The 72089-nt window shown below is 41.6% G+C and overlaps 1 protein-coding gene across 2 annotated transcripts; it reads right to left on the bottom strand.

The window, feature by feature from the left end:
- Positions 1-24977: 24977 nt before the first annotated feature.
- LOC147461304 (uncharacterized) lies at positions 24978-29350 on the bottom strand. Of its 2 annotated transcripts, XR_015187583.1 has the most exons (8): positions 28915-29350; positions 27226-27650; positions 27032-27138; positions 26833-26941; positions 26331-26492; positions 25704-25877; positions 25513-25592; positions 24978-25245 (listed from the first exon to the last, which is right to left on the bottom strand). XR_015187583.1 is itself a non-coding variant. In XM_086508883.1 (7 exons), exons 1-7 carry the CDS (start codon positions 29129-29131, stop codon positions 25563-25565), a joined length of 1224 nt encoding a protein of 407 aa, XP_086365009.1. In that variant the 5' UTR covers positions 29132-29350; the 3' UTR covers positions 24978-25562. The 2 variants fall into 2 exon arrangements, 1 of the variants encoding a protein (XP_086365009.1); XM_086508883.1 differs by having other exon boundaries at positions 24978-25592.
- Between the last annotated feature and the right edge of the window lie 42739 nt (positions 29351-72089).

Raw genomic sequence — 72089 nt, 5'->3', positions numbered from 1 at the left:
ACAACCAGCCCAATCTGAGTCCGAAAAAGCATGTAAGTCTGGCGGCAATGATCCCCCCTTGGGATAAAACAAGCCAAGATGTAAAGTGCCACTAAGGTAGCGGAAAATCCTCTTGACAGCCTGCCAATGCTTAGACCCTGGGCTATGCATAAATCTGCTGACCTGCGAGACTGCAAACTGAATATCTGGCCTCGTGTTGCATACATAAATGAGGCAGCCAACAGCAGTTTGGTAAAGAGTGACATCAGCAGGATCGCCAGCATCATGTAGACTCAACTTCAAACCTGTTTCCATGGGAGTGGCAATAGGTTTGCAATCCTCAAGTCCAAACTTACATAGCAATGTCTCTATGTAACTTTTCTGACACAAGGCAATACCACCATCACACTGCTTAAACTGTATACCCAAGTAATGATGCAACAGCCCCAAATATTTCATCTTGAAAGTAGCATTCAAATCAGCCTTAAATTCAGCAATATGTCTCTCATTTGGTCCAGTGATCAGCAAATCATCAACATAAAGAACCACAATGAGAAATACATCATCCTCACGCTTTACATACAATGTGCTTTCTGTTGGACTGTTACGAAAGCCTCGTTTAACCAAATGAGTGTCAGCTTTCTCATACCAAGCACGAGGAGATTGCTTCAACCCATACAAAGCCTTCTTACATTTGCACACTTTGTCCTCTTGTCCTTTTATGACAAAACCGCGAGGCTGCGTTACATAAACTTCCTCAAATATGTCACCATTCAAGAAAGCAGTAACAATGTCTGATTGATGTACATCCCAACCAAAATGAGCTGCCAATGCACATAGAAAACGCACAGTAGTCATACGACAAGTGGGAGCAAAAGTCTCTTCATAATCTATGCCTTTTTGTTGTGCATAACCCTTTGCAACAAGTCGAGCCTTATGGCGATCGATCTCACCATCCGGCTTGCGTTTCAACTTGTAAACCCACTTTGTACCAATGGCCTTTTTGCCAGGAGGCAAATCACATAAAGTCCATGTGTCATTCTCTATAAGTGCATCATATTCTGATTTCATGGCAGCAATCCAATTTTCTGAATTCTGTGCTTCATCAAAAGACAGAGGCTCCTCAACATCATGTAAACTAGACACAGCCAAAGCATAACAATCTGATGCATAAGATGCATGGCGAGAGCCTGAACGAGTACGACTAGATAAAGGTGCATCCAATTTACTGTCACGCAAAGTGTGCACCAGCCATTTTGGCATACCTCTAGCCTGCTCATTTTCAGCCCTTTCCTCATCAAGTACATCATGTACATCTGCATCAGTAATAGGCTGTTCTAAAACATTTTCAGAAACCCCCATAGGCTGTACATTTGCCTCATTGGAACTTACATTCGTATTTCCACCACTGAAAAGAGGCAACAAAGTGTCATAAATGTCCTGTGAGCTTACATTACTGTCTCTAGTACATGACAGCAAGGGTTGAACAGAATCTTCCACAAACACTACATCCCGTGAAACCAAAATACGTTTTGTTTGCGGATGATACAACCTGTAACCTTTGCTTTCAGCGCTATAACCAACAAAAATACATTTGACAGCCTTATCATCCAATTTTCTGCGCTGCACTTGTGGCACCAAAGCATATGCCAAACAGCCAAAAACACGCATGTGCTCAATAGAAGGTTTTCTATCATGCCATGCTTCATATGGAGTAATAGACTGCAAAGCTTTCGTAGGACACCTGTTAAGTACATAAGTGGCACACATGATGGCCTCAAGCCAAAAAGAATGCGGCAAAGCTTGACTTTTGACCATACATCGTGCCATTTCCGTTAGTGACCTGTTTTTCCTCTCAGCAACACCATTTTGCTGAGGTGTATAAGGCACTGTACATTGGTGTTTTATCCCACGACTAGCCAGAAATGCATTAAATTCATGAGACATATACTCCCCCCCTCGATCGGAACGGAGGGTGCCCATAGTACATTTTGAGACATTTTCAGCCATAGCCAAAAATTGTTTGAAGCACATAAAAACTTCGGACTTTGCTTTAAGCGGAAATACCCATGCATGCCTGGAGTAATCATCAATGAAAGTCACAAAGTACAGGTAATTGCCCAAGGACGGAGTTTGCATGGGCCCACAAACGTCACTATGCACAAGCTGCAACCTGCATGTGGCCCTAACTGAACCATCCTTTGGAAACTTAGAACGCTGCATTTTACCCAGAATACAGCCTTCACAAACATGTTTGATAGGTGCTTCAAGAGGCGGCAAAGAAGCAACCATATCAGATTTCTGCAAACGCAGCAAACTGGCAAAATTCAGATGACCAAAACGTGCATGCCAAAGTTTTGCATCTGAAATAGCCCTTGAATCTGCAACAGCATTTGCAAAATTTTGTCCACACTTGTCATACAAAGTGAGCTTATACAGCCCACGGCACAAAAGCCCAGATGCAACAATTTCATCACCAAAACTGAGATCATGAACTGTACATCTGTCATCCACAAATTTGACTACAAGTCCAAGTCTAGCAAGTGCGGATACAGACAATAGATTCTTCTTGATCCCAGGTACATAAAGTGCATCAACAAGTGTGAAGGAACTGCCATTAGCAGCAGTGAGCACAATCTTTCCAACTCCCTGAACTGGATAAGAGGCGTTGTTGGCACAAGTGACTGAATTCCCATGAGGGACAGACTCGAGAGAGGTAAACAATTCACGATGTGAGGTAATGTGCTTTGTAGCACCACTGTCGAAATACCACACATGTGAATCTGCAGCAACTGACAAGCATGCATCATGGACAGCAGGATTGTAAGTGCACTCTGCGCTAAAAGCCCATTCTGCATCAACATCAGCATCACAATCTCCTTTCACAGAAGACTCAACAATGGCTGCATTTGTAGTGGAACCAGCATTTGCAGTGGAACCACCCTCTTTCTTCTTAGCCTCTTTGGCCTTCAACTTAGGACACGACTTGATCAAGTGATCATTGGCTTTACAATAATGGCAACGCATCTTCTTTTTGCCCTTATCACCAGAATTGCCAGACGAAGTGCTGCCAGCAGAAGCATTAGGAACAGAATTTTTGCCACTCGCAGCAGAACCATAAGAAGTGGCTGCATTACTGTTACCACCCTTTCTTTGAGAAGCAATAAAAGCCTGTTCAACTGCACGCTGCCTAGTCCTGTTTTTTCTAGAAAGTGACTCTTGCAACATCAATGTGCATAATGCATCAAACTTGACAACTTCAGGATTTCCTTGGGTCATCAGTCTCCAAGTACTAGCAAAAGTCTGGTAGGAATCTGGTAAGGCATCAAGAACAGTCTGCACAAGGGAACTGTCAGAAATGACTTCACCTGCAGAAATGAGTTGCTCATTGATATCCTTGACACTAGCAAGGAAAGTGTCCATATCATCTTCCTCATGCATAATCTTCGACTCTAGCTCTTTACGCAGCAAAGCAATTTTAGCCTCATTGCGGCTTGCATAAAGACCTGCTAGAATATCCCAAGCCTGTTTTGCAGATTTTGCTGAACGGATGTGAGGAATAATGGTGCGCTTCACAGACAACGCAATCAATGCATGAGCCTGCGCATCCTTAACATCCCAACGAGCTTGTTCTGCTGTAGGCAAAACAACTCTAACAGCTGCAATCCTTGCAGCAAGACCTGCAACATCCTCAACATCGCCTACATCTTCAGAACCAGGACGTACATCAATGCCCTGCACAATGTTCCAGACACCTTTTGACACAAGAACGTGTTGCATCATATAAGCCCACATAGGGTAGTTGTCCCCATCCAACCTGTCCTCAGCAGCAAACATCTTGAACACATCTGTGTTGTTGTTGTCAGCCATGGTAAATGCTGCACCTGATGTGAAAACTGCCCGAAAATAGGAGAAATGGAGCGGGAACAACTTGTGCTATATAGCACAAACCGTAGAAGACTATAAGGCACCTGTTATGCAGAAAACGGCACTGACAGAAAATCTGCACAAAATGACGAAATAACCTGTGCAGTACTGCCCGTAGTGGAAACGGAGGCCGAAATGAGCCCAAATCAAAATTCTGAGCAGACCGAGCTCTTTGAGCTCACCCAAAATATTTGTCGACCTGCGAACGCTCGCCAAAGCTCACTGAAATCGGAGAAAGTGAGCAGGCGTGTGCTGGAGCAGCTGGCGACTAAGCCCGGGAGGACGTGACCTGCTCTGATACCAATTGTTGGAATTAGGGTTGCAGAGAAACACACACAGCTTGGAGAAGACGAAGGAAGCTCAAGGTACACAATAGAGAGTGTATTCCTTAGTGTGCAATGGAAAGATGGATAGCCCTAGAGTGATGGGCGTATATACAATGCACGGGGGAAAAAACCTCCTAAAGAGGGAAAAAATGCCCCGGCGGTCCTAGTGTGTTCACACACATCACTACCACATGTATATGGTAACAAGTGAAGTACCAAATCAAGCTGAGATTCCTCTTCCAGCTTAAAATTTTACATTTGTGGCACTTTGATTTTTTGTTTGTTCATTTTCAGCATTTAAATTTTGTAACTTTGGGGAGTCATATAACACTGTTACCCTCCCCAAGCTCATCACATTAGTAAACTCCCTTTATAATACTTAAGCTAAAGGTCAATAGGGTTAAGCCCACTAGAAAGCCCTAGTACATTTCATACAATGCTGCCTAAATCGGATTAAGAACCTAAGTAACCATTGCTTATTAGGAAGGCATTCCCCATGGTATTAAGAGAAGATTTCTAATACCTAGCTTGGTCAAACTAGCTTAGTCGGACTGCTTGATTTTTAAACCTAGACAAGTGATTATGACAAAATATTACATTGAATTAAATGTTTGATACTAAGCAAATGCGCTGAATATTTAGCTACCAATCACAATCAAAGCAGACAATCATAGATGCAAAAAAGATAACGGCAATGCTAATGGACAAGAAACACCTGTTTGTGTTGATGGTCGCGCTTGATTTGAAGTGTGAACGAGAGAAAGGTTCCATGAAGGTCCAAATCCTATCAATAGCAACACGTTCCTGTACACACTAGGAAACAAAAGGAATACCTCCAGGAGGCACATTAGTGGGAAAAGAGAACTTCACTAATCTCTCAACTCTAAAACAGAAACACTCCTATCGTACTAATCTTACCTACCCTCCATCTCTCGAGTGATGGGGATCGAAGGTGTTTTATGGCATAGGTTTCTGTTTCACTGTACCAGATGTGAATGTGTAGGTCTGAGTCGATGTTTTGACTTTTATTGTGCATACTCGTTTGCTAATTTCTCTTGCTCTTTTTTTTATTTTTTTTTGTTTTTGTGAGTATAAAGCTTTATATGTACATTCCCTAAGATTGGTGATTGAGAGGTCAGGAAAAAAGGTTGAGAGGGAAACAAATGAATGATGACAGTCAGCCAACACTCCCCCCTTCCTTGGGTAGATCATACCGTTTGAAATGAGCTTGTCACCCTTTGAAACCAATTGTTCCAGTTGGTAATAGGTGAGGATTTTTGCCAGTAGTTTTCTATTACCCTAGGTGCCTCGTCAAGTTGCAAGGGTGGTAAGGTACTCTCCCAGGATCGAACTTGAAGTGGTTCATTAGGTGATTCTTGAACACTGGGAGGTGTGGATTCTTTTGTAGCTTCATGGAGGTCCACTACTATAGATGGAGGCGGTGTAGAAGCTTTTACCTCTATGGATGTATTACATGAGGAGCTAGAAGCTTCATGGGACTCCCCCCTTCCTGAGCTAGGTGGAACAAATCGTTCTTTCTTTGGTACCCAAACTAGCTCGGGAGCGGGTGTGTAGCATTCTGTGATTTTTTTCTTTCCACGATCATTGATTCGTTTTGGAACTACGGGATTGGGCTCACTTGGGTCAGGTGATAGGTAAGAGCACAATCTACGTTTTGGCACCCTGATTTGATCATTTCCTTGATAGTAGCCTTGGGCTTCCAATAGTCGTTTAGGGATCCATCGAAACATTTTCTTACTTTTCTTGGAGCGAGTGGTACGTTTCTTACAAGGCTTCTGTTTTTTTGCACTAGCTATGGTCACTAAAGAAGCTTTAGGGACCCACTTGTATGTTTTCTTCGTTACATTAGGATGAGTCTTGTCAGAAGCGATATGCATTGCTTGTAGCATATTTAAGGGTATAGGCATTTCATCCCCCTCGGGTGTTACCCAGGTCGTCCCCCTATTTCCCCAAGTGTCTATGGTTGATGCTAGGTGGACCCAATCCACATTGTCTGATTCCGTCATACCCGGTAGGATATCCATATAAGGAGAATCTTGGCCAATGTCTGTATCCTTCTTACAAGTGTAACAATATTGTAGTGGGGCCGAGTGAACTGTGGTGTCAGAGAGATGATCAATAATGGTTTTACTCCCTAAGGGGTGTACCTTACTAGTCACCAAATCCACTCTAAGGACAGAGTCTTGGAATTGCAAATAGACATGATTTTTAGACCAATCGTGAACCATTTGTGCTTCCCTCATGAATGGTCGTCCTAAAATCATTTCATATGACATAATGTGTTTAGAGAAATCCATTACAATGAACGTATGTCGCACCTTGTATCCTAGAATTTTGATCTTAAGATCCTTGAGCATCCCCATAGGTTTGGCTATGGTACCATTTTCCATCTTTACCACAATGTTAGTAACACTGAGGCGGGGTTTTCCCATGGATTCCCAACAATCTTTTGTAACGATGCTAACTCCCGCACCACCATCAAGAATTCCCTTTATAGTTAATCCCTTGGTAGTGATGGGTAGGGTCGCATTAGACTCGTCGCCTTCAAAATACTGCCCTAATTCGTTAATGGGTACCTCGATCACAGACTCGTGTCCATCTAAGTCAAGTGATTGCACATGATTTTCCTCATCAATCATAATCGAGTCAGGCCTATTTGGTTGCGCAAACTGCGGTAATCCCGTTCGTAGCTCTCCGTTAAGGAATGCTCGAAGTGCAAGGAATAACTCAGGATCTCCATACAGCTTTTCTATGATCGTGGTTCGGACCTCAGAAGACATGAAGTCCACTAGTTTGGCAACATTCATTGGCATTTTGCAGGGTGTAGGTCCTTGACTAGGAACTGGTGAAGATGGAATCTCATATTCCTCAATGGGATCAGGTATTCCTTCGTTAAACATCCTTTCCAACAAGAAGGGTGTATGCTCACTTTCTGATGTCCCGTCCTCACTCCCTTCTTGGATGATACTAGATATGGCTAACGGTCTATGGTTCATGTGGGGTGGATGAACTTGCGTGGGAAACACTGTGTCATGAATTTTGACCTGCATGGGTTCTGGTTCTAGTTTCCTTTGAGTTTCCTCCACTAAACCTCTTAGATGTTTCACCTGCTCAATCTCATCTACTGGGTTTGGGTACGTCCCAATCTTCTCCTTTCGATTCTTCCCTTTTTGCCCCTGCGGTTTATCTTGGGGGTCTTGGATTGGATTTGGAAACACTTGTGGTGTTTTCAGAGGCTCTTTATGGTTTTCTCTTATTCGGGTTTCATTTGGTTCCATGTTACGGTTTTCTTTGTCGGTCTTTCCCTTTGTGGTATTGGTTCTAGTCTCCATTGTCTCGATTGAATCTGAATCATCCTCGAGGTCATTCATATACACGGGGAAATCTCCTGTTCCTATGTTTGTTTTGGAACTTGGCTTTGAATTTTCCGTATTCTGCGACTTCTTCCTTCGTGTCTTCTTTTTCTTTGCTTGGATAACTAACGCGGTATCTCTCTCTTCGAGGATATGGCCTGGCCCTTGAAGCATGGACCATGTAATCGCATAAGCGGGTGCGACGGGTGGTATTGGCGATGTCACACTAGCAATTTCGACCAAATTCAGGGGTGTGATTTTAGGCGCATTTGGGTTATAGGGGCATTGGGCAATCAAGTGATCTATGCCACAACGATTACATGTGAGTATTGGCATTGCAGACGTGCTCCCTTGATTCATTTGCATCTGTGCAGCATTCTTTTGCAGCCTAATAGGGCACTCCGCTGCCCGATGTGGTCCACCACACTCGTAGCATTGAAGAGGTGGCCTCCTAGCCTGGGTGTTGATATTTTGACCTCTGGATGCGAGAGCAGCAGCTTGATAAACCGGCTTGACTTGCCCCCAACAATCTTTCATGTAGTATATAGGACACTCTTCCAATGTATCAAGTCCGTAGGCAATACTAGTGTCTATTTCCTCCTCACAGTCATTTGGATAAGCATTTGATGGCTCGCAACCCACTTGGTTCATAGGGGCGACTCTTGGATGCGGGGGCTGCGGTCCTAGCACAGGAGGTGGTAGCGGTGTAGCTTGTACAACAGTTTGAGATCTAGGAACCATGTGTTGCGGTAGTTGCTCAACAGGTGGAGCAGGCATCAATACAGGAGCTCGAGGTGCATCCGTCCAGGCTACAGGTGGTCTATTTGCCATCATACGTTTGATCATTAAACAATCCTTAGCTTGGTGACCATACCTACCACATGCGTTGCAAGTTCCATTAAATTTTACTCTAAACGTAGGGCACTCACTAGTGCTATGTGGACCTAAGCAAATGGAACACCATTGTTGCTCCCTTCTTGGATACATGTGACTATTTTGAGGGGGTCGATTATCCTTAAGAGACTCTTGGATTGCCTTGGTGAGGTCTGTCAAGAATGTCTCAAATACCTTTGGCTCATTGGCAATGGGCTTTGCAGTCATGGGTTCATACTCAATGACTTGTGAGCTAGTGGATCTCGTGTCAGTAGACACCCTCATGCCTGCTATCATCAAGTTGTCCTCTAATTGGATTGCATTGGCAGTGACGTCTTCCCAGGTTGTGATACCTCTAATCACTAGTCCATTATAGATTCCTTCATTCCTCAACCCTCGAATGAATCGATCAAGTAGTTGGTTATTGTTGAAGCGCTCATTTACAGGGCAGTGAGAGTTTAAGTGCTTTAGACGACTAATGAAGTCCCTTACTGACTCTCCTTCCTTACGTTCGGCCTTCTGTAGCTGAGATGCTACACCCCAAAGCACACCTTCTCGTATGTACTCCTTTAGAAACAACCTTCGAAGGGTAGGGTAGATTGTTTTCTCGTCCACCCTTAGGGTTCTATACCAATCTCCAGCCTTCCCACTTAATGTCAAGCTTAAGGCATTGCACTTATGTAGTTCGTTGCGTTCCCCTAAGGAATCACATACTTGTTCAAACACTTCAATGTGTTTCCTAGCATCTTCGTCCCCATTGAATTTTTGCGTGAGTTTGGCAATTTGTACTGCCTTACTTCTAGGCTCTCTATCAGATGCGTGACGCATATTTTCCGCGATAGATCAACCTATGGTTTGAGAAAACGCTGCCAAGTCACCTATGTGAGGAGGCAGGGCCGGTGGAGGTACTCTTGGAATCATATGTGGGAGAGGGACGGGTGCCGGTCTTGGCATATGTGTGGATGATGCAGGATATGGAACATAACCGGGCATAGGTCCACTCGGATAAGGGCTAGGGAGCGGCACTCGAGGAGCATAAGCAAGTGGTACAATTGGAGGTGTGGGGGCCATGTGTGCATAAGGGGCCAGAGGCACATATGGTCGAGGCCCCATATTAGGTACTACGACACTAGGTAGTGGCACTGCGCTAACTGTAGATGTCATCGGTACATTCTCTGTCAGGCTTATCCCTGGAGTGAGCACTGGGTTTTCCTTGATAGAGGGTTGAGCCAAGTTAGGGAAGCTAAAGTTTTCGCTCGGAGGCTCAGATTGCATAGAGACCCCAGGTGAAATGACGTAAGATGGGTCCATGGGGCTCATTAGAGGAGTCTCCATTTGTGATAGAGTAGGCTGTTGAGCCTTGCTCGTATCCAGAAATCTCATGGGGCCAGTTGAGAGTATATTTATCCCTCGGTTTTGCCTTTCTGATTGAATAATGCCATGGATAACATTACAGATCATTTTCTGTTGATCTTCGATGCTCGTGGCACTAGAGGTGGATTGTACAATCTCTATCCATCCTACATGGTAGGCGTGGCCAGAGTGTAGATCCGTCAACACCTCAGTGTGGAGGTCGTATGTCCAATGATCATTAATGAACAATCCTTCTAGAGTCGACGTGTTAACGGTTTCTTGTGAGGTAGAAACAATGTTGCTCCCCGTGGTTTTACTTGTCACCAACGGTACTCTAGAGGGAACTTCTGAAGGAGGCAGCTCAACAGGGCCTTCTTGGTAAGAAGTTGGCGGAATATCCACATGGACACTCTTTGGGGGTGTGGGGTCCACGTGCGATGTGAAAGGAGAGTCCACTTCCCCACCCCCTTCGTGTGCTTCATTTGCATCAGGTTCCGAGCGAGTAGCTCTACCTAATGTTTCCATGAAACGGCTAAACATACTAGTACTAGGCTGTGGAGCTTCGGGAGGTGCATGGCCTTCTCTCTCAGTGTTTTGGGTAGGGTATGCTTCCATGATTTCTGAGTCGGAGGAGGAATCACTAGCGGCTATTTTAGGGTCTTGGGTGGTGCTACCTTGTGTCCCCGATGAGGGTCTAGAGCTTATCGTGGATGGGTAATGGGTGTCCGTATGAACAGAGGCACCCTCAATATGCTCGTGTTCTAGCACCCGCCCAGAGCGTAAGTGCATGTGCTTTTGATACCCTAAGGTGTCAAAAAGCTGCTCTAGGAGGCCTTGTGACTAGTTTTTAGCGTGTTTTTTGTTTGTTTTTTTGCTAGATTTTTTAGAGCGTGTCGTGGAATGGGCCGTGTGATAGCTCGAAACGAGCGTATAGGTCAGAGGGTTGTGCCGTGCTTTACAGCCCTCCGTTTGGTCACTCTATGCCCTCGGAATCCCTAAAACTGTCAATTTCCAGTAGGGAACTAGGCCCAAACTAGAAAGTCTAAGGGTGCAAGTGGGAAGAGAAAGGAGGAGAGTGGAGGACTTGTCCCACATGCTCTCATTCTCTCTTGAGGGAGTAGGGTATATATATAAGAGTGAGTCTACTATATATCATAAGACTGAGGATTGAGGCCTGGGCCTGGGCTTGGGCTTGGGCTTCCCGATCCCGATCTATCTTTTATACAAACCAACCCGTCCGTTTTAAAACTCACGTTTTTTATTTTTGAAAAATTTAACCGCCCGCTCACTCGCGTTTTTAATTTCTGTTTTTTTTTTTTAATGCAGAAAACGCAAAAAATGAAATTGCAGAAATTGAAGATGCAGAACTTGAAAACGCAGAAATTGAAAACGCAAAAATTGAAATTGCAGAAATTGAAGATGCAGAACTTGAAAACGCAGAAATTGAAATTGCAGAAATTGCATATCCCCGGCAGCGGCGCCAAAAATGTGCGCTCCTTGCCGCACTGTCGAAGCAAGGGACTTGCCAATACACCGTGTGCGAGCCACAAATGGCTCCAAGCACACAACAAGCCTAAACTAGCAAGCTCAAGAGAGTAAAGGGTGTGTCACTCACCGCTCTACGCTCGCCTTCGTGGTGGATTCCTCGCCGCGATGAAGAAGAAGCTGTAGTCGTGCTGCGCTCAACCGCTTCGCCGCCGTCGTGCCTTCGTAATGCTCGATCGCACACACACTCTCCCTCTCTCTCTCTCACACACACACACACACACGAGGAGGTGAAGAAGAAGAAGATGGAGATGGAGCAAGAGCACTCTTCTATTGCACAAATGAGAGAATGAGTAAAAATTAGGTTTAGTTGGCTTTTATATGAGCTCACCCCATTCACACTTGGGCGCCCATGCTTAACCAACTAATCCCTTGAATGTCCAAGTTAAAGTGCGCCTCTCATTGGCGATCACTCTTACCCTTTTCCTATTGGTCCGACAAGCCCGGTACCTGACTCTAAATAATACAACGTTTATAGATCATAGGGTGTCCGTGTGCCGTGAGGGTTAACACTATGCCAAAGAGTGTTTTTTGCACCTTGGCAACTTGACTTTTTGCTGTCTTGTGCTTATTACAAACATTTCTTCAGGTAAAAGTAAGTTTAAATCCTCAAAAAGAGGATTAGTGAAGGACCAAGTTGGCATTGAAGGTTTATTTCACCATACCTATTTGATCTTTTTTGAATCTGCATTCGGAGTGGTTGGATTGTCCTTCTTTGACTGTGAAGACTCCATTACCTGTTTGATTCTCCAATTAGGCATGTTGTAATAAGTGTTTGATGTTGTTGTAGGCCTCTGTTGATCGTTGACATTTGACTTTTGATTAGGAGCATTGGAAGACTTAAGAATCCAAATCTCTTGATGACCTTTGTATCTCCTTTGTTGACTTTGCTTCACTCTAGAGATCTTCATGCAGGTTTGGTGTAGTTGCAGTTGGCTTGTGATTGACTGGTAGCCAAATCTTTGTACACCCTGTGTAGAATCCTTGTCCAAGAGGAAGATTCTTTGAGATCTATCTTTGTTCTGTATCCTCGTGAGACCTTTGTATCTCCTTTGTTGACTTTGCTTCGCTCTAGAGATCTTCATGCAGGTTTGGTGTAGTTGCAGTTGGCTTGTGATTGACTGGTAGCCAAATCTTTGTATACCCTTTGTAGAATCCTTGTCCAAGAGGAAGATTCTTTGAGATCTATCTTTGTTCTGTATCCTCGTGAGAGTTGTGGTTGACTTTAACATCTTTCAATGTTGTTCTGTTGTATACCCGCTTCTTAGGTATTATAGGATATTGTCGATGTTGATACCTTGTGGGCCTTCTTTCTTGGGAGGGACTTGATGTTACTTCATATGCCCTTACCTGCAGTTTTGGTACCCATATCTGTCTGTTACCTCCATAGTACTTCTGTGCTTTTAAGCTCCATTGTGATGCTATCCATCACATGTGTTTGTCTTTCTGTGCTAATTTTTCATCCTTAATCCAAACTAGATCATTGACTTTGACTAAACTTCTCGGAACAAACACTTGCTTGACTTTTCTTTGTTTTCTTTAGTACTTTGGCTGATATACCTTTGCTTTTTTGGGTGTCTCCTTTGAGGTTTCCGTTCGGTCAGCAATTGACTTTAAGTCTTGAAAGCCTAACTTGCTTGAAGAAGTTTATCCATGAGGGTTCTTTGATGTAGAGGAATATGTTGTCACAACTTTTGTGCTAATCGATGGAAGGTCCACTTTAGCTTTACCTTTGTCTGCAAGATTTTTCTTCGATCCTTGTGACTTCGGCAACTCTGAATCTGGCATTAGTGGTACCTATAAATGTTGTTGGCTGCCTCTTGGAAAAGAGAGTATTATTATTGTATCTTCTTTGTAGACCATGTGTTTGTCTAACCACTAATGTCCAAAGATGACATCTGCAAGCATTTCCTTTGAAGGCTTCACTTGAAACTTTACCTGCTCTTCATGATTTGGGATGCTAAGGGTAGCAACCATCTCTTTTTGACATGTAGCCTTACCCATGATTTTTCTGTTACTTGGCTTGTCCTAAGTAATCTCTAGGATACTCTGGATATTATCTGCAACCATACTGCAATTTGCTTCTTTATCTAGTAGAGCATTGCATCTGACACTTGCTCCTTTTGTACTGTTGAGAACTACAACTATTCTCATTGCTGGTTCTACTGAAGATCTTTGTCCTGATTTTGCGATGGTCTCATCTTGATCTAACTGTGTCTTTATGGAGGGTAGCTTGAGACTTTGTTTTCCAACCTGACTTACATCAACTGATTCAACTGGCAATGTATGGATCTTTTGAACTTCCTATTGCTTCTTGGTTGTTTGTAACCTTATTCTTCTTTACTTCTCGTTTTGATGGCATTCTCTGCTCAATAGCTTCTGTGGTTGCTCTTTGTTCTGTTTAATTTGCACTTGCTATTGCCTGATTTTCTTTAAGCTTTTCTGAAGTTCTGCTCGATGGAGATGAATCATCTTCAATAAGATCTTCCATTTGAATTGTGCTTGAGGACTTTGTATTGTCGTCCGCGGGTGACCATTGTTGGTCTTCATTCTTGGTTGTCTGTGATGACTCTATCATGTTTACATTCTGTATCTCTAACATCTTCTAGGTCATTAGCATTCCTAATATGATGTCATCTGGCGTATCTTTTGCTGTGATCACGTAGAATTGAGCTATGATGATCCGTGAACTTACTTCAATGGTGGTGGAGATGATTCCCCAGCATTATGCTCGTTTGTTTCCAGATATGCTCACAATTTCAGGAGCATCTTCCAATTGTGGTTGGCCACATCTTTTCCAAGTGCGAAAAGATAGGAGGTTCTTGTCTAACTGAAAATCTAGCTTTACTTCTCTTGATAGCTTTTCTTCGTGTTCACCAATGATGTTGCACTTGATCTTCTCAGGATTTGTATCCGAATTGACTACTTTTGCTGTGACAGTGTCCTTTAGTTGAGCTTTATCTGCATTTTCTTTTCTATGACCACCTGCTTCAATCGATGTTGTGGACTCCATTGGTTGTAATATTGCACTTTTTGTCTGCAATTGTTGAGCATTGTCCACCTGCATCTGAGTAACCTTTGACCTTAAAAGATCCCTTGCACTTTTTGGAAGAATCTGTCTTTTTGGAGGAGATTTTGGTGGTGACCTTTATGTAGCTTTCTGGACTTTAGCTCCCATTGACTTTGACTTTTGTGCCACCTATTCTGGCAGCTTGAGGCTTTGCATCATCTTTAGATAGTCTTTGACTTCAGTCGTACTATCCATAGGGGTTTGTACAAGGTCATGACCTTGATGATATTCATTACCATGTGCATCTTGATATGCATATGTGAGCTTGATCACATGTAACTGTTTGAGCACTATTGGATTTGTCAGCTTTTGACTTTGACTTGTGGAGATCAATTGAAACTTTTGTCCCTGATGATCTTCATATAAGCATTTGTCTGCTGATTCTAATGGGATCTGGGTCAATTGAAAACTTCCAACAACCATATAATCTTTCAATGGTTGCTCCTTTGAAGGGGTCTGTTGATTGGAGGCTCTAGGGCTTCTAAATGGTGTAGCATTTCCTGGTACATAAGCTGAGCTTGATGGATTTACAACTCCCCCCTTCCTAGGGTGATCACTATAGCCTGCTTCATTGTAAGAGTTCAAAATTGTTTGGCTTTGGTTGAGTCTCACCTTGTGGGACTGTGAAGGTACACTTTGGGTAGCACTGTTGACATTTGGCATCTATAAACCTTCTGCATAGTTTCCTATGTATCTTCATGAAATATGACAAATTATTCCCCAAGTCAAGCTATAAATAACATTATCTTTGCCCTGATATTGTCTATCCCATGGGTCTCCTATGATATGAGCTTCTGTGGTTTCAGGACCGAAGGCATCATAGATGTTAGACTCTCGTCTATATCTACGACTGTTTTGGTCATATCCTTTAGCTTTAGAGAGGATGGGCTATAATAGATTCTTTCCTCTGAAATGAACCATCCTTTCTGATCTATCACTGGACGCACTTCTATGAGCTGGTATGTGGGCCGTTCAAACACAGGTTGATCCTTTTTGTACAGTTTCCCTTTTTGGTCTACATAGTGTGCATATGAATTATGTGTGCCATACAATGCTAACATCATTCTGTTTGATGTGTCCCTTAGACTTGTGAATGATTGCACACTTGTGACAGTGGATGCAAAATCATTTGCAAACCTAACATTCTTTTCAACCTTCGGTGATATCTCGACACCTTGACTAAATTCATGCAAGAATTTGTTGTTCAAAGAACCAGTTTTTAACTTTCCAGGTGCTTGTGCATCTTTATGTTGATTTTGAACTTGCAATGCTTTCACTGGTGCTTCTAATGTTAATGCATAATCATCTGATTGCGTTAAAAGTGACGAGTTAAATGCACTTACATCGAGATTCTCATTTTCAATTTGCTTTGTACCTTGCTTGTTGGCAGTTGATGTGTCCCTGTTGTCTGGATTTCTTGGACAATCTTCAAAAAAATGTCCACCTTTTCGTCCACAATCTGAGCAATACGCCATGACTGGTGGTATTCCAACTAGCTCTGTCATCTCGAGCTCTTGCTGAGAATTTTCTGCTTATATGCTTGTCCAATTGTCAGCATCTTCTTTTAAAAAACTAAGCATCAAGCTGTAGAATGCTCCATCTAGAACTTTGTACCATCTTTGCCTTGGTTCTCCAATTAGATTTGCTTCTATTGGCTGATCTGTTGGATCTTGCAATTCTGGCTCTCGACTATAGATCTGACCACTGTAATCCATGTACAATGACCCTGATTGCATATGCACTAAATGGATGCTTTATGGACTTGTGCAGATTTCTAAATAAACACTCGAATTGATATTTTGCACTTCTATCTACACTTCATCTTTGAGCTTGCAATAGGCTCCAGTGAAGTCAGTGAACATCTGGGAGTTTTTGAATCTGGCTTTACTCTGATCAATAGAATCTTGGCTCATGTGCTTCTTTTGCGACTCATAAGATACCTATGACCTTCTGTATCTGTGTACAAAAATTTATCCCCATTGTAGCCATATAGATGAAAAATTTGCTCTGTTGCAGTTGTGCATGTGTTGCCACTGCTACTAGTTTGCTCTGCTGTACTTGAACTCGTAGCTCGATTTGAGTCCATACGTCACCAAATCTTAAAAATTTCGGCATTACAACAGCGTGAAAACGAAAAATCGCAAATCCATAACATCAACATTGCATTGCATTAACATAGCATAACATTACATTGCATCATCATGGTGGGATCTCTACACAATTCTACACATCTCTAGATTCTAGGGAGGTTGAAAATACCACCTTAATTACCTTTTCGTTGAAGATCAATTGAATGGTCGAATGCTCCAATCCTTCATAGCACATTAGTAAGCTAGCAAAAATTAGTCAAATTAGCAAGGGGTTAGTGAGAAATTAGAGTGTGTAGACACACAATTGGCAAGATACGGTTACACATTAGGGAATTATGAATACAATGCTTCATGCACACACATCCAAAATCAACAAAAACATAAACACACAAGTGAAATTAGTAGTGAAATTAGTGAGGGAACACATTTGATTATGCCACAATTACACTAGCGTAGGTCATCGTCCTCGGCAACGGTGCCAAATGTTAGGGGTCCCATTGTTGCAATAGCTCCAATAACCAACAAAATTATCAATCCGAAAGGATGAGCTACCCAGCTAGGGCATGGAAACACTCACACGGTTAGTGAGCTAATCGTGGCAACACAAATGGTTAACTCTACGAGGTGAGCTTCTCGGCCTATGGAGGAGCGAAGCCGCAATGAAGGGCAATCTCCATATCCACTTCTCTTCACCTCTATATCAAACCAAATCACACACACTACGGTTGCAAGACGCACACAATACTAATCCTATCATGCAACACACTAATCGCAAGCACACACACATAGATCTATCGAGCACCACACTCCAATCAAACCTACATGCACACACAAGCAAAAGAGGGCAATCACACAAGGTTAGAAAGGGATTAACCACTAATTAATTAAGATCTAGTTAATCTAAGCATCATAGGCAATCATAAGAAGTAAGAGAGAAGCATAGTGAGAGAGAATGAATCATTGATTAGTGTTAATCAAGTCTCATGAGCAAGGAGAAGCTCAAGGACTCCATAGCCACACACCTCAAGAGCTCTCACCAAAGAGTGCTCTCAACAAATGACTTTAGAACCCTAATTTCTTTTACACACTGCCTTATATACCTAAGTTAAAAATATGCAATGTCCGGGCGCCCAAGGCCTTTAGGGCTCCACCACTTACTAAATCTGCTATTTAGGCACAATAACTGACCTATTCTTTACATCTTGGAACTCCCATTGAGCCCATAACACATTAAAATATTACAATGGGAATTTACAATACGTGACTTGGGAAAACGTGAAAAATGTGTAACTCTAATATTTACTGCTTCTTTGGATTAATTCTTGATGTGCATTCGTACGTCTTTGGTCTTTAGTAGCTTCTGTTAACTGACGTTGACTTAGTTAACAACATGCATGCATACGGAGAAGAGTAGCCTCTCAAAGGCAATAGCAAGCAAGCTAGAATACACACTGGAAGGATATTGAGTAGGAGACTAGTTAGTGATGAAGAAGGAGACGAATACCATACCAAACTCTCGTTATCAAACAGTGTGTATATAATTTAACATGTTGACCTTTATACCTAACGTTGCTAAAAGTGTTCAAGCACCCAAAAATTAATGAGCACCTTTAATCAATAATTAATAACCTAAGTAGCTATTTGGTAGTGATTATACAACTTAGAACTCATTTAGAGTCCAGTACATTAATCACACATCACCGCCATTACATTTGAAACATTAAATGTGAAAAATTGCTTCTTCATAGTTGTCTTCACTTCACATGGCATCTTCACAACATCCATCTTTGCTTATAGTATTGCTATCCATGCATGGATTCCCTTAGGACAATAGCATCAATTTTCTTCACAATGTTGTGGCCTAAGTCTGCACAAATTGCTACACATTTTCTCCCTTTCTAAAGTGTGTCTGTCCACAACTAGGGTGTTAGGTATTGTGGGAGTGTCGATGCACTGATTGAAGAAGTTTGTTGATCTAAGCATTGGGAATTTTCCCACGCTTAAAGCCTAGGTAGGGGTATGGTAGAAGAGAAGATAAGAGACCATTGGTGGTTGAAAGGGGATGTTTGGGTGTGATGGTTGTAGACCGTTGAAAGGATGTTAAGGTTGTAGCCATTAGAACTTGACAAAATTTTATGAAGTGAGATTAACCCTCCTTTAACACTTGTAGGTACCTTAAATTCAACTTGTTTATTCTCCATGGAGATCATCGGCCTTGGTTTTTGCAATGTCTAAGGATATTTGGGTGGATCGTAAACAAAAGAGAATGCGGCATGGAAAACCGATGGGAACGGATTGGTGTAACATGACGAGAGAGAGAGAGAGAGAGAGAGAGAGAGAGAGAGAGAGAGAGATTTTAAATCTTAGCTTAAAAATAGCCAGAAATTAGCTGTTGGAGCATAAAACATATGGAATTATTAACCAAATCTCACAAAAATATACCAAAAATTAATGGATCAATTTGGCTAGATTTTGGAGTGATCTATAACCATTTTTAAAGCTTATTTGCTCCAAATTCAAGCGTTGAAGCTACAATCAAGCGCCGATTAATCAATCAATGTGATTAATCCATTAAATTGGTCATTTGAATACAATCATGTGTGATTTGTCAAGGCCACACATTGCCAATTAACAAAATTAACGTGCTTAGACACTCAATCAAGCATCCAAAAAGCATAATAAATGCAATTTTAGAGAACATAACAATTGTGGACAGTTTGACTATTTCAATTTATGTACTTGCTAATCACATAGATTTTGATATCATAATGTAAAAATTGAAATTAATCAAAATGTTTATGTGTTCCCTTATTTCTACAAAGGGTTCTTTGCCCACACTGTAGGCAAACACAAGACCAAAATAAATTGTGTACACGGAATCAAAATCAACCGTGTATGATCCACAAAAATATGCTTTCATACAACATGGGATGCCCACAGAATGAAATTGCATAAAATGAAATTGCAAGTTACACACTAGTGTGTGTACCTCCAAATTGAGCACCTACGCTTGTAAATCAAACAATGTCACAATTGCAGTTAAGCACGCAAATTGAATTATGAATGCATAGAAAAATTATTAAAGTTGGAGATAAATAGTTTGTACATCAAATTTTAAATTTTTTTAGCATGTGGTTAGTGTATGTGAACACTGAATAAAAAAACACAAGAAAAATTAACAAAATTGGGAGCATTGCTTAATCACAAAGAGCACACAAATCAATCAATAATTTCCATTGATTCTTAGTCATCTTTTTCTAAAGCCTAATCTATACACAAGTTTAAAAAGCAAATTAGTGTTTATCACTTCACCTACTCCAAGAGCTCCACTATGGTAGAAAACACTTCCTCGACATCGACGTTAAAAGAGCTGTGCAAATCATAGCATAGCGGCATTATATACACTTGACTGACACTTTTAATTGTCAAAACGATGAAGAGAGTGGTAAGGCATGTAGGCATCTCACAATGTGAGAAAGCTCTTCTAAATTAAATAGATAAAGATGACTTTTGGAGAATGAAAGCAAGATAAGAGCCATATCCGACTTTCCTCTCACAACCACTCTCTAGCAATCACACATGCCCAATACATCAATTACACATTACAACCATTGTAGAAGGGTGTATGCAAGATCATGTGTACCCAGTTTTGGTAGTTTATGCAACTTTAGACTGCAAAAAAACAAGCTTTTTATGCAAATGTTATTGCAAGACACCCTAGCTATACTCATTTCTAAGAGCCAAGAATTGGTGGCCACATAAAAGACATAAGTACTAACATACCAAACAGACTCGATTTTTAAACTAACTAAAGAAAATAGTACTTTTTGTGTGTTAGGAATCTTATCTCTTACTTAATTTTGAAATAAACTTGCACATGAATCTTACATATGCTTAAAGAGAATATTTGAAATTATTGGAGTTTTTTGCTCATTTCTTTGAATTATTAGTAATTATCTTTGTAAAAATTTTTAGCAGTTCTTACATCACTATTTCTATATAAGATATCTATAGATACAAAGCTAATTTCTCAAGATCCTACAGTCATTTGATAGATATAGTTATGTGAAATGTGGTGAGACAAAAAAAAAACTTTAACGGTTGAATTTTGATAGATCTTAGTTAAAAAATTTACATAGAATATCCATAAATAAAATTCAACTCTTCCAAAAATTATAATAGATAGATTTTTTATTTTATTTTTATGGATTTTATATATATTATAATTTGTGGTACAAGGAGCCCATAGAAAAAATATTGTGTGGATTTAAGCTTCATAAGCTTATCTTTTATTCATTTTACTTATGCAACCTTTGGATTATTCCTAATGTACATCTCAGGGCCAAAAATTTATCAAAGATTAAAAATTTGACATTTTTTCATTTTCCAAAGGTATATTATAGCATCTTAGTCCTAGTTGGCCATGCTAGCATACGAGGTGTAGACAAATGTGTTCAACATCTTGAGTATCACACTTTCCACCTAACTGCCAAAACTGGGTACACTTGATTTTGCACACACCCAAAAATTAGATTGAAAATATTTAATGTACTAAAAAACACTTCTTCATCAGATCTTTATAAGTGACGTCATAATTGTCTTTACTTCACTTATCTTCACAGCATCCGTCCTCGCTTTTATTTTCACTATCCATGCTTGGCTTCAATTACAATGTCAACACCACTTGTCTTCACCCGTTGCAATCTAAGTGTAAACAAATTGCTATTTTTGAATCCTAAAATTCTTCAAGATAGTCCCTAGAGAGTTGGTGGCTTTCACCTCTCTACTTACAGGTTGTGGGTTCAAATCCCCAATTGGGTCATGTCTAGAGGGACACCTTGTGCTCATTCAATGCTCACATTGGTTCTAGCCCTTTGCCACTCGAGTGCATCCTCCTCTTGGGGTGGGTCACCCAAGAAGGAGGTTCCTAGATAGTTCTCTTTGTCGTTCCCAACATGTGGTGCATCAATTAGGTGGCCATGGTGATGCCTACGTGCAGCTCTTTTCCGATGGTACGCAGCCCTTGCCCAACCATCCTTCATGGCTAATATTTAGAAGAAATTAAGCACCTCCCCCTGTGGGCCCTCTATGCTTTGGGGGGGGGAAAAAGGTCTTCAAGATATAAAGGATTGACAAACTTTATTAAAATCTTTTATCATGTCATAACATCAATAGACTTTGTATGCCAATTAACACTAGTTTGGTACCAAAAAGGACGTTCTTTTTTAATGGTGTTTAATATTCTATGTGCAATATAAAAGGATTTTTTGAAGATATTCCAAGAAATCTTTTTGAGGATGCTAGATATCTCAACAAAAGTGTTTGTAAAAATTGTGTCCCATAGAATCATTGCCATAGAGTTCGAATCAAATTTTCGACAAAAGTGGTATCTTAAGCTTGATTTTTTTTTGTAGTATATGTGCATACTTGTGATTCACATTTTTGCAAGTTTTACATGATAAATAATTCCTCTAGAGTTTGATAAATTATGTAAAGCTGTGTGGATACATTGCAAGACTTTCATGCATTCAATCTTATTAGGCAAAGTAAGATGACCTTTTTTTTGTCGTGTCAAGAGTATTAAATCATATAAAACCTATCATGAGAGGTAGGCATGGGAACGCCTTGTACACCTAGTGCAAGCTTTGAAGTGACACATAATATATATATATAGGAGAACTGCCGAATACTGATTGTCAAACCTTTTGTATATATACCCCTCCCTTTTGTATATGAGTTATCCTATGCTATTAAGGTATTGCATTGTACATTTTTGTATATTGAGTAGTGGAAGGTGTGAAACTCTCTCTCTCTCTCTCTCTCTCTCTCTCTCTCTCCTTTCTGTATACAGCCATGGCTATTCAACAATTCAAGCCTCCATGAGAGCTCTCTCTCTCTCTCTCTCTCTCTCTCTCTCTCTCAAGCCCAACAACTAGCATTAGAGCCTATGACCATCAGATTAGCAATTCCAAGCCCATTACTAACAACCCATAATTGCCCAAGTTTCACTAAGTTTGCCAAAAGTTGAACGCCTCTAATTGGCTTGCTTAATCGAAAAAATTTACTAACTCTACTGCAAATTGATCAAATCAAGCTTCATGGATGCATTTGCAATGTCAAATTGTCCTTCTCTCCACAGTCTATTTTCAACCAAAACAAAGAAAAATCATTATTCTTTCATAAACGGCTGAAAATTGACTCTCCAATCTCTCGACTCAAGCATCCCCAACTCGATCGAACCCTGCGAATACATTCCCCAAGCGTGGGCGCCCTCCCACCTCACTCCCTACTGCTCAAACATACCCCCCCCCAACCCCCCCCCCCCCCCAATCATTAAACGACTCTTGTTGATACTTAAAAGTTTTCGATATCTTCTAAAAAAATAGTTTTCAGCTTTTGTAACTCTTTCATATTGCAAAAACCTTTGGTATAAAGTGGCAAGGATGCCCACTATGTTATGCACTCTCTAACATTCTTTTATATAGTGAGTTTTGAACCTTGGACCTTATCCTCTTTTCCTAAGCAAAGCTTCACACGAGTTTACCAAAACGGACAAGGAGACTCCAACAAATTCAAGCTCTCGATTTTTCAAGTTTTTCAACAAACTTGAGCGGCCAAGCAGTTTCGAATCTCTCAAAGCGATCAAAGATGACCTAACTTCTGAACTTCATAACTTTAAAAGACTAAGCTTTCGAGCTACTCAATTTCGAAGCTTCTTTGAGCACCCTTCAAGCTTCATACCTCTTTTCGACGTCGTAAATTTGAAGCATTCCAAGGAAACGTCAAAGGTTTGTGACGAATTGAAGTTCGTAAGGTGAATTTCAAACTATGGCTAAACATCAAATCAAGGTTTTTTTCTTTTTTTTTTGCCTCTTGTGAAGAGGGGCATTACACAATTTTTCGTGAAAAGAGATTTTACAATAGAGATTATTAAGCTCGCACCTATTCTATTTTCTTTGTAAAATTGAACAAGACACTACCATGGAGAGTCTCTCTATCAATAAAACCAAGTTCTAGGCATTTTTCACAAGCACTTCCATCATGGAAGGAAGAAAAAATTATAAAATTTAATAGGGAGAGCTTTCATACCTAGCAAACTAAGGTAAAGGATTATTCAATGAAGAAAACATAAGAAAGAGAGGTTTGTTTTGTTTCAGATATACTTTGAAGATCCATTTCTACCTTCTTTGGTTCAAGGGAAGAGATTATTTGTCATCCTATGTGGATAGTTATTGTCATCCTTTGTGGATAGTATCATCTTGTATGGACAAATGGGTTTTCATTATGTATTACATGCCCAAGTTAAAGATTGAAAGGTGGGCATGGGAACCCCCTTTACACTTAGTGCAAGCTTTAAAGTGATACATAATATATATGTGTTTGGCTACTTTGAAAGCCACCTTAAGATAAGAGTTCCCAAATATTGGATGTTGAACCTTTTGGATATATAATTGCATTGTACATTTTTGTACATTACATATTGGAAAGTGTGAATCTCTTAGTCTCTCTATACTTTGAGAGCTTTCTCTCTTTTCCACAAGCCCAAACATATCCAATTTATACTGACCAAAAGTAATATTCATATTTGTGCAAGGTAGAAAGTGAATTATTTTAAAATTTTGAAATTGTGCACATTGCAAATTCACTTTTTTATTCTTGGGATATTAGCTATGGAATAAACATAAATTGAAATATTTTTTTGTATATTTTCAAAAAAGATCTAAATGACAATGAAGGAGACATAATCTTTCCTTTTGTGGTTGTCGAAAAAGAACTCTAGATTTACTTGAATTTTAGCAAGAACCGTTTTAAAATGGGATTTTATCTCCAAGATTTTTGCTAGCTTAAAAGCCCCAAAAAATTAAGTATTATTTTGATTTTGATCTGAATAATCATACACGATCATAAAATTACATAAAAAGTCACTTTTTAAAATAGGAGCTTCAAAAAGCCCACAATTTGCTTCTTCAACCTTTTTCAAAATGATGATTTTTCATCAGTAACTAAAAATCGACATACAACCTAGAACTTGAAGCTTAGCTCTTTCTTTCTATATATTTTCCTTTACCATTTGTGCTTTACAAACATGCAAACGCATTTATTTAAAAAATTATGAGCATTTTGTAAGATTTATGATAAAAACAACTTCAACTTTTGCTAAAATTTTCACCTGGAGACATAATCCGGAATCTCTTTACAAGGCATGTGTTTTAGGTAACAAAGAATTTGCATGTTTCTCATAACCTAATTACCATGATAACAAGCCCCACAAGTATTGCTTCTAGCCTGGTAACTAAATGGGAACATTTGGTAGGTAGAAACATTGTCTATAGCCAAAATCTCAAAGCCCTCCCCCGCCCCCCCGCCCCCCCCCTCTCTCTCTCTCTCTCTCTCTCTCTCTCTCTCCTGTCATTTCATTCACAAATGGTGTAGAACAAGGTCGATATAAAATGTGCCTCGTCATTTGATTGGGTAGCCCCCCAAATCTATGTAAGCTGTGCTCAACCTGGATTTTGGTTTTGAAATGGAAAGCCCTGTGTGCAGAAAAATGTTTTGTTTTGATACACGTCAAGGACTGCACATGCAATCCAATGTACCCGGCTACGCTTTGCCACACCTTGCCACGAACGCATGAATACATAGTTGGTGCTCAAATATTTGCAGAGCAAGGATTTGAAGAACGGTATGCTCGTAATGCGGTACAATACCTGACAATCCAGACAAAACCTAAAAAAATTACCGGTCCCCACTTTTTGTAAAGTATACCACCCAAAAGTGAAAAAAATGGTACCACCAGTACATGCTTTCATCCGTAGAGGACTACTCATAATTGGTCACTGAAACATTAATGCCATGCATGGCAGCCCTCTGATTTCAACTTACCAACGGCTTAGAACAAAAAGACTCGAGATTGTGCCGGCCACAACGAAATTTGATTGAAGGCAAAGAAGCAAACCGTGTAGATACTCTCATACCTCAAATCTCCCCGCATTTCTGAGTTCGGCATGAGAAGTTTCCCCAATTTTCACACCTTCACTCCAAGCTTCTTTGCTACCTGCAATGTGAAGTACCAACATTTTAAAATAGTAACTCAGGCATAACAAAACCTTAACCTTTGCCAATATTCTCATGCATTTTTCTGTCAATCAGTCATTATCCACATTACCTCTGCAAAGCTAGCAACTTCCACCCCCCACAATAGTGAGTCACAGCCTGCTGCTGACGCCCCCACTAAATCATTGGTCTTGTCATCGCCTACATGCAGGACTTGCTCTGGCCTCACACCAAGCTCTTTACAGGCAGTAAGAAAAATTTCAGGGTTGGGCTTTTCTAGTCCCACCTGTAACCATAAGATTGACTATTAAAAATAAAGCAAAGAATAAACAGGTGGAGGCAGGCATCAGCAAAAGCAAGATGCATATCACTAGCGCGCGCACACACACATGCACACTTTCATGCACCCATGCAAGTATCAAGGAGAAATTACATGCAAACCCCAGCTTGTGTGTATGTAGGGAGCGAGCATCAACAAAAAGAACACTCACATACACCAGAAACACAATCCAACCACACATCAGCCATACAAACATGCCTTAATGTTCTACCTATGCATGCGCATATGCGAATAAACATGCACACACGGATGCACAAAGATGCATGCATGCACACAAGAAAGACGAATTCACTATACTTAACAATAATAGGCATGCTCTCTTTCTATGCGTTATACAGCATGCACCCATACAGAGATGCCTTTTAATACGTATGGCATGCACATAGAGACACCTTTTACCTCAGCAGAAACTATTATGGTGTCGAACCAATCATAGCAATGCAACGCTTTCATTAGGGGCCTTAACCTGGTATCAAAGTTTGACACAACAGCTAGCTTGATCCCTGCTGTTCTTATAGCTTTAAGAGCCGTCCCAGCCTCAGGGTCTCCTATGTGCCAAGCCTACAAAAGATGCCATCAAGAACATGAAAGGGCAGGAAGGCACGATCGAGAGATCATAGCAGATGCAAAAAATTGACAATACTCCACCACTGTTCAAGAAAATCATTTTCGTAACCATACCTGATACATTTTTAAAGAGGAAAGAATTTGCAGCTATTTTTACTTTTTTTAAAACCATTTTTTTAAATTTTAGGGACAAATCTCTTTATCCTCTTGCTCCTCATAACCATGATTACTGAATGTTCAAGTAGGCTGCTGAACACTATACACAACAAGAGCTGGAAAGAAAAAAAAAAACAACTTTGTGAAAGATTTCTCTGCATCAAATCACTTTGAATACCTTTTCTGTGGTATAATACTGGTAGAGATCTTCAAGTAGAGCAGGATCCTTGCAGCCAGTTGCCTCTTGTACAATAAGTTGCCAGTAAAAGCGACCATCCTCTTCGTATCTGCAGAACAAAATGTCGCATTCAAGTTGAGGACATACTACCATGGTTAGAGAATGAAAGTGATTACGACCAGTGCAACAGAGCCCCCACCTCATTCTATATCGGCACCAAGGTTGCCCATAAGCAGCTTTATACTTAGCTGCAATTTCCTCCTCGGAAAACTTAACACCGTACTTCAGGCCAATTTCATGATAGATCTGAGGGGGAATCAGATCATTTTCTGCTTCAAAAACTTCAAATACTGCAGCCATACGATAGCATCAAAGATGGGAGAATGCATATACCTGTTGAGTGGATTGTGATGCTTCAATAAGAGTACCCGCCGCATCAACAAAGAGGGCACGGTATGCATGGGGACACTTTAGGGAGCGCTTTAAACATGGCAAGCCACCTGCATCAAGCTGATGCATGAGGTGTTGGTCCCCGCGAGGTTCTAGAAGACCCATTTGTGCAAGAGGGCATGTTTCCCCCCTCTCTGGAGGGCAGAATGTCCTATCGCACTCAAAAAACGTATCAGAATGTGAAATGTTGCGTTGCTCAACAACACCAGGGCAGGTAGCACAAATAGTGTGAGACTCATCCTCTGCTCCACTAGTGCATGGATCTGATAGCGTCTTCAAGGAATCAACGTTAGTGGTCGATGACCTGGCCGCCTCCAAAGGGTCCTTGGCATGTGGGGAACCTTGATGGCATGTGATTGCATCACAGTCTGCACAAAGTGTCATGGCAAATGTGCTCTCTCTCTCTCTCTCTCTCTCTCTCTCTCTCTCTCTCTCTCTCTCTCTCTCTCTCTCTCTCTCTCTCTCTCTCTCTCTCTCATAATAGGTCTTGAGTTCAACTCTCGTCGGATAGATCTTTGAGGTCTCTTGGGATAGTTTCCTATGACGTTAAAATCCTCTTCTTCTTTCTTCTTCTTCTCTCTCTCTGTGAAGACTCATCCATTAGATCTTTGAGGTCTCATGGGATTGTTCCTACCACAATAAAATCTCTCTCTCTCTCTCTCTCTCTCTCTCTCTCTCTCCCCCCCCCCCACCCCCCCCCCCCCCCAAAATAAAAAATAAAAAATTGTGGATGGCATTTGAGCTTACATCATCACAAATGTAGAACAAGAAACAAGAACTTACCAAAGTATATGAAGCCAGGAAACAAGTCAAATGGGCTCTCTACCGGCGAGATAGAGTGAGTGATTGAAAAATTCCTATCAACCAATATAGAACATAAAGAACAGCTAGGTGCACCACTTTGTAATATGTAGCTCATCCTCGTGAAAAGCACTTTCCATTTTGAAAAAAACTTTTATATGCCACTCATGGCATCCCAAAGTGGAATATACAAATAATCATGTATCTAAATTGACCTATAGGCCAGCCTCAAGAGGGCGTTATTATAACTAACTAACTAACCAAGTGTGGTAGATTGGTTATGCCATTTCCCTCTTGAATAACAGGTCTTGAGTTCAACTCTCCTCATCGGCTAGACCTTTAAGGTCTCTCGGGATAGTTTCCTACGACGTTAAAAACTCTTTTTCTTCTTTTCTCTCTCTCTCTCTCTCTCTCTCTCTCTCTCTCTCTCTCTCTCTCTCTCTCTATATATATATATATATATATATATATATATATATATATATATATATACATATATACATACACACACACACACACACACACACACACACGACATTAAAAACTCCTTCTTCTTCTTCTTCTTCTCTCTCTCTCTCTCTCTCTCTCTCTCTCTCTCTCTCTCTCTCTCTCATATGTAGCTTGGTTATCCAATTGCCTGTCGAGTACAACAGGTCTTGAGTTGAAGACTCATCGCATAGATCTATGTGGTCTCTAGGGATGCTCCTATGTCGTTAAAACTTCTCTTCTTCTTCTCTCTCTCTCTCTCTCTCTCTCTCTCTCTCTCTCTCTCTCACACACACACACACACACGTGCGCAAGCATGGCATGATCTACTGAAGGGCTACAAACCTGGTAATGATGTAGAAAATTGCCGCAGGATCCCATTCTTGAGGTCTTTAATGAAGCTATTCTCCCTGCTTCTGAGTATGAAATTAACGTTCCCCTGTGTACAACGATGAGCTGCAACTGCTTGTAAAGCTCGCTTGCACGAAAAGGGCAGCATCGTATAAGCTCTACTCAGCTCAAAGGAACCCAAAACCGTATGAACTTCTGAAATCGCCCTCATTCAAGCAACCTCATTATATTATATAATAGTGATGCATGCAAAACTCTGTGTGTGCCTACTATGTGCGCAAGCTTCTTTTGTTTAGTGGCGGGGAGATCCTGCGCACGAGAGATGTGTTGCACCTAAAAGATTTGCGCGCACGCGACGCGGGGGTCTCTCTCTCTCTCTCTCTCTCTCTCTCTGCCTGCAAAACCGGCAGTGTATTTGAAACCAGCGGCGAACAGAGAAAGAAAGCGAGTTCTGAACTCGGGACGTGAGTCTTTCACTGCACCCTAGGTACATTGGTACCTAGGCTATGGTCACGCGAGGCTTAGTTATTTGGTCACACGGCAAAAGGAGCATTAAATGAATAATAACCATGGATCACCATTGACTGAAGTCATCGACCATATTAAAGGAATTCGTTGTTGTCAATAACTTTAGAACTCACAACGGAATAGTTGAGCATATACAATAAACTGTTGACTACTAGGAATGGTTTGCACATTGTGACAGGCACATTAGGGAGGGAAAAAACACATCTAATATGATATTTGATGTATGAATACGTCGGATGAAACATGAGTGTAATACTTACTACATCCACCGGAGCGACAGTAACAAGACTTAGCAGCATCGCATCCACAGTCCATTACCAACCAGGAATCAACATTATCACCTCTCTATTCACGAGCCTGATGAGAGATATTTAGACATAAAAGAGGCATACGTTATAATCATAGACGAGCTATCTATACTGTCATCTTGAGAGAGAGAACGGAGGAATCTAGGATTACATACAAAATTGGTTACATGCTTTGTGGAAGGGAGTACTTGTGTTGAAGCTAAGTAATTGCATCCAAGAGTGTTCCTCAAGCTAGTTAGTGCCACGAAGGTGCGACAACAAGCTTCATGTCTTGCAGTCTTGCTTCGTGAATTTCTTTGCAAAAGAAGTAGTGTGCAAATGCATGGTATACCGTGTGGTCGATCCCTAGTACTAAACGTTCCTCAAAGATTTGAGTTTTGTGCACATGCATCCCCGATGCTGAGCGTCCTTCTGGAAAAGTATCTTTAAAGCATTGCAGAGTTTGACAGGAACTTTTGTATACCTAAATAGGTGCTATCCCTTATTAATCAAAGGTCTTGCCACCTCCTTGAAGGCCAACGGCTATGTTGAACATTGAGTGTGGAGAGGGGTTGTACCTCGATTATTACTTGGGCCGTCTTGCATTGAGCTCGGGACCGGGGTGTGTGGGCCTCCTGAGCGCTTTATCACCACATTTAGATCTGAACGGATGAATGTGCAGAGGCTAAGAGACTGGCAACTCCGAGTCAAAAGAGCATTGGTGGCTTGTGTGTGTGGGTGTGTGTAAAGAGCGCTAGAAGCCGCATATATATTTTTTGTACATATTCCTACAGAGGTTGTCATATTGCCTCATTACTAACACACACAAAAAAAGTTGGTAATGGGATTGGGTCTGGGGAACACCAAAAGTATTGTCATAATAACTAATATCTAATTCTCCTCAATGATTTTCTCATGTTAAATTGATCATTTAATATGGGGAAGTACCAGGGGAGAAAAAGCTAGAATATTGGTTAAGCTGGCAGATCGGCCACAGTAGGGATCCAAAGGACAGTAAATAGAGATCCAAAGGGGGGGCCATCTGCAAAAGAGCAATGTGCAACAATGGGCTTCAAAGACCCTAAGGTTCAGCCCATTAAGACTTCCAAAGTGCTAAGGTTCCAAAATTCAATGTAAAGTCCAATGGTCAAACCTTAGGGATATTAGATGCTTTGTAAGTGTACACAAAGTCTTCCTAGATCCCTGCATAGGAGGGGGCGAGCCCTTTTAGTAGGGGATGAGAGAGAAACACACACACGCACACACTCTTGCAAGCCCTTTACACAAAGGGAATAGGGGACACATGTCAGCTCCCTAGCCCAGTTGCCCCCAAGATGCTTTCAAATCCTATTGGATGGCCATAGAGGTGGACCAATGAGAATTAAGCTAGAGTACATTTAGTTTAATTCATTTTAAAACACTTGATAAAAGAACCAATAGGAATTAAGCTCTCTAAAAGACTATTGGACAGTCTCCCAAGGGGTCCAATGAGCATCCACGGCAGCCCAATGGCTTGCCTGATTCTTATTGGCCAGAAGACTAAGGGTCCATATGAGAGTTTGATTGCATTCATTAATTACCTAAAGCTCTCACAAAAGGGGAAAGGGGGACACATGTCAAAAGGCTATCACTTATGCTTCTCAATTATCATTGGCTAAGCTTTGCAGGGTCCAATGGGGTGCGAGCATGAGTAAAATCCAAGAGGGGTCGACCAAGAGAGAGAGAGGGGGCTAATTTTGGCAAGACATTATCACACACACACTCACACAATCTCATATGTGAAGCAAGAATACTCTCTCTCCTTCTCAAGCTTTAATGGAAAGCTCATCACCTACTCCAAGCTTGTGAGAAGGGAGACCTACACCAACAACTCTTGGCTTTGTGATGCAAATCCAACCAAGAGCCAAGATTCAATGCATGCTCATTTCCTCTACCATGCTAAGCTTTTATGAATGATTATGTGAGGAGATATACTTCTTTCTCGTAAGAATATTCCTTCTTCCTCTCAATCTACTCTCATACCCCGCTAGCTCTCACCATCTTTGCAGGTGTGCGAGGTCTTGGGTCTGAGACCGTGAGGGAATGGATGTTGTGTTTTATAAGTGTGTGCATGGTGATTAAAGCTTCCATCTTCATTGCACCAGCAAGTTATTGAAGGAACACAAAGTATTGTATTGTAAAATGTCTCCTTCGATGGGGGAAACCTATAATACAAAGCCTTTAGGAGGGGGAACAGGCTCCATGTAAATCCGGTCCTCAACTGTTGTCAATAGCTTAATTTCTCTCTCTTTTGAAGTATTGTTCATGCCTATGTAACTAGGTGTTATGATTTTTTTGCTCTCTTCATCCAAGCACTCTTGCTATGATCATTAGGAATCTATTCTAATGAAATGCTCACTATGTTTATGCTATTTTTCGCTACACACAAGTTACTAGGCCATTAAATGTTACATTGGTATTAGAGCACAAGGTTTCTCTTTTCTTGCTCAAGAAGGGAGGTCCTCAAGCTAGCTAAATGGCTGGTATTATTAATTGCAATTGAGTAAGTAGAATAGGGATTTTTCAGCCTTGCAGCGCGCCTGCTTCGTGCAGATAACGGGGCATCACCGTGGAGAGCTATGGTCTTAATAGTGGAGTCCTACGGGGCTTGCCTACGGCTTAACCACTATTGATCTAGCTTGATAGGAGCTGATACTGTTTTGGTGCTGAAAGACCCTCTCTTCTATTTTTTACAATTAATGATATTCGAGCCACGGGTACAGGAGCTTCAGTGCTTTTCTAAAGGGGTAAAGAGGAGTAGCAACTAGGGCTTGAAGTGCCAAAGTACACCTAAAAAAGTTTACACATAAAAGTTGTTAGAATGACTGGCAATAGTAAAGAGAGTGAAATTAATGTTGATAGCTTTGATTTTGCTAATGAGCAGGCTACTAATGATGCCCCTATGCTTGTTAACTACCTTGTTTCTAGGCTTCAGCAAGCCATGGGCAATCCATCCCTCCAAAGTGAAGTGCAACGGCAGCTTCGTGCTGATGGGATTCTCCAAACTCCCCACCATGAAGAGAGAGTACCTAGGAAGCCTCCTTGTGAGACTTCCAAAAGAGGCCTCTCTCCGATTCGGGAAGAAGAAGAGGATCCGTACGAAGGGCTCAAAAATCTACTATTTGATGACGCATTCCTTCCCAAAGGAGAACTCAAGATCCCCCACCAAAAGAACGAGAAAAAAGTGAGTCTCCTGCCACCTCGACGGAGATGGCTCCACGAAGATGGCGGGCAAAACGCTCTCCATCACCTCCTAAACGGAGAAGACCATCGCACACCTCTTCCCACCATAATTCAAAGAGGGATGATAAAAAACAAGAAAAGAAAAAGGCAAGAAAGAGGTCACCCGCTTCTCCATCTTCTTCATCCTCTTCCTCCTATGAAAAAAGTGATGGTGAAGACAAGGAGGACCAAGGCAAGAAAAAGGTGAGAAAGAGGTCACCTCTTCTGCATCTTCCTCAAATTCTTCATCTTTTGAAGAAAGTGATGGTGCAACTTTTGAACCATAAAAAAGAAGAGGCCATAGGAAATCCTATGCTGTGTGGAAGAGGTCGTCCAAGATCAAGAAGTTCAAAGAGGGAGGAAAGAACATCTCTTTCCTTACCTACGGTGGCACCTTTGGTGCTATGGACAAAGTCTTGGCTTTCATTCAACAATTCGATGCGGCATTTGGAGATGAGGTCTTCACGGAGTCCTCTAAGCTACGCCATGTACCTATGCATTTTCAAAAGTCCGCCAGGCAATGGTGGTCTAGCCTACGGGCAAACGGTGAAGCTCCACGAACATGGAAAGCTTTAAGAGCTTCCATCATGAAGCAGTTTTTGGCTACCGATGCCAAAGACAAAGTACTCACCGAATGGCGAAGCTTGAAGCTCTCTCCTTACGATCTATTCATAAATATGTAGAAAAGTTTTGGGACTTAACAACAATTTTGTGCGGGCTTAACTGGACATATGGCAGAGTATGTCAACTCCCAAAGGCCACGCACCATATCTGCGGTCATACACCATACCATGGTGGCTTCACGAATCAATTTCCAAACAGGGGCTAAGAGAAATCTTAAGCCCACTTGAGTCCAAAAGTCTCCTAAAGGCAACGCCAACAACAACAAAGTTAGGGAGAAGGGAGTTTATAAAGGCAAAAATAAACTCTCTCCAGAAGAACTTGAGCGTTATTGCAAGAATAACCGTTGTTTCAAGTGCGAGGAGCAAGGGCATGCATATCGTGCTTGCCCCCAAAAGAACACCCGCCCTGAGCCTCCTTGAGCTACTTTGGTCAAAATCCAAGAAGAGGAATCTCACCACAAAGGATCTCCTCTATGCCATGCTTGGGGAAAGGTAAGAGAACATGATGATTTTTATTCTCTTTGACCCTAGTTCTACTCACAATTTCATATCCATAGAGTTGACCACCAAGCTAGGCATCCAAGCATATGAGATGGGAGATGTCCTACCCGCCGATGGTGCTTTCAAGGGGCAAGAAGCTTCAGTCACTCCCTTAATCGGGAAATTGAGGCTCCATGTCCAAATCTATGTGGGCAAAGAGGACTTCTTTATCTCTCCTCTCAAGCATGAGGATGTAATCCTAGGGGCACCATGGTTTGATCGCATGGCTCCAATGTTAAATTCCCTGAAAGGAAAATCTACTTTAGGTTCAGGGAAAAAGATATGTATATAGATGCTAAGGAGTTGGGTAGCACCATACCCATTGTACATAGGCAAGCTTTCAATAAGTCAATTAAGAGCTCTATTTCCGTGTACATGATTTTTGTTAAAGATTCTCAAAATGAACCTAATGCTTTAGCAAAAGAAAATATAAACAATCACAAGGAATTAGAGTTATCCAATTTTCTCAAGGGATTTCAAGATGTTTTTATTGACGACATCACTTGTGAACTACCTCCTAAACGAGGCAATGATGACCATGCAATTGAACTTATTCCAGGAAGTTCACCGCCTAATAAACCTCCTTATAGAGTATCTCAAGCTCAATAAGAGGAGATTATACGGCAAGTGCATGAATTAGCTGAGAAGGCCATGGTTAGGCCTAGCTCATCTCCATTTTGCTCACCCGTGCTATTAGTGCAAAAGAAAGATGGCACATATCGTATGTGTGTCGACTATAGAGCACTAAATAGGATCACTATCAAGAATAGGTTTCTCGTTCCACGTGTAGAAGACCTATTTGATAAGCTGCAAGGGTCCACCTACTTCAGTAGGATTGACCTAAAAAGTGGCTACCATCAAATAAGGATAGTTGATCAAGACATAGTATAGACCGCATCTCGCACCACGTTTGGTCTTTACGAATACATTGTCATGTCTTTTGGCTTGACCAATGCACCAACCACATTTAACCGCTTGATGGAGGAGCTATTTAGGCCTCACCGAACCTTTACTGGAGTGTTCTTTGATGATATCATCATCTACTCTAATTCATTAGACGAACACAAGCAACACCTCCAGGTAATATTTCAAGTCTTATGAGAGAATAAACTTTATATTAACCGAAAGAAAAGTGAGTTTTTCTTACAAGAGATTCAATATTTAAGTCACATTATCTCTCAAGATGGCATCCAAATGGATCCATCAAAGCTAGAGGTAATAAAAGGATGGCCTAATCCAAGGAATCTTCATGAACTAAGAAGCTTTATAGGTGTGTGTGCATACTATAGACGCTTCATAGAAAAGTTCTCACAAATCGCAAGACCATTCCATGACCTAACAAAGAAAAACATTAGGTATACATGGTCTGCCAAGGAGAATAATGCTTTTAGAAAAGCTTATCTCTCAACATGTGCTTACATTGCCGGATCTCTCAAATCCATTTGAGGTCCAATGTGACACGTGGTGATTGCCTTGGAGCTGTTTTGTTCCAAGAAGGGCACGCCATAGCCTATGAAAGTCGAAGGCTAAACCCTGTTGAGCAAGCTCTAGGCATATATGAAAAGGAACTCCTCGCAATTCTACATGCCTTAGACTCGTGGAAGCACTATTTATTGGAGACTCCTTACTAGGGAAGAAAGAGGAACCATTTACTTTTACAAGATCTTCGCTGCAGATGAGCATAGCCGAGACCTACAAGAATCTTTCCAAAAGATTAAGGATGGTATCTCTATCTCACAACAAAAGCAAAAGGCTGCTGCTGATAAGCACAAAAGAGCCCAAGCCTTTAAAGAAAATGATTGGGTCTTGCTTAAATTTCACAAGGCTCCATTGAGGCACACGACGGGGAAGAATCCTACGGGACACCAAAAGTACTATACTAAGTTAGCAAAATTGTACTATGGTCCCTTCCATATTCTTAGACCAATCAATGAGATGGCCTATCATAAAATCTAATATCTAATACCTAACCAACCCAAATGATTTTCTCATATAAAATTGAGCACTTAATGTGGGAGAATAAAAGGGAACAAGGGTTAAGATATAGACATGTGCTTATAGATCTATCTCAACACCGGGCCAATGGTAAAGGGGCCCAAATGAGAGTTAGTCTATCAAAGAGAAAGGTTAACCAATGGAGCATAAGACCTTAGGGTTAGCTTCATTGAAGAACTCCAATAATGTGTGTAAAAGTCCTTTGACCTTAGGTAAGCTAGGGTTGAGCTTGAGGGGGGAACCCGACCCAGCTCGAGGTGCTTGTCCTGCTTGTCATGCTTGATGATTGAGGTGCTTGAGATGCTTGAGGTGCTTGATGATTGAGATGCTTGAGGTGCTTGACATGCTTGAGATGCTAGGGTTGTACTTGAGGTGAGAACCCATCCCAAGCTTAAAGTCCTTAAGGGCCAAGCTTGTGGTGGGAATTGGGCCTATGCATGAGGGGCTTGAGGTGTCAAAAAGTCAAATGTTCAATCCCTACAAGGAGGGGGCGAGCCCCACATGATGGGGGATGAGAGAGAACACCCACACACTCACACAAGGCATGCATGGTACAAAGAAAGCAAAAGGGACACTTGTCAAGTTCCTCCTCATGTTGCCCTCATGGTGTGCCTGAAGCCTATTGGTTGGCCACCCAAGGGGTCCAATGATAATTTAGGAGATTTAATTAACTGATTTTGCATTTATCAAGTCCTCTCTCTCAAAGGGGAAAGGGGGACACTTGTCCCAAGGCTACCCTTGCTGCTTGTAATGCCTCCTGCTTGTGATTGGCTAGGCCTGGAGGGGTCTAGTGAGCTTCAAGCATGAGCTACACGGGGGGGTCGACCCAAGCAAGCTGGGGGGTTGCTTAGGGGGTATACTCACCCACACACACTCACAAACACTCTCATGGTGTGCTATGAAAAATGCAAGAGATCCCTCTCTTTCTCCAAGCAAGTAGAGGTTGAGAGCCTACACCAACACTCTTGGCTATGGAGTGCAAATCCAACCAAGAGCCATGATTCAATGCTTAAGCTTGCCATCTCCTTATTCTTCATTACTATGCTATTATGTATGCTAGCAAGAAGAGTTATGATAAGTGAGGAACTAATTCTTTCTCCTATGAAATGTTTCTTCTTCCTCTTCCCTACCCTCATTCCCTGCTAGCTCTCTCCACCTTCGAAGGTGTTTGAGGTCTTGGGACTGAGGCTTGGGATAGTTAAAGCTTTCTGTTATGCTTGTGATGCATGAAATAGCATCACCTAGGTCACAAGGAACACAAAGATTGTATTGTAACAAGTCTCTCTTAATAGGAGAAATCATAATACAAATGCCTATTGGAGGGGGGACCGGCTCCACATAAATCAAGTATTGTTCATGCCAAGTTAACTAATTGCTATGATTATGTTGCTATCTTCAATTATGTTCACCCGCTATGCTCACAAAGTCATTTCTCAAAAGTACTCTCATTAATTTCCGCTACTCTCAAGTTAAATAGGCCAATTCCATTACATTGGTATCAGAGCATTTGGTTTCTCTTTTCTTGCTTAAGAAGAGAGGTCCTTAAGTAGCCTATAAATGGTTGATGTTGTTAATTATATTAGAGTAAGTGGAATTGGGATCTATTATCGGTTTTGTTGAGCCCACTATGTGGGATATGGTGCACACCTCGGGAGCTTTGGACTTAATAATGGAGTCCTTTTAGACTTGCCTACGGATTTACCATTATTGAGCCATAAGAAGTCCGAAAGGAGCTAGCCCTCGGCAATTCTGCTATGTTAGACCTACTCCTCTACTCTCTATAATTAACCACTTCGAGCCGTGGGTATAGATACTTAAGAGCCGATTTTCAAAGGCTAAGAGGAGTGGCAACTAAGGTTTTGAATTACCAAAGCATACACTAAGTACATACATAAATTTTGTTAACATGGCTGACAATAATCAAGAGAGTAGAATGAACATTGATAGCTTTGATTTTGCACATGAAGGTGCTAATGATGATGCTCCCAGGTTTGTGAATTATCTCATCACTAGGTTGCAGCAAGCTATGGGCAACCCTGCTTTGCAAGCTGAATTTACTCAACAACTTCGTGCTTGGAATTTCCCTTCCTCTCTAAGAGGAGAGAGAGCTTAGGAGGCCTCTTGAAGTGACCCCCAAAAGAAGACTCTCTCCCATTCGAGAGGAGGAATCCAAAGAGCAAGAAAGAAATGAAAGTTTAAGTTGCTCTGAAGATGTGGCTCCATGAAGACAGTGGTCTAGACGATCGCCCACTCCTCCCAAGAGCAAAAGATCAACACATAGTCCTTCTCCTCGTCACTCCGAAAGGGAAGAGAGGAAACAAAGGAAGAAAAGGGCTAGGAAGAGGTCACCCTCTTCTCCTTCTTCTTCTTCACCTTCCTCCTCTTTCGACGAAAGCTATGGCTATTCTCCTAGAGAATACAAGAGGGGAGGACATCGCAAATCATTTCCTGCATGGTGAACGTCAGAAAAGCTAAAGAAGTTCAAGGAGGGAGGAAAGAGTATCTCTTTTCTCACCTTTGGTGCTACCGACAAAGTGTTGGCCTTCATCTAGCAATTTGATGCGGCCTTTGGAGACGAGGGCTTCACAAAGTCCTCCAAGCTACGCCATGTAGCTATGTACTTTCAAAAATCAGCTCGTCAATGGTGGGCTAGCCTTCGTGGCAATGGTGAAGCCCCAAAGACATGGAAAACTCTACGAGTTTGCATCATGAAGCAATTCCTTGCAAGTGATGCAAAGGACAAAGTGCTTACCGAATGGCGCAGCTTGAAGCTTCTCTCTCATGAGTCTATCCACAAGTATGTAGACAAGTTTTGGGATTTACATCTCAAGGCTACTGTCTTTCAAAAGATAGACTTTGCCGAGCAAAGGCAGCAATTCTGTGCGGGATTACCTGAAGAGATGGCCGAATACATCAACTTTGGTACTATTAGCGAAGTAATCCATCACACCATGGTTGCTTCACTCATCAATTTCCATTCAAGGGGCTAGACGTAATGTCAAGCCCATGGAAAACAAAGACAAAGATGATGCAAAGGGGAAAACCAATGTTCAAAATTCTTCCCAAGGCACTTTAACAACAACAACAACAATCGGTCCAAAGAATAGGGAGTTTGTGCTCGTATGTCGCACATGTCAATGCAAGGAACTTGCCGATACACCGTGTGGGAGCCATAAATGGCTCCAAGCACACAACAAGCATAAACTAATAAGCTCAAAGAAGGCGATGGTGTGTCACTCACCGCTCTACGCTTGCTTCGTGGTGGATTCCTCGCCGCGATGAAGAAGAAGCTGCAGTCGTGCCGTGCTCAACCGCTTCACTGCCGTCGTGCCTTCGTAATGCTCGATCGCCCACACTCTCTCTCTCTCTCTCTCTCTCTCACACACACACACACACACATACACACACACACAAGGAGGTGAAGAAGAAGAAGATGGAGATGGAGATGGAGCAAGAGCACTCTTCTATTGCACAAATGAGAGAATGAGTGAATTTTAGGTTTAGTTGACTTTTATATGAGCTCGCCCCATTCACACTTGGGCGCCCATGCTTAGCCAACTAATCCCTTGAATGTTCCAGTTAGAGTGCGCCTCTCATCGACGATCACTCTTACCCTTTTCCTATTGGACCGACAAGCCCGGTACCTGACTCTACCAAATAAATAATACAATGTGCGCCGTAGGTTACAACGTCCATCTCGTAGGTGATAGGGTGTCCGTGAGTTGTGACGGTTAACCTGCCCCCCTTCCTGATGTAGATTCCGTCCTCGGAAGCTATTGAGTTGAAGCTCGTTCGTCGAGGTGGCAGAGCATTTGAGATGAATGTCCTTAGCCTTCTTCAGTCACTGCAAAATCAAACAACATTGGCACAGTAATTGCATTCTCATAAGCGATTAAAAAGCATATGTAGTTTTAGGCAGACAAATTGATTGGTAACAGAATTTTAAACAATTTGTCAGCAATAAACATTAAATTGCAATGTAATCAAATGCATAAACAGATGTAAAGGTAAAAAATTAAACAAGTCTGGGGTCGCTAATTTAACGGTCGAAAGGCACTAGAGATCGACTATTAATACCATGGGTAAGCTTCTTAATTTTCTCTGGTCAATTAAGTTGTTTAATCGCGAGAGCGAAGTATTTCATGTTCGAGGGCTGACTAGAGGCTATACCTAGAAGACCTTGTAGTTAAGCTACGATAAAAGGAATTTCTCATGAAATCATCGCCTGACTGATTACCTTTTCTTTGACCCCCCAAAGTCTTTTCACAGTGATTCAATTTTGATGTGTGTGCTTATTTTGTATGCCTTGGGTTTTTTGCTTTTCAAGGAAAAGCGCCCACACTGGGAACCTCTAGGGCTCTAGTACCATAGGCGATACATGTGAGTGAAGTACCCAATCAAGCTGAGATTTCTCTTCCAACTTAAGATTTTACATTGTGGCACTTTGATTTGTTTTTGTTTGTTCGTTTTCATCATTTTAATTTTGTAACTTTGGGGGGTCATATAACACTGATACACCTCCCCAAGCTCATCACACTAGTAAACTCCCTTTATAATACTTAAGCTAAAGGTCAATAGGGTCAAGACCACTAGAAAGCCCTGGTGCATTTCACACAATGCTGCCTAAATCAGATTAAGAACCTAAGTAACCATTGATTATTAGGAAGGCATTCCCCATGGTATTAAGAGAAGATCTCTAACACCTAACTTGGTCAAACTAGCTTAGTCGGACTGCTTGATTTTTAAACCTAGACAAGTGATTATGACAAAAAATTACATTGAATTAAATGTTTGTTACTAAGCAAATGTGTTGGATATTATGCTACCAATCACAATCAAAGCAGACAATCATAGATGAAAAAAAGATAAGGGGCAATGCTAATGGACAAGAAACACCTGTTTGTGTCGATGGTCGCGCTTGATTTGAAGAGTGAGTCGAGATAAAGATTCCATGAAGGTCCAAATCCTAACAACAGCAACACGCTCCTATACACACTAGGAAACACAAGGAATACCTCTAGGAGGCACATCAGTGGGAAAAAAGAACTTTGCTAATCACTTAACTCTAAAACAGAAACACTCCTATTGTATTAATCCTACCTACCCTCCATCTCTCGAGTGATGGGGATCAAAGGTATTTTATGACATAGGTTTCTGTTTCAATGTACCTAATGTGAATGTGTAGGTCTGAGTCAATGTTTTGACTTTTATTGTGAATACTCGTTTGCTAATTGCTCTTGCTCTTTATTTTTTTATTTTTTTTGTGAGTATAAGGCTTTATATATATACATTCCCTAAGATTGGTGATTGAGAGGTCAGGGAAACAAGGTTGAGAGGGGAGTGAGTGAATGATGACTGTCAGCAAACATTCCTCCCTTCCTTGGGTAGATCATATCGTTTGAAATGTGCTCGTCACCCTTTGAAACCAATTGTTCCAGTTGATAATAGGTGAGGATTTTTGCCAGTAGTTTTCTATTACCTTAGGTGCCTCATCGAGTTGCAAGGGTGGTAAGGTACTCTCCCAGGATCGAACTTGAAGTGGTTCATCAGGTGATTCTTGAACACTGGGAGGTGTGGATTCCTTTGTAGCTTTATGGAGGTCCACTATTGTAGGTCGACGATGTGGAGAAGCTTTTACCTCTATGGATGCATTACATGAGGAGCTAGAAGCTTCATGGGACTCCCCCCTTATTGAGCTAGGTGGAACAAATCGTTCTTTCTTTGGTACCCAAACTAGCTCTGGAGCGGGTGTGTAGCATTCTGTGATTTTTTTCTTTGTGTGATTGTCGATTTGTTTTGGAGCTACAGGAGTGGGTTCATATGGATCAGGTGACAGGTAACAGGTAACAGGTAATAACAGGTAAGAACACAATCTACGTTTTGGCACCCAAATTTGATCATTTCCTTGATAGTAGCCTTGGGCTTCCAATAGTCATTTAGGAATCCAGCGCCACGTTTTCTTACATTTCTTGGAGCGAGTGGAACGTTTCTTACAAGGCTTCTGTTTTTTAGCACTAGCTATGGTCGCTAAAGAAGCTTTAGGGACCCACTTGTATGTTTTCTTCGTTATATTAGGATGAGTCTTGGCAAAGGCTGTATGCATTGCTTGTAGCATATTTAAGGGTACGGGCATTTCATCCCCCTCAGGTGTTACCCAGGTCGTCCCCCTATTCCCCCAAGTGTCTATGGTTGCTGCTAGGTGGACCCAATCCACATTGTTTGACTCAGTCATCCTAGGTAGTACATCCATATAAGGAGAATCTTCCCCAACATCAGTGTCTGCTTTACATGTATAACAATACTGCAATGGGGCCGAGTGAACTGTAGTGTCAGATCTATGATCAATTATAAACCTGTTTCCTAGAGGATGTGCTCGACCCGTCACAAGATCCACTCAAATGACAGAATCTTGGAACTGCAAGTAGACCTGGTTTTTAGACCAGTCATGCACCATTTTTGCTTCCCTCATGAAAGGACGTCCTAAGATCATCTCCGATGCCATAGTGTGTTTGGAGAAATCCATAACAATAAAGGTAATCCTTATTTTATGTCCAAAGACCTTGATCTTGAGATCTTCTAGCATCCCAATAGGTTTAACAATAGACCCATTGGCCATCTTCACTACTATGGTTGTGGTCGCAAGGTGAGGTCTTCCCATAGTTTCCCAGCAATTTTCAGTCACAATGCTAACCCCAGCGCCACCATCAAGGATTACCTTCACAGTTAATCCCTTAGTAGTGATTGGTATAGTTGCATTAGATTCATCACCCTCAAAGTATTGTCCCAACTTGCTAACAGGTATTTCTATAACAAGGTTCTCATCTAGGTTGGGTTGTGGATCTAAGTGTTCCTCCTCTATTGGCATCTCCCCAGCTCCATCCATCTGTGCAAATTGTGGTAGCCCAAACTTCAGTTCTCCATTGAGGAAGGCTCGAAGAGCTGAGACTAGCTCGGGGTCTTTATATAGTTTGGACATGATGGTGGTCCTAACTTCTGAAGACATGAAATCCATCAATTTGGCAATGTTTAACGGCACCTTTTGGACTTCAGTCCCTTGACGTGGGGAAGATGGGATCTCCATTTCTTCGATAGGATCAGGTAGTCCCTCTGTAAACATTCTTTCCATCAAGAAGTGAGTACGCCCACTTTCCCATGACTTTAAGTCACTTTCTTCTTGGATGACACTAGGTATGTCCAAGGGTCTATGGACTTGGTGAGGTTGTTGTTGCGTAGGGAACACGGTGTCTGTAATCTGGATCTTCCTAGGTGCTGGTTCTAGATCCCTTTGGGTATCTTCTACCAAACTCCTTAATTGCTTGACTCGCTCAATCTCCTCTGTAGGGTTTGGGTAAGTTCCTATCTTCTTTTTGGAACCTGGCCATTGTGGCTCATGAAGATCTTCCTTGTTGGTTTCTATGTTAGTGGTCGTTTTGGTCTCCATGGTTTCACCTGAATCAGAATCTTCTTCAGCGTCGTTCATATATACGGGGTCGTCACCAGTCTCTATGTTGGTCTTTGAACTGGGGTCTGACTTCGCTGCTTTTTGCGATCTCTTTCTTCGTGTTTTCTTCTTTTTCTGAGATTGGGCAATTGATGCTGTGTCTCTTTCCTCAAGAATATAATTTTGTTTTTGGAGCATCGATCGTTTGAGTACATTTACTGGTACCACGGGTGTACTTGGTGATGGCTCCTTGGTAACTTCAATCAAGTTTAATGGTGTGATCTTCGGTGCATTTGGATTATTTGGACATTGGGCAATCAAATGATCTATGCCACATCGATTACACATGAGTATCGGCATTGTAGACGTGCTTGCTTGATTGGTTTACATTAGTGTGGCATTCTTTTGTAGCCTAATAGGACACTCGACTACACGATGTGGACCTCCACACTCATAGCATTGAAGAGGTGGTCTCTTAGCAGTGTAATTGATATTTTGGCCTCTTGCCGCAAGAGCAGCTACTTGATATACAGGTTTGACTTGTCCACAATAGTCCTCCATGTAGTATTGTGGACTTTCTTCAAGCACATCCATCCCATAGGCGATATTAGGATCTATATCTTCCTCATAGCCTTCCAAACAAGAAATAGATGACTCACAACCCACTTGATTCACAGAAGTGATTCTCGGATGTGGTGGTTGCGGTCCTAGCACTGGAGGTGGTAAGGGTGTTGTTTGAACAACATTTTGGGCCCTAGAGACCATGTGTTGTGCTGTTTGTTCAAGAGGTGGGGCCGGCATCAATGCACACACTCGAGGTGTGTCTGTCCATGCTAAGGTTGGTCTATTGGCCATCGTGCGCTTAAATACTATGCAATCCTTAGCTTGATGACCATACCTTCCACATGCATTGCAGTTCCCATTGAATTTTACTCTAAAAGTAGGGCATTCACTGGTATTATGTGGTCCATAGCATACTGAGCACCATTGCTGCTCCCTTCTTGGATACATATGATTGTTTTGCGGAGCACGATTGTCTCTAAGACTCTCTTGAATAGCCTTGGTGAGATCTGCTAAAGTCATCTCAGATATCTTTGGCTCCTTAGCAATAGGCTTTAGGGTCATTGGCTGATGCCCCGATGCTTGTGAGCTAATAGATTTAGACTCAACAGACACTCTTTCTCCTTGAATCATTAAATTATCCTCCAATTGGATCGCATTGGTGGTGACTGCTTCCCAAGTGGTGATACCTCTAATGACTAAGCCATTGTAGATATCCTCATGTCGTAATCCCCTAATGAATCTATCAAGCAATTGGTTATTGTTGAAGCGCTCATTTGGATTACAACGAGAATTCAAATGCTTCAAGCGACTTATAAAGTCTCTCACCGACTCTCCTTCCTCTCGTTGGGCTTTCTGGAGTTGAGAGGCTACACCCCAAAGCACTCCCTCTCATATGTATTCTTTTAAGAACGGTCTCCTAAGAGTAGGGTAAATCGTTTTTTCTTCCACCCTTAGTGTTCTATACCAATCCCAAGCCTTCCTACTTAAGGTTATGCTTAAAGCATTGCTCTTATGTAGGTCATTGTGTTCTCCTAGAGAATCGCATATTTGTTCAAACACTTCGATATGCTTCCTCACATCCCCATCTCCACTAAATTTTTGTGTGAGTTTGGCTATTTGTACTGCCTTACTTCTAGGCTCTCTATCAGGCGTGTTACGCATATTCTCAGCAATAGATCGACCAATAGCTTGAGCAAATGTTGCCAAGTCACCTAAGTGAGCAGGCACCGTGGGTGAAGGCGCTCCAGAGACTACATGTGGAGTAGGTATTGGCATTGGGCTTGGCGCATAGGAAGCCCTTGGGTTCCACGTTGGGTACGATGTTGTGACATGTGGTGGTCTATAGTTCATATGGGTGGCCCTAGGCATAGCAGACGTCGGATGTGACATGCTAATGCTAGCTGGTATAGTCCCATGGAAATAAGAACTTGTGTATTGTGGTTGTGGAGCATAGGTAGTTGAAACAATGGGAGGGGTAGGGACTACATGAGTGTGATGACCCATAGGTGCATACAATTGGTACACACTCGTAGGTACTGTTGCAGGCATTGAGCTACCATGTAGTGGTGCTTTACTAACAAATGAGGTCCACGGCATGTTTCTCGGCATGCCCATCATTGGGGTAGGCATGGTAGCCGTGGTGTCATCAAGGGAAAGATGAGCTAGACTTGGAAAAGTAAAGCTATCACTTGTGGGCTTAGATTGCATTGAGACCCCTGGCGAAACAACATATGGGGGATCGATGGGACTCACTGGGGAGTCTCCATTTGTGATAGAGTGGGTTGTTTCCCTTTGCCCGTGTCTAAAAATCGCATAGGACCCGTCGAAGGTATGTTTATTCCTCGATTTTGCCTCTCGGACTGGATAATCCTATGGATGACATTGCAGATCATGTGTTGTTGTTCCTCTAGACTAGTGGCACTAGATGTGGATTGTACAACTTCTAACCAACCCACATGGTATGTGTAGCCCATGTATAGGTCGGTCAAAGTCTCCGTGTGTAGGTCATATTCCCAATTTTCATTGAGAAATACCCCGTTCAAACTTGGTGTACTAGAGGGTTTCCGTGAGGTGGATGCAATGTTTCTTCACGTGTTTTGACTTTTAGTCACCGTTACCTTAGAGGCGACTTTGGAAGGTGGTAGCTCGGTAGGGCCCTCATTAAATGAGGTAGGTAGAATGTCCACGTGGACACTCTGAGGGAGTGTGGGGTCTACAGGAGATGTGAATGGTGATTCTACTTCCCCACCCCCTTCGTTTACTTCACTAGCGGCAGGTTCAGAGTGCGTAGCTCTACTAAAAGTTTCCATCAAACGGCTAAAAACACTAGTTCCAGGTTGTTGGGCCCAGCTAGGCACGGTTTCATTTGTTCCCCCGGGGCTTTGTGTAAGATGCTCTTCCATAATATCGTAGTCAGAGGAAGAGTCGCTAGCCGCTATATTTGGGTCTTGGGTTGCACTACCTTGGGTCCCCGCCGAGGGCGTAGACCCTAGCGTGGAAGGATAGTGAGTACCCCCGTAAATCGAAGCACTAGCTAGTTGTTTGGACTCTAGAACACGACCAAAGCGTAGATACATGTGCTTTAAGTGCCCTACAAATGTCAGCAAGTACCCTCAAAGGTTACTTGCTTTGTTTTGTGGGTGTTTTGTTTTAGGTTTAGTTGACTTTTATATGAGCTCGCCCCATTCACACTTGGGCGCCCATGCTTAGCTAACTAATCCCTTGAATGTTCCAGTTAGAGTGCGCCTCTCATCGACGATCACTCTTACCCTTTTCCTATTGGACTGACAAGCCCGGTACCTGACTCTACCAAATAAATAATACAATGTGCGCCGTAGGTTACAACGTCCGTCTCGTAGGTGATAGGGTGTCCGTGAGCCGTGAGGGTTAACAAAGTTTACAAAGGTAAAAACATACTCTCTCCTGTAGAGATTGAAGCTTTTTGCAAGGACCATAAGTGTTTCAAGTGTGGGGAGCAAGGAAATGGCTATCGTTCTTGCCCCAAGAATACTTGCAATGAGACTCCTAGGGCTTCCACCATCGAAGCTCCAACAGAGGATGGTCATTGCAAAGGATCATCACTTTCCTATGCTTGGAGAAAGGTAAGAGAGCATGATGCCTTCATCTTGTTTGACCCTGGCTCTACTCACAACTTCATATCGATGGAGTTGGCCACCAAGTTGGGCATTCAAGCCTTTGAGATGGGAGATATGGTAATGGCTGACGTAGCTTTCAAGGGACAACAAGCCTCCGTTACTCCCTTGATTGGGAAGTTGAGGCTTCATGTCCAAAGCTATGTCGACAAAGAAGACTTCTTCATCTCTCCTCTCTAACATGAGGATGCTATTATTGGGACACCATGGTTTGATCGCATGGCTGCCAACCTGAAAGGAGAATCTCCTTAACCTACAGGGGAAAGAACATGTATATAGATGCTAGTGAGCGTGGTTGCACTATTCCACTTGTAAATCCTCTTGCTTTTGATAAGTCAATGAAGAGCTCAGTTTTTGCGTACATGATTTTTGTCAAAGAGTCTCTAAAAGATCCTAATGTTTCATCAAATGTAAATGGTAGGAATCAAGAAGAGTTAGACTTGTCTATTTTCTAAAAGGATTCCAAGATGTGTTCATCGATGATATCCCTATGGACTTACCTCCAATACGAGGGGATGATGACCATCGCATTGAGCTCCTTCCAGGAAACTCACAGCCTAACAAGCCTCCTTATCGAGTCTCACAAGCTCAACAAGAGGAGATCATGAGGCAAGTACACGAATTGGTAGACAAAGGGATGGTGAGGCCTAGTTCCTCTCCCTTTTGTTCTCCAGTCCTTTTAGTGCAAAAGAAAGATGGTACATATCGTATGTGTGTGGACTATCGAGCACTAAACCATATCACTATCAAAAACAGATTTCCAGTGCCTCGGGTAGGAGATCTATTTGATAAGCTACAAGGCTCTACCTACTTTAGTAGGATTGACCTTAAGAGTGGCTATCATCAAATAAGGATAGTGGATGAAGATATCCTAAAGACCGCGTTCCGCACAACGTTTGGTCTTTATGAATATCTAGTCATGCCTTTTGGCTTGAATAATGCACCAGCTACGTTCAATCGTCTAATGGAGAAATTTTTTAGACCTTATCGTAAATTCATTGGAGTGTTCTTTGATGATATCATCATCTACTCCAAGTCTTTGGAGGAACATAAGCAACATCTCCAAGTGATTTTTCAAGCATTGAGGGAGAATAATATTTTTCTCAACCAAAAGAAAAGTGAATTTTTCCTTCAAGAGATTCAATACTTAGGTCATATTATCTCTCAAGATGGTATCCGTATGGATCCATCGAAGTTAGAGGTAATAAAAGCATGGCCTAACCCAAGGAATCTACAAGAGCTAAGAAGCTTTATTGGTATGTGTGCATACTATATACGCTTTCGAGCAAAATTCTCTCAAGTAGCAGGACCACTACACGACTTAACTAAGAAGAACGTTAAGTATGTATAGACTGCTAAGGAGAAAAATGCTTTTGATAAGCTCAAAGAGAAGCTTACTTCCCAACAAGTCCTCATACTTTCGGATCTCTCAAAGCCATTTGAGGTCCAATGTGATGCTTGCGGTGATTGCCTTGGAGTAGTTTTGCTTAAGAAGGGCATGCCATAGCATATGAGAGCCGAAGGCTCAATACTGATGAACGAGTCTTGGGCATTTATGAGAAAGAGCTTTTAGTTGTTCTACATGCTCTAGACACATGGAAGCACTACTTATTGAGGACTCCATTCATTCTACAAACCGATCACCAAAGTCTCAAGTATTTCATGACGCAAACCAAGCTTGCGACAAACAAATGAGGTGGGCAAATTTTCTTTCGCAATTTAATTTTCATATTGCTCACATTGCTGGTAAGCACAATCAAGTGGTCAATGCATTTTCTGGACGACCAAAAGTTAATGCGGTGTCTATAGCTACTCACAATGATCTATCTTCTATGATAGATGAGTATGCTACTGACCCTGACTTTAGAGACATAATGTCAGCCCTTGCTTTGGGGAAGAAAGAGGAACCATTCACCTTGCAGGATGGTTATCTTCTCCATGGCAATAGGCTATGTGTTACACATTCCCTTCCTGAGAAAATTATGTATGAATCCCATGCTCCTCCATATGCGGGGCATAGATGTATTTAACCTACTCTCCGAGGAGTAGAGACATACATCTATTGGCCTACCATGAAAGTGGACATACAAGAGTATGTTTCAAAATGTGTAGTATGCCAAAAGACCAAGTATGATAGAGGGAAGCAACCTGGATTACTCCAGCCATTGCCTATCCCAAATTCACCATGGGAGAGTATATCCATGGATTTCATCTTTGGATTATCCAAGTCTATCCATGGGAATACGGGAATATGGACAATAGTCGACAGGTTTAGCAAGCAAGCACATTTTATTCCTGTCAAAAAGACTATTAAGGCACATCAAATGGCAACTCTCTTCACATCTCAGATTTTCATGCACCATGGATTACCCACATCCATCGTGTCAGATAGATTTCCTAGAATGACCAGTAATTTTTGGAAAGGTCTCTTTGAAAATCTAGGAAGAAGATTGAATTTCTCTTTAGCCTATCACCCACAAACGGATGGCCAATGTGAGATAGCCAATCTTACGATACTCGATCTACTTAAGACTTATGTTACCGAAGTAGATCAACGCTCACAATGGGAAAAGTACTTACCTCTTGTAGAGTATGCCTACAATAATATTGTACATACTTCTACGGAAAAAGCACCTTTTGAGATCATTGAGGGAAGACCTAAAAGTCCCTTGCTACTCAAAGACCTAAAAGTCCCTTGCTACTCAAAGTCTCTCAACAAAGGCAAAAAGCTACCGTTGATAAGCACAGAAGAGCCTTAATATTCAAAGAAAATGATTGGGTTTTACTCAAGTTTCCTAAGGCTCGATTAAGGCAAACAACGGGCAAAAATCCTACTGGCCATCAAAAGTATTATGCTAAATTAGCAAAAAGATACTATGGTCCTTTCCAAATCTTGAAGCCCATCAATGAGACAGCTTATCAACTCAAGTTGCCTAACCATTGGCTCATACACAATGCCTTTCATGTAATCCTACTTAAGCCCTACAAAGGAGAGCCACCAAGTGAACCAATTATTGAAGACCCTCCCAAAGTTGAAGACCAAGAAGAGGTGCTACAACCCGAAGCTATGTTTTGGAATGAAGACAAGGTACTAAGACATGGTAAGATTATCCAATGGTATCTTGTTAAGTTCAAAAATTATCCTTTTGAAAATGCTGGATGGATGCAAGGAATACATCTTAAGGATAGTATCAACCTTGTCAATGCTTACAATGCTACAGTAGAGTAAGCAAATGTACAAATTTCTTTTACATGACTCATGTTTTTGTCTTATAAGACTAGTCCTCTTTTTACTTGTGCTCAAATTTAACTATTATGCATGCTTAGAATCATGTTTGTGATGACGACGTCTCTCAAACACCAAGTATAATTTTTCACTCTACTTTGGGAGAATGAAATGGACTAAAGAGCAGACATGCTTGCGGCAGCTATGTCTCCCAAGCACCAAATGGATTAGTCATCCATCTGGGAAAGATGTCGTAGGGTAAAAAGGGATCCTCTACCCACTAAGTAAAATTACTAATGACTAACGCTTTATCTCTTCTACCTCATAGTCGAGGACGACTATGATTTCAAGAGAGAGGTAATTTCATAAAATCTAATATCTAATATCTAACCAACCCAAATGATTTTCTCATATTAAACTGATCACTTAATGTGGGAGAATAAATGGGAACAAGGGTTAAGATATAGACATGTGCTTATAGATCTATCTCAATACGGGGCCAATGGTAAAGGGGCCCAAATGAGAGTTAGTCTATCAAAGAGCAAGGTTAACCAATGGAGCATAAGACCTTAGGGTTAGCTTCATTGAAGACCTCCAATAATGTTTGTAAAATTCCTTTGACCTTAGGTAAGCTAGGGCTGAGCTTGAGGTGGGAACCCGACCCAGCTTGAGGTGCTTGTCCTGCTTGTCATGCTTGATGACTAAGTTGCTTCATGATTGAGGTACTTGAGATGCTTGAGGTGCTTGACATGCTTGAGATGCCAGGGTTGTACTTGAGGTGAGAACCCAACCCAAGCTTAAAGTGCTTAAGGGCCAAGCTTGTGGTGGGAATTGGGCCTATGCATGAGGGGCTTGAGGTGTCAAAAAGTCAAATATTCAATCCCTACAAGGAGGGGGAGAGCTCTACATGAGGGGGGATGAGAGAGAACACCCACACACTCACACAAGGCATGCATGGTACAAAGAAAGCAAAAGGGACACTTGTCAAGTTCCTCCTCATGTTGCCCTCATGGTGTGACTGAAGCCTATTGGTTGACCACCCAAGGGGTCCAATGATAATTTAGGAGATTTAATTAACTGATTTTGCATGTATCAAGTCCTCTCTCTCAAAGGGGAAAGGGGGACACTTGTCCCAAGGCTACCCTTGCTGCTTGTAATACCTCCTGCTTGTGATTGGCTAGGCCTGGAGGGGGCCAATGAGCTTCAAGCATGAGCTATAAGGGGGGTCGACCCAAGCAAGCTGGGGGCTTGCTTAGGGGGTATACTCACCCACACACACTCACAAACACTGTCATGGTGGGCTATGCAAAGTGCAAGAGCTCCCTCTCCTTCTCCAAGCAAGTAGATGTTGAGAGCCTACACCAACACTCTTGGCTATGGAGTGCAAATCCAACCAAGAGCCATGCTTCAATGCTTAAGCTTGCCATCTCCTTCTTCTTCATTACTATTCTATTATGTATGCTAGCAAGAAGAGTTATGATAAATGAGGAACTAATTCTTTCTCCGATGAAATGTTTCTTCTTCCTCTTCCCTACCCTCATTCCCTGCTAGCTCTCTCCACCTTCGAAGGTGTTTGAGGTCTTGGGACTGAGGCTTGGGATAGTTAAATCTTTCTTCAAGTTTATGTTATGCTTGTGATGCATGAAGCTTTCCATATTCATAGCATCACCTAGGTCACAAGGAACACAAAGATTGTATTGTAACAAGTCTCTCCTAATGGGAGAAATCATAATACAAATGGCTATTGGAGGGGGGACCGGCTCCACATAAATTCGGTCCTCAACTGTTGTCTTGTTCTTTAAATTCTCTCTCTTGCAAAAGTATTGTTCATGCCAAGTTGACTAATTGCCAAAGTGAACCCTACAAATGGGTTCATAATAGCATAATGCAGAAATGTATATTGGACACTATGCCCCAAAATACTTTGTTCCGACATGCCCTTGGCATGTCTCAGAAACATGCAATCGTATTTATACGATTTGAAAAAATCAAACAAAGCATACTAAAAAATGGAGTAACACCAAATCAATAGATGCAGAGGAGCACGTCGCCCACCTAAGAAAAAACCAAGCAACATTGTACTGGAAACCCTGGGTGTTGCCTTTGCAATCCAAATCCGTTGGTTAGAATACGAAGTCACATCCCTTGGTAAGACCCTTTGTAGAAATTGCTCAACTAGCAGGTAACGAAAACAAAAAATAGTCAACCGTGTACATAATGATTGGAATCAACTGAAAAAGTTGAATTTATCCACTACCGCGTGGTAAATTGCGAAATTCTTTCCTTGAAAGTATAATAGAAATGGATCAAACTGTGATCCTCAATGTCGATGGGATGATTTAGTAAACATCCGTTGGGTCTTACCCCAAAACTGTACTTCCATAGACACGCATAGTGCTATAAAGAGAGCAGGATATCAACACAAGAGAAATGCCTAGCTCTTATGGACAGCCATGCTATCGCAACTGTTTGCTATAGCTAGAGTCCATGATAGAGAGCAACTAATGTGAGTTTAAGGCTATCAAAAACTCAACTCGAGTGTCGCACTAAAAACACGTAATGCAAAAATGACACTCGAAACATTCGTAATGACAAGACTCTTGCTTGTCCATTAACGTCGATGTGTATTCCATTGGGTAGATTTGTTTGATCATGAAAACAATCACCCAAGGAATGCCAACAGTTGGGTCTTACCCGAGATCTGACAATGACTCTTAGCCAATGTGTGTGGCTCATAGCCCTCATGGCAAGTAGTGTTCAATAGTCGAACCGATGAAGACTAATTTGGATGGCATCTTGCCCAATTTCTAGAGGAGAGTTAGAGCACCTTGGCTCAGGCTGACTCGCGACCAAAACATGTATCAAAAGATTCTTAGAAATTTGTCATTATTCATCGAGAGAAATAAGAGAGATAAGAAGAGCATCATGGGCTGAGGAACTTTACTTAAAATTCTAGAGTGTGTGCACTTTGCCTATGGAATAAGTCCTAGATTTAGTTGCCTATTAGTGTTGTTGTGTGTGGACAACAACCTAAAAAAATCATGCAAAATGTTAGGACAAGGATCCTAAGCCTAGGGGGTCAGGGACCTGAGCCAGGGGCTCGGATTGGACCAGTGTGGACTGGGGATCCATATGATGTCTAGGGCTAGGAGCCGGTCTATACATAGGGTTGTAGGGCGGTGGATACGGTATCACAGTCTCCTAGGCCTTTCACTGGTATCAGAGCGAGGAAGGAAGGAGCTATGGAGGAAAGGAGAATCTGCAGATTTTGTATCAATTTGCATGCATGCTCTCTCTTTCTCTCCCTCTCTCTTTCTCTCCCTCTATCTCTTTCTCTTTGGGCGAGCTTGTGTCATGCAAGGCATGGCCGTGGGAAACTGTGGGAAACCATCCCTGTAGAGCCGAAAGAAGACTGCAGGGACGACCGCTTGCACACAAGCCAGTGGCGAGGTCGACTTGCGGGAAAGTCGCCATGGGAGGGCTCGTTGGAAGCGCAAGAGGCTAAGGAGCAAATCTCATTGAAGCCACACTCAGTTTGGAGCAGCACAGCGATGGAGACATCTCCCTTCGTCATTGGTGCAGAGGGCCATCGCTGCTGCAACAAAAATATATATATTTTTTTCTTTTCTTCTTTTGCCCTACCCAACTAACGGCTTGGGCCCACAGGGCACAGAATTTGGGTTCTGAGACCGAGCACGCCACATGCAACTTGCATGCACGGCATGCAGCCAACAAGGTCTCCACATCGAAGATTTTCCTGCAGCATCTCTGTATTTCTCAAAATCAGAGAATTTCAACAAGGTTAGCAACAAAAACAAGCGGCCGAACTCATAGATTTGGTGATGCCAAACTCAAGAATTTACGGATCCCACGGGAGGGATCAAGCACCATGCACGACAAGGTCATGGGTTGGCCGCTTGGAGAGGCTTCAAGGTGCATCTGCTAACTTTTAAGGTACTTCCGTTCACGTTTTGGCATTACTTTTTGAAATTTTTATGCAATCATCTGCACTTTGTTTGGTTTTGTGAATTCCGACTTGTGCAATGGTTGTCGCCCAAGAGATAGGTAGAATTTATCAAGCAAGGCTTGAATGATTTTATGGCAACGCTCTTGTTCAAGTTAGTCACTTCCATTTCTCGACATGGTTTGGCGAGTGTGCTTGATCATTCATTTACAAATTTGCACGATTTTTGCATCTGCAGCACCTTTATCATTTGCATCATTTGTTTAATGCGTACCATGCTGCATTAAAATTTTGAAGATTGCCGACAAGCACGGCTTGTATTGACTTTTCAAATGATAAGTATTTGCTGATGTATGCGTTTAGTATGATGCTATTGGCATACATTCTTGGCATAGCGATTAGACTCACGCATGGCTTGAGTCTATACCGCCTTGACTTGAAGCACAACTCATCAGCAGTTCAATTTTATGCAAATGCATAGCCAATTTTCAGTGTGAGATTGACACATCTTGCTGCTCGACTTGATGCAGGGGGCAAGTTGCTTGGCATGGCCGACGGGCCTTGCAGCTTCCAGAGGATGCTTGCCACAGAGTATTAGTTCATTCCAGTTGAAATTGCTCGACAAGGTCGCTTCTTTTTCTCATGCTCTCTGTATGTCAATAGCCGCATCAGTTGGCTATTAGAACTAACAGATTTTGGTGAAGCAAGGCTTCAATTTAGGGATCTTCAATTGCGGCTTCTCCCATTTGGCATGTGCTATGAGCTAACGGATTTGGAAGGGATTAGCCAATGGGCTTGCAAGTTATTTTATTTCATGAACGACGGGCATATATGGAGCAAGAGGGTGAGTTGTGTATACGACAACTTACACTCGTTGTGTATACGACCATTCCCCCTCGCACAACAGATATGGCTATGAGCCATCTGTCTGAGAGACAAATATGGCTATGAGCCATCTGTGAGCAAGGCTTCAATTCAAGAATCTTGCATTGAGCTTTTTCCTTTTTGGGGTATGCTATGAGCACACGCCCTTGGGGAATTTCTCCATATGCCTATAGGATATTTCAGGGCGTGTATATGATACATACCCCGACTTTCTCTCACGCAACAGAGCTAGTTATGATCTACATTTGAGCGAGCTTTTCCTTCGACATCTCCAGACAACTGGCTACAACAGGATGACTAGGTTAGACCATGTTTAGTATTGTTTATTTTTCCATGTTTATACATTTACATTGAAAACTAATGCTTTTGTGCAAAGCAAAGTTCTTTGACAATTTTACATGAAGCAAGGCTTCTCCCTTGTGCCAAGGTACTGCCCAATGACTTGGCATCACGGGCAACTAGTGGCACACAAGTTTCGGGAACTGGCAAAATAGGGAATGTCGCTCCCTACCACTACATCTGGGCAAGGCACTTATGGTGTTGGCTCTCACGTTTGAGGCCATCACTTTTGCCAAGGGCTTAAATTTTTGCATGCACGGCATGCTAGCTAGGTAGATTCAATTCTACCGCCTTATGCAATATGCTTCCGCTATAACACCAGACACTTTGTCACGGACAAGATAAGTTATGGATTGTTTCACATGATTTTTGGTTGTTGTCAATGCACAACACCACTAAAAAGCCTAAAACTTAGACTTGATTCACCGGCAAAGTGCCCTATTCACGACCCCATACACGGTAGATGGTCAATATTTGATTTGTGTTTTCTGTTGCGTCATACAGACAGATTGTTGTATGCTTATAGAATAAGCTGCAACCCAGGCATAAGATGCACACGAGCACATGGATTGAGTACACACTAGATTAGGTTAAGAAACCTTCCTCAACCCAACATGCTACCTCTTTCTCTCTCTTTCTTATTTCTCTCAAGAACAATGAAAACTTTCTAAGAAGCTTTTGATACATATTTTGTCCATGAGTCAGCATGAGCCAAGATGCTCTAACTCTCAGCTAGAAATTGGGCAAGACGCCCTCTACATTAATCTTCATCATTTTGTCGATTGAACACGAATTGCCATAAGGACTATGAGCCACACATGCTGGCTACGAGTCATTGTCAGATCTCGGGTACGACCCAATTGTTGGCATTCCTTGGGTGATTGTTCTTAAGATTGAACAGATCTACCCAGTGGAGTACACATCGACGTTAATGGCTAAGCAAGAGTCTTGTCATTATGGATGTTTAGGGTGTCATTTTTGCACTACATGTTTTTAGTGCGACGCTCAAATTGAGTTTCTAATAATCTTAAACTCACATCAGCTGATCTCTACCACGGAGTATAGATGCAGCAATCAGTTGAGACAGCATGGCTGTCCCTACAAGCTAGACATCTCCCTTGTGTAGATCTCTTGCTCTCTCTCAAGCACTACGAGTGTCTATGGAAACACAGTTTTGGGGTAAGACCCCACGGGTGCTTACTAAATCACCCCATAGGCATTGAGGATCACAGTTTGATCTATTCCCATTACACGTTCAAGGAAAGAATTCCTCAATCTACCACGCGGTAGGGGACAAATTCAACTTTTCAAGTTGATTCTCATCATTCTGTACACGGTTAACTATGTTGGTTATTGTTACCTACTAGTTGAGCAGTTTCTACAAAGGGTCTTACCAAGGGGTTTGACTATGTAGATTCTACCAAACGGGCTTGGATTGCGAAGGTAACACCTTGGGTTTTCAATGCAATGTTGCTTGGTTTTTTTCATAGGTGGGAGACGTGCTCCTGTTCGTTTGAATACGGGTAACTGAACTTTCAGTTCAATCCCCAGGGCCATGCTAAGGGCTTATCGAAACAAGTATTTTGGGCCGTAGTGTCCAATGTACATTATGCTATTATGAACCCACTTGTCAGATTTGATTTGGCACATGTTGTCACATGGGATACAACATGGTCTAGGGACTCAAGGAGTTTGGTTTAGCCAGTGGGGAGAAGGCTAATGAGGATCCCTCTCACTCTCGTTGTAGAGTGTTTGCAGTTACCTCCACTCACAAGTACATCTTGTACTTGTAGGATGTTCTTTTTTCAGACATCCTTAGTTGAGACATAATCCACATGTGGCGAATATGAGTCTCTGGGACTGACACTGGCGCCCACTATTTCAAATATGTGTCACGACAAAGTCCCTAGGTGCTGGTCACATCTATTTTCTAGACCATTTTCAGCACGACGTATCAGGAGCAATTTCGGTGGCCAAAAATTGTTGGATAGTTAGAATGACTTGTTCAGGTACAAGTACTAGTAAACAACATTACAGATGGTTGTTTATACATATAGCAAGGCTCTAAGTTGTTAATGAAAAAGTTTCATTGTTTGTCCCTAGAAGTGATTAATGTTTCATCTTCTATTATGGTTCAAACATTTCAGCAAGGCTTGAAAATGATTGCCATTGAAAGTATTTAGTTTCTTTTCGAAACTATTTAGATTCCTCTTTACTGTGTGCTACGCACATCACATTCGCCATAAGTATTGGCAAGGATGATCATGGATATAGAGGTTCGGATCTATATTTTGCTAAATGCATGCACACTAGGTGTTATGGGACCTAGTGTTTAGCAAAGACTGATTTGGAACGGTATGCATATTCATCAAGTTGTTGCTTTTGAAGCATTTTGCACTCTATATGCAGTATCTCTATGAGATTACTTTTGGGTCTACCAATCACCAATAGAGGTCATGGCTCGGTTTGGGTGCTTGTGGATTTTTCAAGTTAAGAATGATGGTTATTCAGGACATTGTTGATTCCTTAGCAATATTGTACGATATTGTGATCACCGTTTATTAGTCATCTGGGCTGACTGTCTGTAAATCGTGGGGGAAATACACCTCAATATTGTCAGTTATCCAAGGGGATAGGCAGATTATAAAGTGTAATCTTGTGCTAAAAGATACGCAAAGTGCGTATATTAGCACTAAGCAATCCAATTAATAAGCATTTATTACTCTACTTGGAGTTTGCTTAACATAAGTTAAAGCATGTTAGTGACTAGGTTTAGTCTCTTCATATCTACGTTCGGTTCTCAACCTTGCACACTATTTATGGTGGGGTTGTTTACTGATGAAATTTACACACAAGTCAAGAACTTCAATTTTTGTTACATCTTTGTTGTGATAACTCATTTAGCATGCTCATGTGCGTTCTAAATGGAGTCTACACACTCTGATTGGATAGGAACTGGTAACACAAGATGCTTACAAAAGGACAACAATGTTGAAAATCAAGATGTTGCTCTTGGTTTCATTGAACCTCCTCACTACATCAAGTATCAGTTGGCTCGCGTATGGGATGCCAACATGGAAAACATCAGTGTTCTTACGAAGATACTACCACTTGTGTTTTCGAGACGAAAACGCTTCTCCAAGGGGGGAGTAATGTCAAGACAAGGATCCTGAGCCTAGGGGGTCAATGACCTGAGCCAGGGGCTCGGACTGGACCAGTGTGGATTGGGAATCCATATGATGGCTAGGGCTAGGAGCCGGTCTATACATAGGGTGGTAGGGAGGTGGATCCAGTATCACAATCTCCTAGGCCTTTCACAAAACAATCCATCACTTATCTTGTGTCCTGGATAGAGTTGCTAGTGTGATAGCGGAAGCGTAATCCATGAAGCAGTGGAGTCCATGCCACCTTGTTAGCATGCCTTGCATGCAGAATTGTAAGCCCTTGCCGAGAATGATGGCCTAAAACGTGTGCCTTGCACAATAGCATGTACTGTTAGGGATACATCCTAACTTGACGTTGCTACACCTAAAATGGGAGCAAAATTTTGATCATATCAATTCCCCAAACTTGTGTGCCAATGCCCTTGATTTGGAGTCAATGGGCTGGATCGTGGCACACGGTAGAAGCCTTGCTTCTCTTGAAACTAGCAAAGCATTTTGCTTTGCACAACATATAATAGTTGCCAAAGTAAACATGAAAACATGAAAAAGCAAGGAAAAGTGAAAATTGTCTAACCTGGTCGTCTTGCTGTAGCCAATTGCCCCGAGATTCCGTAGAAGAAAACTCGCTCTAAACCGGCTCATAGCCATATCTGCTTTGCGAGAGAGAATTGTCGTGTGGATCATATACACCCTAATGCAGTGATCGTGTACACACCACATAATGTGTTCGACTGATCGTATAAGCCGAGATGATGTGACTGGTCTTATAAAAAATTACTATACCAGAACAGAAATTGGGGCATAACACTACCCAATTCAAAAAATGTACAATACGCTGGAAATCCATATGCAAGTATGAAAAAATGGCTAGGCATAACATGTTCAAAAGACATATAACTACTGTGCCGTGCACCAAACCTGGAGTTTATGTTGAATTACGAACTCATGCATCATGCTTAAGTTGTCGTACATGCGGACACTACTTTTTTTGATGCATTCCTAAGCAATAAAAGCATAATTTTTGACGCTTTGCTCATTGAAAGTCGGATTGTGATAGTCGCTTCCTGACCACATTGGTCATGACTAGATCTGTGTCGACAACCAATTTCTCTTGTACCTGCTGGACCTCTTTGGTCATAACTGTTGGCAGACATCCCCTTGGGTTGCCGGCAAGTGAGAAGCTGATTCTGGTAACATATTGTAAAGTAATCGTGTGAGGTTTTCCACTTGCGTAGCCAATATTTGGACCCGTACGGCTAGCTTGCGAAATCGGGCATCAAAAGTTTGCCAGTCCTGTTGAGTGACACACTCTCTGGCATTCGGCAAGTTACTATCATCCTCCAGAATATCAAACACACTCAGTGGAGGAGGCGTAAATAGTCGTGCAGAGAGAGATAGATCGCTTGGGTTTGCATCATCCATCCCTGCTGCCATGTGGGTACCCTCCGTGAGAGTATCCGACCACGTGGCATCCACAAGTGAAGCAGACTCCAAGTATTCAAAGTCAAACATGTGTTGATCATCAATTTCCGCATTCATGGAAGACGTGTTGTGTGAACAAAAGAGAAAACAATACCTTGGATTTCAGAAAGGCTCGTTGCCGTAGTATGCACCGCAAACAATAATTAGCCGGGCTAATTACGTTGGTAGTCCATACCGTGTAGATTTGTCGCAGTCGACTTGGTTTTCCGAAGCAACTAGTGATGATGGACACTGGGTGGACAATCGAAAGGTTGTCGTTGTAAATTATCTTTGACGTAGTGCTACAATTTATACACTTTAAGAGTATCTGCAGCAAACGGACTGCCTGTCCAGTGATGTCGCGGCTTGTTGTGGACGAGACGAGGGATCGCTTCTACTGTCAATTGAGTGCGGGTGTGTGCCGAGTGGGCATGCACCCTTGTTGGCATAAAAGAAAATTGGGACTGTCCCAAGGCCAACGGGCCTTAGGGTTTGTTTAGTGGTGAAAAAAGCCTTGCACAAAGGCAGATATGGAGTCGAAAACTGCTGCGCAAGGTCAACTGGATGATGGCGGCGCACTCGGTGCTTCCCACTGTCCGCTCCCGTGACGAGATTTGCTGGCTTGGCTTGCACGCACTCTCCAAGCTATGTAGCACGAGGTTTGGGCGAGGTTGACTGCGTGTCCCTCCCCACCTCAAGAGGCTCTGCACACGCTCCTCAACCCCAGCGTCCTTCCTCCCTTGGCAAGAGAGAAGCCCCACAGCATGCAACATGCAAGAGGCTTACAAAAGAAGCACCATGCCTTTCTTCCCAAAAAAGTACTTGGCTCTGGTACCAATGTAAGAACCTGGGTGACTAGACCTTGGATCCTCCTCCCAACCTCCCAATATAAAGGCAGGCTCCTAGCCTCTTGCCCTAGACGGATCCCCTTGTCCACACTGCCTAGCCTGGCCCCTAGCTTAGTCCGTGACTCCCTGGCCTTGCCCTTGTCCTGACACCCCTCTTCTAGCTCTTCCTTGATGGTGATTTGACCTCCTCAATCCTGGACAATCACATGCTTTGTGCATATCAAGAAACAAGGTTAGCATTGAAACAAGTGTCCTTCATACCCCTTTGAGAGAGAGGGCTTGAATAATGCTTAAAAATTTAATTAAATAAAAAATCTCATGGACCCCTTTAGAGGTCAACAAATAGGCTTTAGGCACTACATGAGGCAACATTTGTAGGTGCTTGACATGTGTCCTTGTTGCCTCTTAGGTCTTGGGCTTGCCTTGAGTGAGTGTGTGTGTTCTCTCTCATGCCCCTAGCTTTAGGGATCTCCCCTCTTCTTGTAGGGATCGTGTTGACTCTGGAACACCTCACCCCTTGAGTACCTTAGTCATGAAGCCCCTCAAGCACCTTAGTCATAAACATGACAAGCACCTCAAGAACCTTAATCATCAAGCATGACAAGCACCTCAAGCACCTTAGTCAGCAAGCACGACAAGCACCTCATGCTTGGGCTGGGTTCCCACCTCAAGCTCCTAGCTTGCCTAAGGTCCTAGGTCTAAGGACTTGTAACACTAACCTTTGGAGGTCTTTAACGAAGCTAACCCTAAGGTCATTCAAGCTCCATTAGCTAGCATTGCTCTTTGACAGACCATCTCTCCTTTGGACCCATTGACTTTGGTCCCGTGCGGAGATAGATCCATAAACACATGTCTATATTCTAACTCTTGTCCCCGTTTATTCTACCACATTAAATGATCGGTTTAATATGAGAAAATCATTTGGGTTAGTTAGATATTAGATTTTATGACAAAATCTACACCGTCTATGATGTAGAACATTAAGTCACCTCTGCTTCTCTTTAAGTGTAATCCATACCCTGTATCTTTTGTATTTCTTTTAGCTCATGTTTTGTGTCTGACAGAGAGGACATATATTCACAATAGTGGACGTTTCAATTGCACAAGCACAACTTCCGTTTCTTATATTTTTGGAGAGATCACAGTTCCAACTTTCCACCATACTTTTGTATGGCACTTCTGCATGATGTGCATTCTATACTTTGCATTTCAGTCCGTGTTACTTCATTCCAAGACAAAATGTTTTAACTATTCACATTGCTTTTTTGTAGCTTGACTCAAATATCGGCTTTTAGATTGGACAATTGAAAAGAAACAATACATCATTGCAAGTTAGTAAAGCACTTCATTTCTTATTACAGCTCATTGATACTTTATCCATTTGCTTTTTTAGAATTATGCACTTTACTTCCTTTAGTTTTAATAATATTTTTAAAATGTATATGCCTCTCAAAATCATGTTTAATTTATCGATCATTGCTACAACATTGTATAGCATGGCCCACCAAGCAAGACCAGTTTCCTAACTTTGGGAAAGAAAAAACCGTGTCACTATCAACACTTTCTTCCTTCACTATACTATTGCTAGATGCTCTATAAAAAAAAGACTCATCTCAAGCTTCTTTAATAATAAAAAACTGCTTAAGGGGAACATACATACACACACACACACACACACACACACCAAATTTTGCCAAGAAATCGTGCACATGATTTCTTACGAGTTGATATTCGCTCACTATTAGTTGAAGTTACGCCCTCAATTGATCTCACACTACCTATTGCCGACACATGAAATCTCCAATATGATGCATCCATAAGCAATTGACAACCGATTGCCAACCCGTGCACCAACAACACCCCACAACTCTACAATGTTTTTACATCGCAAATGTCGTGTTTGTGGTCCAACACAGGGAGATCCACAGCACCTGGAGGTGGGCCTACGAAATTTTCTACTCCGTTTGAAAGTGTGGTAAGCAATTTGTTGAGTTTATTTGTTGCAAATCGTCTATTCCGAACTGCAATTTGCAGCAAACCAAAATAATCATCACTATCCCCCCTTGCAATGGAATCCAATGCCAATATTTTTTTGATTGGGCCAAAGATTCAACCCTCTTGACACCTACTCTTGCACAAAAGATATATCTACTTCAACAAGAGCTAAATGAAGCGAATCTGTGCTTGGTAAGAATCAGCCACAAATGAACTCATGATGAAGACCTCAAAGACAAATGAACGATCAAAATTCTAAACGTTGCGTTTGAAGCTTAACAATCCTACAAAGAAGCAAAGATAAGTAAAAAATCTTTCATGTTTTTCAAGTTCGACGGTCAAAAAATCAATAAAATTATGATATCCTGGTTAACACACTTCGATGATTACTTTGCTGACAAATCTTTCACCAAAAAAGTTAAAATTAAGGGTGCCACTAATCACCTTTCTGGTCAAGATTCACTTTGGTGGAGCGTACTTTGCAAAATAGCAAAATGACCATCAACTTGGGAAAACTTTCAATAATGGGTAAAGATTCTTTTGTGCCTCCTCAATTCCATCTTGATGCTTGTTGTGCTTGGGACAAGTTTGCACGGATGCAAGAAGACAATGTTTCCCGTTCCACTAACCGCTTCTAGGAGCATCTCTTGCTCCTTTGTATGGTAGAAGAAGTGCCAACCGATTCCCTCCAGCGTAAGTATGAAGATGGTCTACCAAAAGGCATCCAATCAAAGCTGAACTCTCTCAAACCATCTACACTGTATGAAGCATCCATTGTACAAGAGGTATGCCAGATGCATCTACAACAAAATAGTCGCCCCAAATTGCCACAACACAACCGATGGGACAATCGTAACCGCAACTGTAATCGAAATGGTAACAATTTTAATAGGTATACTCCTACCACCCGTACAAATAACTACACACAACACTGTCCACCCCCTTTTCCCCACAGAAACCAAAATAAAAATCCCCCATAGCACAACTCCACAATTACACCTACACACACTACACCTCGTAATCCAAACCAACAACACACCCACAATCCCCCTGCCAATTAGAACAGCGTTTAGTGCTACAAGTGCCACCAATATGGCCATGTTGAAGAAAATTGTACCAATCAATACCAATCTAGACCCAGACAACCCACAACACGCCTGCATAACCTCAAAGAAGAATTGGAGAACATGGATGACTACATAGATGATTGGACACACAAGCAAACCAAGAACCAGGTAAGCAAATTTCAATTCATGCTTTGCTTTGTCAACAAGGCCAAATTCAACATTCCAATGTCTCTATTTTGCATAATGATGGTAGTTCACATGATTTTAGTTTTGAAAAATTGGTGAGAAAATTTTTCACCACACCATCTGCTTATAAAGTGAAATGTGCTTTTCAAGGACTAGGTACAAGGAAAGACGTGAAATAAAGTCACTTGAAATTACTATCGACAGTTACAAAGAAAAACGTGATTTCTTAATCTCACCATTGCAATCCACATATATTATTTTGGGTATGCCTTTTCATCACCAACATAACTCCCAAATTGATTACTGCACACACACAATGCATTTCACTTTCAAAGGCCAAAATATTTATCTCTCTGCTGACACATCTCTCACCATGTTCCCTCTCATATCACACACACAAGCAAAGCGTGCACTTCATAAAGATGATAAAGCATTTATGGTATTCGTCACTGAAGTTGAGAATGAGCAACCACCTCCCACACGTAACACACTAATTTCATTTCACAATATGCTAATGACTACCCCTCCTCTCTCCCACCCTCACGAGGCGAATTAGACCACAAAATTGAGATATTTCTTGGATCACAATTGCCACATAGAGCACCATATAAACATAGTCATCCACACCAGCATGACATCCAAATGCAAATAAGTGAACTTTTAGACAAAGGTATCATTTGTCCTAGTTCATCCCCCGTTGGTGCCTCGGAACTGCTTGTCCAAAAGAAAAACAAAACATTTTGCAAGTGCATAAACTATGGGGCATTACACAAAGTCACTGTTAAAAATCGATACACCATTCCCCGTGTAGATGACCTTCTACATCGACTACGAGGTGCTTATTTTTTTATAGAAAAATTGATTTAAAATCAAGTTATTACCAAATATGCATGCACCCGAATGACATTTTTAAAACCGCTTTTCATACACAGTTTGAGTACTATGAATTCATTGTATTTTTGGTCTCACCAATGCACCTGCCACATTTGCTAGGATAAAATTTTCTTACATTATCAAGATTTTGTCATTGTATTGTTTGACGATATTCTAGTTTTCAATCATAATGAACAAGAACACAAAGATCACCATCATATTGTTTTTAAGTTTCTTTGTCAACACCAATTGTTTTTTAACCCTGGGAAAATCACTTTATTTCAAAAAGAAATTGATTACTTAGGCCACATTGTGTCTGTAATAGAAATTGCCTATGAACTTTGAAAGTAGTGGAATTAGTAAATTAGGTGAAGCACTTTTGAGAGATTCTTTGTGAGCATAGCGGTTGAACTTAATTGATGATAGCAACATAAACATGGTACTTAGTTAACTTGGTATGAACAATACTTTTGCAAGAGAGAGAGTTTAGAGAACATGACAATAGTTGAGGACCGGATTCATATGGAGCCGGTCCCCCCTCCAATAGGCATTTGTATTATAGTTTCTCCCATCAAGAGAGACTTGGTCCAATGCAATCTTTGTGTTCCTTGTAACCTAGGTGATGCAATGAAGATGGAAAGCTTCATGCATCACAAGCATAACATAAACTTGGAGAAAGAATTAACTATCCCAAGCCTCAGTCCCAAGGCCTCAAACACCTTCGAAGGTGGAGAGAGCTAGCGGGGAATGAGGATAGGGAAGATGAAGAAGAAACATTCCATAGGAGAAAGAAGTAGTTCCTCACTTATCATTACTCTTCTTGCTAGCATACATAATAGCATAATAATGAAGATGGAGAAGATGTCAAGCTTAAGCATTGAAGCATGAATCTTGGTTGGATTTGCATTCCATAGCCAAGAGTGTTGGTGTAGGCTTTCACTCTCACAAGCTTGGAGAAGGAGGTGGTGTTCCTCAACTTTCACCAAGTGAGAATGGATTTCCAAATGAGTGTGTGTGTGAAGTATATCCCCCTAGCACCCCCCCTCCTTGCTTTGGGTGAGTGGTGACCTTTCTGCATGTTGCAAGCTCATTGGACCTCTCTCCCCCTAGCCAATCACATGCAACATGCTGTCAAGTACATGGGTAGTCTTTTGACAAGTGTCCTCCTTACCCCTTAGAGAGAGAGAGAGCTTGAAAATATCTAGATGTTTGTTAGATGGATGTAGAAGCTCATTGGACCCCTCTTTAGCCCAACCAATAGCATTCAAGCACACCATGTGGTTAAGCTTAGTGAGAGTCTGACATGTGTCCCATGTGCTTTTTTAGAATTCCCCTAACTTTGAGATTTTTATGCATAGGAAGTATCTCAAGCAACTTCCTCATTAAGTGTATAGGCTCTCTTTTTGACTCAAGCATCTTACCCCCCATGCATAGGAAGCTTCTCAAGCAACTTCCTCATTAAATGTGACAAGTACCTCAAGTACTTTAGTCATCAAGCATGACAAGCACCTTAGATGGAGTTCCCACCTCAAGCAAAACCCTAGCTCGCTTAAGTTTAGGTCGGGTTCCCACCTCAAGCACAGCCCTAGCTTGCCTAAGTTTAGGTCGGGTTCCCACCTCAAGCACAGCCCTAGCTTGCTTAAGTTTAGGTCGGGTTCCCACCTCAAGCTCAGCCCTAGTTTGCTTAAGGTCAAAGGACACAAAAGACTAACCATTGGAGGTCTTTAATGAAGCTAACCCTAAGGTCTTTTAAGCTTCATTAGTTAACCTTGCTCTTTGACAGACCATCTCTCATTTGGGCCCCTTTTCCATTGGCTCCGTGTTGAGATAGATTCGTAAGCACATGTCTATATTCTAACCCTTGATCCCGTTTATTATCCCATATTAAATGATCAATTTAATATGAGAATATCATTTGGGTTGGTTAGATATTAGATATTTAATGACATTACCTCCCTCTTGAAATCATAGTCGTCCTCGACTATGAGGTAAAAGAGATAAAGTCATAGTCATTAGTCAATTTGTCTTAGCAGGTAGAGGATCCCTTTTTACCCTATGACATCATGCCAAGATGGATGACTAATCCATTTGGTGCTTGGGAGACATAGCTGATGCAAGCATGTCTGCTCTTTAGTCCATTTCATCCTCCCAAGTAGTGACATATTCTACATGGTGTTTGAGAGACGTCGTCATCCCAAACATGATTCTTAGTATGCATACTACTTAAATTTGTGCACAATAAAGAGAAAATTAGTCTTATAAGACAAAAACATTGATCAATTAAAAGAAACATGTACATTTGGTTACTCTAATGTAGCATTGTAAGCATTGACAAGGTCCATACTATCCTTAAGTTGGATTCCTTGCATCCATCTAGCATCTTCAAAAGGATAATTTTTGAACTTAATAAGATACCATCGGATAATCTTACCATGACGTAGTACCTTGTCCTTCATGCCGAAGGATAGCTTCGGGTTGTAGTACCTCTTCTTGATCTTCGATTTCGGGAGGGTCTTCAATAATTGGTTCATTTGGAGGCTCGATCTCCTTTGTAGGGCTTGAGTATGCTCACATGAAAAGCATTGTGTATGAGCCAATGGTTAGGTAACTTGAGTTGATAAGCCACCTCATTGATTGGCTTCAAAATTTGAAAAGGACCATAGTATCTTTTTGCTACTTTAGCATAATACTTTTGATGGCCTGCAGGATTTTTGCCCATCGTTTGCCTCAATCGAGCCTTAGGAAACTTAAGTAAGACCCAATCATTTTCTTTGAACGTTAAGGCCCTTCTATGCTTGTCAGCAACAGCTTTTTGCCTTAGTTGGGAGATGGATATAGCCTCCTTAATCTTTTGAAAAGATGTTTGCAGGTCACGGCTATACTCATCGGCAACGAAGATCTTCCCATGTACTTTAAGTAGCAAGGGACTTTTAGGTCTTCCCTCTATGATTTCAAAAGGTGCTTTTCCCGTAGAAGTATGGATAGTATTATTATACGCATACTCTACAAGAGGTAAGTACTTTTCCCATTGTGAGCGTTGATCTACTTCTATAACATAGGTCTTTAGTAGATCAAGAATTGTAAGATTGGATATCTCACTTTGGCCATCTGTTTGTGGGTGATAGGCTGAAGAGAAATTCAATCTTGTACCTAGATTTTTGAAGAGACCTTTCCAAAAATTACTGGTCATTTTAGGATCTCTATCTGACATGATGGATGTTGGCAATCCATGGTGTTTGAAAATCTGTGATATGAAGAGAGCTACCATTTGGTGTGCCTTAATAGTCTTCTTGAGAGGGATAAAGTGTACTTGCTTGCTAAACCTATTGACTATTGTCCATATTCCCGTATTCCCATGGATAGATTCCAACGATAAAATCCATGGATATACTCTCCCATGGTGAATTAGGAATTGGCAATGGCTGGAGTAATCCAGGTTGCTTCCCTCTATCATACTTTGTCTTTTGGCATATTACACATTTTAAAACATACTCTTGTATGTCCACTTTCATGGTAGGCCGATAAAAGTACGTCTCTACTCATCAAAGAGTAGGTTGAATGCCTCTATGCCCCGCATAGGGAGGAGCATGGGATTCATACAAGACTTTCTTCACGAAGGGAGTGGGTAACACATAGCCTATTGCCATGGAGAAGATTACCATCCTACAAGGTGAATGGTTCCTCTTTCTTCCGCAAAGCAAGGGCTGACATTATATCTTTAACTTCAGGGTCAGTAGCATACTTATCTGTCATAGAAGATAGATCATTGTGAGTTGCTATTGACACAGCATTAACTTTTGGTCGTCGTGAAAGTGCATCAGCCACTTGATTATGCTTACCATCAATGTGAGCAATGTGGAAATTAAATTGTGAAAGAAAATTTTCCCACCTCATTTGTTTGTCGAAAAGCTTTATTTGCATCATGAAGTACTTGAGACTTTGATGGTCTGTTCGTAAGATGAATGGAGTCCCCAATAGATAGTGCTTCCATGTGTCTAGGGCATGTACCCGGGGGATTCACCATGGAAAACTTACCGCACCAGGTAAGTGCAGTGGAGGGGGGTTCTTCTATAAGTTATATAAGCGTATAAGTTAGGGGTAGGCCCCAATAATTTATCTCCCAAGCTTAAAAATAAGGGAGGGGGTATCATATTTATTGGGTTGGGGGGAGGGGGGAGGGTGAGAAAAGGGAAAAATGAGAGAAAGTTTTTGTGTTTCAAAATGATTCCCAAAAGAGTTTTCCCTCAAACTTGTTAGTGAATAGTTGCAAAGATACATGCAAGAACTAACACTACTTTGTATCAATTTCTTGTTTTCTAATTATATTTCATTTGTTGAGGGATGAAAGCTATAAAGAGTTTGTATAGATGCAAATTTACATGGAGAACCAAACACAACTTTATAACCATGTTTTTTGAGTAATTTAAATGGGTCAAAATTGGACGAGTAGCTAGAGTGAAGGCTCAAGGGGCACATAGTTTGAAAGTCAAATTAAAACACATTGAGGGTACATTTAGTTATCAATAGAAATGGTTCCTTAGTACCTGTCCAATCACTATGTTGCATGCTCTTTGACTAGTTTTACTTAGTTAGATAATGTGAGACCTAAATTTTATATGTAAGATAGGGGTATGATAGTTTTCTACATTGATTGTCATATAAGCGTAGAAAAGGGGGTCATATTCCCTAATCTGAGTCGTATATAGGGGTTTTATCAAAGTTGTCCGCTCGTAGGTGGCGTCGTGTTTTGTATATAGAGTGAATCCCCCAGGGGCATGTAGAATAGCTAACAACTCTTTCTCATAAATGCCTAAGACCCGTTCATCCGTGTTGAGCCTTTGGCTCTCATATGCTATGGCATGCCCTTCTTGAAGCAAGACTGCTCCAAGGCAATCACCACAAGCATCACATTGGACCTCAAATGGCTTTGAGAGATCCAAAAGCATAAGGACTGGTTGGGAGATAAGCTGCTCTTTGAGCTTGTCAAAAGCACTTTGCTCCTTAGAAGTCCATGAATACTTAACGTTTTTCTTTGTTAAGTCATGTAATGGTCCTGCTATTTGAGAGAATTTTGCTATGAAGTGTCTATAGTATGCACACATACTAATAAAACCTCTTAGCTCATGTAGATTCCTTGGATTAGGCCATGCTTTTATTACCTCCAACTTTGATGGATCCATACGGATACCATCTCGAGAGATAATATAACCTAAGTATTGAATCTCTTGAAGGAAAAATTCGCTTTTCTTTTGATTGAGAAAAAGCTTATTCTCCCTTAATGCTTGAAAAATCACTTGGAGATGTTGCTTGTGTTCCTCCAAGGAATTGGAGTAGATGATGATATCATCAAAGAACACTCTAGTGAATTTGCGATAGGGTCTAAAAATTTTCTCCATTAATTGATTCAATGTAGCTGGTGCATTAGTCAAGCCAAAAGGCATGACTAGATATTCATAAAGGCCAAATGTTGTACGAAACACGATCTTTAGCATATCTTCATTCACTATCCTTATTTGATGGTAGCCACTTTTAAGGTCAATCCTATTGAAGTAGGTAGAGCCTTGTAGATTATCAAATAGACCTTCTACCTGAGGTACGGGAAATCTGTTTTTGATAGTGATATGGTTTAGTCCGCGATATTCCACACACATGCGGTACGTACCATCTTTCTTTTGCACTAAAACGACTGGAGAGCAAAAGCGAGAGGAGCTAGGCCTCACCATTCCTTTGTCTACCAATTCTTGTACTTGCATCATGATCTCCTCTTATTGAGCTTGTGAAACTCGATAGGGAGGTTTGTTAGGCGGTGAGCTTCCTGATAGGAGCTCAATTTGATGGTCATCATCCCCTCGTTTGGGAGGTAAGTCCATAGGGATATCATCAATGAACACATCTTGGAATCCTTTTAGAAAGTTAGACAAGCCTAACTCTTCTTGATTCTTACCATTCACCTTTGATGAAACATTAGGACCTTTTAGGGATTTTTTGACAAAAATCATGTACGCAGAAACTGAGCTTTTCATTGATTTATCAAGGGCGAGAAAAATTACAAGTGGTATAATATGACCAGACTCATTAGCATCTATATACATATTCTTTCCCCTGTAGGTGAAGTAGATTCTCCTTTCAGGGAACTTCATGTTGGCAGCCATTCGGTAGAACCATGGTATCCCTACGATAGCATCCTCATGTTGGAGAGGAGAGATGAAGAAGTCTTCTTTGTCGACATAGCTTTGGACATGAAGCCTCAACTTCCCAATCAAGGGAGTAACAGAGGCTTGTTGTCCCTTGAAAGCGGCATCGGCAGTTACAACATCTCCCATCTCAAAAGCTTGAATGCCCAACTTGGTGGCCAACTCCACTGATATGAAGTTGAGAGTAGAACCAGGGTCAAACAAGATGAAGCATCATGCTCCCTTACCTTTCCCCAAGCATAGGAGAGAGGTGATCCTTTGCAATGAGTATCCTCTTTTGGAGCTTCGATAGTGGAAGCTCTAGGAGTCTCATTGCGAGCATTTCATTTGGGGCAAGAATGATAGCCATGTCCTTGCTCCCCACACTTAAAACATTTGTGATCCTTGCGAAAAGTTTCAAGCTCTTCAAGAGAGAGTTTATTTTTACCTTTGTAAACTCCTTTCTCCTTGGACCGATTGTTGTTGTTGTTGTTAGAATGGCCGTGGGAAAAATTTTGGGCATTAATTTTTCCCTTTGCATCACTTTTGTATTTATTTTCCATGGGTTTGACATTCCGGCTGACCCCTTGTTGGAAA

This window comes from Adiantum capillus-veneris, chromosome 3 (genome assembly GCF_014529385.1).
Source record: "Adiantum capillus-veneris isolate H3 chromosome 3, ASM1452938v2, whole genome shotgun sequence".
Lineage (NCBI taxonomy): Eukaryota > Viridiplantae > Streptophyta > Polypodiopsida > Polypodiales > Pteridaceae > Adiantum > Adiantum capillus-veneris.
Note: the sequence above shows the minus strand (reverse complement) of the source record. Positions and strands in the feature narration are given on the sequence as shown.

Coding starts and splice junctions, on each gene's coding strand:
- LOC147461304 (XM_086508883.1), bottom strand. CDS start 29,131: ATGAGGGCGATTTCAGAAGTTCATACGGTTTTGGGTTCCTTTGAGCTG. Junction 27,139..27,225: donor CATCACAATCCACTCAACAG/GTATATGCATTC, acceptor ATTCCCCCTCAG/ATCTATCATGAAATTGGCCT. Junction 26,493..26,832: donor AGTATTATACCACAGAAAAG/GTATTCAAAGTG, acceptor CATCTTTTGTAG/GCTTGGCACATAGGAGACCC.